Source organism: Etheostoma spectabile, unplaced genomic scaffold, assembly GCF_008692095.1.
Source record: "Etheostoma spectabile isolate EspeVRDwgs_2016 unplaced genomic scaffold, UIUC_Espe_1.0 scaffold280, whole genome shotgun sequence".
NCBI classification, from domain to species: Eukaryota; Metazoa; Chordata; class Actinopteri; order Perciformes; family Percidae; genus Etheostoma; species Etheostoma spectabile.
Window position 1 is genome coordinate 51,539 of NW_022605578.1, and position 68,502 is coordinate 120,040.

Below are 68,502 nucleotides of genomic sequence, written 5' to 3' on the forward strand. Positions count from 1 at the left end.
GATAAGGAATATTAATAATCTTTTTTTTTTTAAATAAAGTTCTAATTGTTTTATTTTTAGTCTGGCACACTATCAAAAAGCATAAAAACTCCCCCCAGCAGTATCAGATAAATCCATATTGTGAGTCAGTGCCCATGGGAAATGAATGCCTCCCAGCAGCATTCTGATTCCAGAAGGAATTGCATCAAAGACAATTGCATAGTCCTTAACCGAATTTGAAATTTCCACAAAAAATCGGAATAACTGTACAATCTGCTTTTTGAGTCCTAAAGTTGTCCCAGTTTTGTTTTCAAAAAATACTGATTTGTTTTTGAAAAGGATGTCCTTATAATGCCAAATGTAATATGATAAGATGATAAGTTATGTTTAAATAAGAGAAACCAAGCCAAAAGCATGTGTTTTGGGGGGATTTTGCTAATATTATGAATGCAGAAATGAATGCAGAAATTCCATAGTGATGTTGGATTATTAAGGAATTGTCTGAGCCGGTTGATTTTGAAGGTGTTGCTTAAAGTCGTGAAGTCCAAAAAATGTAACCCCCCCCCACACTGATTTGTGTGCATTATTACAAACTTTTTGACAAAATGAGTTTTGTATTTCCACACGAAATTAAACAACGTATTGGCAATAATTTTCAATACCCCACAATCACCATCCAAAGAGGTCGCCAAATAGGCAAGTCTGGAAATGTAATTGTTATTTAAGAGAGTGATAGGATGCCAGTTTACTAGACAGTTTCGGTCCTTGTCTGGTTTCGGAATCAATGTGAGGACACCAATGTGTCGTAGCTGTTGAAAGAGCTCCTTTCTCTAACCTCGCTGAGCAAACCTTTACCAGAAAGGGAGTTAGTAATTCATCAAACACTTTGTACAAGTCAGCAGTTATACAATCACACCCTGGGCTCTTGTTGTTTTTGAGATTTTTTAATCGCCTTCAACACCTCCACTTGGGCATTGCTATCATCACAATAGTCTCTATCTTCTGGGGACATAATTCTACAATGGCTGATAGATCAATTATTGAGTTGTTACCTCGCAGTAATTAGATGTGCATAGATTGTTATAGAAATTGTAGCAGTGGACGGCTAACTCTTGGATCTTCAATCATTTTTCCCTCCACTTTAATTTGATCTACAGTACTTAGTATCTTACTCTTTCCAAGTCTAGTAGGCTGAGTTTTGTTCACTCTCTGCCATCCATTGTTTTTTTGACCTTATATATGCTCCCTTAGCTGTTGATTTATAAATGTCATCTAATTTTGTATTTTCACGTACATCTTTTCTCACTAGATAGAGACTCTTTTTGAGAAAGAAACACTAGCTGCTCAACAACCTCGTCTTTAACTGCTTTTCTGTTCTCTGCCAGATCACCACCAAACCTCCTAAGAAACTTCCCCAACTCATATTTTAGAAGCTCCCAATTTGTCCCATACGCTTTTTGAGAGTCTGCTTTAATCCAAAAGCTTTCAGTCAAGTCTTTGACTCTTTGTCTGACCTGATCACGTTCAAGGAGGGAACTATTAAGTTTCCAAAAATGATGCTTTTGGGACTGAGAGCTGATCCGAGGACAGAGTTATTGAGTGGTAAATCGCTTTGTGATCGGGCAATGGAGTGTTACTGATATCGACTAAAATGTTGTTCCTCGTTAAACATCTGCAAACTAACCAGTTGTCAATTCTGGATTGTCTTGAGCAGTCCTTATTGGGCCAGGAATATTGTCTGTACTTTGGAAACTGTTCCCTCCAAACATTAACCAGGTCAAATGTATCCATTATACAATTAAACACAGCGTTAGGGGGTTTTAAACAGGTTAACCCTTTGAAAATACGTGTCTTTTTTTTTTTTTTTGTGAATTAGATAATTTTATTTTATTTTTTAGATTCATTTTATTTTATTTTTTAAATCAGATTATTGTTGTCGTTTAATGTTTACAGTAGAACTTTACAGTTTAGTACTAGCACCCAGAGGTAGAGCAGACAACATAAAAGTCCTGACCACTGTAAATCTGTTATCCAAGCCTGCTTTTACCATAGTTAAGACTCACATGTGTAACCCTAAACATAGAGAACAGCTCGGAGGCCTCAACTTGAAATACTGTATGTAGTCTATCACTTTGCAGCGCTCGTCATGAGTCTTGATTGTAGTATTTCCGAAAACACCTGAAGGTGTCATGAGATAATCGCCTCCAACGGAAACCAGCTGAGAGAAAGGGTAGAGAAGACAAGATGGCGGAGTGAGTGGGTTGCGCTTTCCACAGACTGTTGCGACCCTTGAAGTTTGCTGAAAAGGCCCTTCAAGGACTAAAAAGATTGAAAAAAAGCAACATTGCCATCGGATGTTTAATTGAAAGGACCGTTTTTGCTACTCAACACGGAGGAGGTCCGGACATTTTTTTCCACGGCGGTCCTTGCGACAGCGTTAGCTTGATGCTAACGTTAGCCACCGTTAGATTTCTATAGCAGCTACGAGGTAGCTGGGTGGTTGTTGAAGGCCGCAAGCTTTTTAGTTTTGGATGTATATACTTCGATACTGACACGGCTTTCCGTGTTTCTCGGAGGAGGTTTTATTTGAACGAAAATTGAGTTTAGCTAGCTAGCTTATGAATAAAACGAACACTGTCAGGAGAAACTTGCTTGTTCGGTTATCTGTCGAGACAAACAGCTAACGTCAGTCCATACTCATCAGGACTCTGTATGCTCTGCTGACCGTCGGGCCGCTAGACTGCCACACACAGTTTCCTAACGTGAATCGGGTGGTCATCTGGTGGATATTATGGCGAGCAGCAGTGGGTCCAAAGCCGAGTTCATAGTCGGTGGAAAATACAAGCTTGTCAGAAAAATTGGATCAGGATCTTTCGGTGACATATATCTGGCCATCAACATCACAAATGGAGAGGTAACGTCATTCACTGCCTTACCACTTTTGGGGAATTTGGTAATCAGTTTTTCTACCGATCACAACGGTGGCTGAGTCAAAGTATTTGAGGCCGATAGATTGCTACACTGCTTTGTGAAGTAGCCTGCCAACAACGTCCGCTAGCGGTAAATTTGATGTAGCTAAGCTGCTACACGATGCATTAATCGGCAGTATTCGTGTCACAGCGTGTGCCACGATATGTCGTTGCTGTGTCCAATGTAACGTTGGAAATATAAATGTGATCTTTTGTGTATGTGTCCTTTTCAGGAGGTAGCTGTAAAATTGGAGTCGCAGAAAGCCAGACACCCACAGCTGTTATACGAAAGCAAACTGTACAAAATCCTACAAGGTGGTGTCGGAATCCCACACATCAGGTAACGTCAAGTGGAATTGTTTTCACGTTACCGACACTATTAGTGTGGCCAATGATTATATATGTGTGTGTGTGTGGGGGGGGGGGAAGACAACTAATGCTAAAGAGACAGCAGCCTTGTTGGCACTAGGCCTGCTAATCTCTGACATTACTTAAAACGCTATAGGAACGATATATTTTCCCCGAACGCTTCTCATCGGGTTTTCACTGCATACGTTGCTATGTATCTGTCTTGTTAAGACCCCGTCTGTGCACTTTTATTGTGATTAACAGCTGTTAAGGTTGAGGAAAACCAACTATATGGTTGGAAATGGCCGCTCCTCTTTTGTTGCGTTAGCTCCCAACATGTCTTCCCGTACCCTGTTAGAAAATGGCGGCCGAGCACAAGCGAAAACAACAACCCAAGCCCCACGGTAGAAACGTTTTCACCGCGTGATTTCAGTCCTAAATGTGGCCTTGTCTCAGCCTGTAACAGCCTGCCACACAACATGTTTTGTCGTGTGAAGTATCTGTTATGAGTGAGTTGTTGCCCAACAGAGCAAGTGGTAACGTTTGAGAGACACGCTGGGCCCTACATTTCCAAACTGTAAACTACAACTGTAGAATAAATACACAGTGCACTTTTATTCATAGTGTGCCGTTTGACCTGTTATGTTAATATTATGAATAGACATATGAAATTGACTTGTTACAGCAGAGGAGTTGCTAACACTTTAGGAGCATGTGGTATTTATCTATTTATTGGATACAAGGCTGTGTATGTGCCTCTATTGAAGAGGTAAGTAATAATGGTCACTGCTTGTGCAATGAACATAAATATGACTCTGTGCACAATATAACATAAATAGTATACTGAGGTTTCACATGTGATGAGAAGTCATGTGTTGATGTAGGCCTAGTATAAAACAAATAAGTTAGTTAATGTATGGCCGTGGCAGGATTGTTAAGTTTTGTGTGACTGAGATACATCAAGAGCTTAAATGATGTTAGGGTGACAGGAGGTGCAAGTTATAAATCAAATAATAAAGCAGGTTAACCCAGCTTTATTCGCTATTATCATGGTCCAGTTTGTGTGATTTTAATCACCTAACATATCCATTTCACTTATGTATTATTGGTAAATGTGTACATATTTTATATACTTAATACTATTTTAGAATAGTCAAGGACTGGCATGACATGGGTTTTTAGAAAGTCAAACACTTTGTGTGGTGATAGGAAATAATCATGTTGTTCATTGACTTTGTCACTGGTTGTTATACCAACCATAATCTGTCTACTGTCTTGTTCATAATTTGTTTGAAAATAGAAACTCTACCTTTTAAGCAGTGAAGTCGGCGGTGAAGCCGCCACATATTAAAATGTTATATTTGATCACATCCAGAAAACTTCATGGAGAACAATGAGGGCAAAACCGCACCACTGGTCAGTTTTAACCAAATATGCGCTGGCCCAGCTCAGCTAAAAACGCAACTCCAAAGCCGTCGGTGTGTTAGTGTATCATTAACTTACAAGCCTGCTCTTAAAGATGTGATCTTATCACAGGCAGCTGCCTTGGCCATGGACTCACGGCAGTGTGTCGTTGCTGTTTAATGCAGTGTTCCACTGCAAGATGAATATAGGGGGAAACACACTGGATATTTACCGTTATTTTTGGCATTCAAGTCTTTTTCTGGCCTGTGCAATAATATAGGAAACCGCTGCTATACAGATTAGTTTACACTGTTCTCTTGTTATTGGAAAGTCACCTTTTCATTAAGCATAGCTCATTTTTTAAGGAAAAGTATCTGTCTACCAGACAAAAAATACCAACATTTGACTGGTGTTGATTTTCCTTTGCCTGTTCTATATCTGGCTTAACAGCGCTAACATGCACAGCCTTATACAGTACAGCTGGCACATGGCTGACTAGAGACAATGAGTGTGGAGCCACGATGACTTGGTTGAAACCTGAACTCTGAACAGGCACACCTTTTACAAAGTAGAACTGCATTGTAAGGTGACCCTGTCATAGATATAAGCAACATGGGTCGGATGCCAATTGTGCATTTTTTGTTTGCATGTCATGGCCGTTGTAGAGTTCTGATGCTGAAAACACAAAATTCATTTTTTAGGCACCACAGAGTTGTAAAACTAGCATCGATCTCATGAATATGAAACTGTTATAACAACTTACAGGTTTTGAAGCAAAGCTTTTCCACCTGTACTGTAATGCAAGCAGGGACTGATCGTTGAATCTTTGCGCTGGTAATGCTGGCAGTGTTGCAGCAAAGTCTTGTCCAAGCCTGTTCAACCTGCTGATCCTGCTGCCCCTCCTCCACTTTGACTACAGCTGGGTCATAGTTGCAGTCTTTTCTTCATTCTTGTTCTTTTTTCACACTGAGTGAAACAGGTTCCTTTCTAATAATTGTTGTAAAACATGTTCTATTCATTTAACCCACAGATGATCAATGATAAAACACAGAAATAACAAAATAAAATTAATAAATTTTATCCTTCTTGTCAATACGTAAAAATAAAATGTGCCTTTTTGGGCGGTTGACTTTTGTAATATGAAGAAAATGATTTGCATTCAAATTACTCGGCACTGGCATAAACTATTAAGAATCAAAGCTATGCTGCTTCTGTGGTGTACTGTAGCATGCTAGAGGCCTGTACTACGAAGAAAGATTTGGCGTTAATGAGGTAACTTCAGGTGCAACCCAGGGTTTTCTGTATCCCGAGGGTTAAATCGCCGTGGTAACTTATGCTGAATTTATGCTTGATTGATAATGGCGTCACTGTTTGCGAGAGAGAGAGGTCAACATTCCCCGATGAGTATCTTTATGAAAGATGTAGGTTTTAAGCAGAGGGCATTACCTATAGGCTGTTTGTGTTTTACGATGATAAAAGTACTGATTATTTAATGGAGTCTGGTGGGTTTGGTGATGGTGGTTTTGCCTTTTAAATTGATAAATGTAAAAACATTCAAATGTTGGAAATTACAAGTGTACTTATGGTCAGATCTTGTGCTTGACTGATAAGGCAGTGATATTGATAACGGTTGTAATTTACGCATAACAGCGTCAGTTTTGTTTTTGCCATCCCTTCCTGTGTTTTGCCTGTAAAACTGTCTGTTTTCTTCATATTTATGTAGAATTCTAGTTTGCTCTTCTGATGTTAAATTTATGGCTCTGGTAAATGTTCGTAATTGGTCATGCTGTGCAAACACCGCCTCTTTGTGAACGCGTCTCTAGATTGGGAAGCCCTGGGTTGAGTGAACTAGTCGTTAACCACCATCGTGACACAGCTTATGCGGGGCCGTGGTTGTTAGGGTTAGTAGAGCAGGCAACTGAAAGAAATCCAGGGCATGTTGATCTTTATTCGTAGTACATGCCTCAGGGGCCATCAGCAGCAAACACATCAGCATATGCAACCTAACCAACACTAGCCATGATTTAGCACTGCAAAGGACATGTTGTTCTGGTATGTGCAATTACATGTTTTTATGGTTCTGTAAGTTTTCTGTAAATTAATTTGAGAGTTTTAGGGAACTGGGGGAGTTACATTCTTCTATGGAAATCTAGACTAATTATTGTTAATATTTTATGAGATTACAATATTTTTCGTTCTCTGCATGTAAAAATTGTAAAAATATAAATTAATAATTCAGTATTTCCCCACCAGCAGTTTGGAGAAGAATTTAAACAGCATTGTTTAGACCTTTCTATTGGGAAATAAAATTTACAAGTTAAAAGTTAAGAAAACAAACATGTCAAAAGGCCTACTTTGGCTCCAGCCTGGAAATCCAGTCCCAAATCCGAAAGCGTTAATGGTCTGGCATCGAGTAATTAAAGTCACCCATCTCGTGGTGCGGCACTAAGTACATATTTGAAAAATCTCACTGCACGCAATTGGATAACACTAGGACCAATCACAACACTCAGGGTGACGTATCCAGAGCCCCATACGCTTAGCTACCAGCGGTTGGCATCTGTTTAGCTCGCCTCTGGCCCGTCTATCTGATACACCGATGTGATTGGTGCAGCACGAATACAATGACATAGATAATGAGCAGCATTACTTGATGCCAGAGAAACTCGCTGAGCAAATTGAAATTGTGCTCTCGCAAGAACTTTGCATTTCCAGGGTGCTTTGGTGCTTTGGTGCTTTGGCTTTGCCTTACGGTGTTACAACACTTTGAACTGTGTTTTGGTGTCAGATTAACCTCAGAATTCACAGATCGAATGCTTGAACTAGACCTGTACCTGAAGTTACAGAATGTTACACGTGCCCAGACCAGTACAGCCACCACAGTGTTTGACAATAGCACAGTCAAGGGGCATGCATCATTTAAACGTTGCAAAGTTCAAGTAATTGAGTTGTAACACAGGCTGATTGATGTACACCTTACCTACTTTTAACTCTTAGACCAGGGCTTGAAGTTAACCTTTTGAGGCACTTGTCCTTTTAGACAAGTACATTTACGTTTCACTTGTCAATGCACAAAAGTGACTTGTCTGGGTAAATATTTTTTGTTTTGCTAATGCAGAATTTGAACAAACCGTTGAAAGCATTTAAACACTATCAACATTAAAACATTCCGGTTGAAACAGAAACAAATGTCATCATAGATTTCCCCTTCGACCAGAAAAAAAGATTGTCCAGAGTCCATAATATAAAGTAATATTAACACGTGGTGAGGCGTAATGCCTGGCGCATAACGTAAAGTAACATGGCATTTTATTTAGTTTTGAGTTTAAACTTGTCCAGTGGGGCAGGTACATTTCTCTTCCACTTGCATCATAAAAAAACTACTTGTTGCGGACAAGCCTTAATGTCGAGCCCTGTCTTCGACACTCTTAATCTGATAAATTGAGTTTTCTCTTTCTCTTAATGTCTTTTGCTAATGTAAAAACAACAATATGACATATGTTGACCCATTCAAAACGACTATCAATGTGTGCCTGACCTGTGTTACATTGGCTCAGAGAATGGGTTGTTCTCTCTTATGGTCATGGCAACTGCTATTCTAAAAGAAGTGCACTTGAAATTAATTCAGTTGTGTACCATAATTGAGTACAAAAAATGTAATTTTCACTTGTGGGATAATAAAAGTATGTGTTGTCTTATAAAATGCTGTAATTGTTGCCCTCATTGTATTGCTTATAACAACCCAGCTGTTGGAGTCACCAAAATATTGTAATTATCTGTAAAATACACCAACGTGTTGCTGTTGAAAAACCCAAGACCGTTGAATGTGTTTCACTAGCTTACCCTCATAGAGATGGAGGTGCTTAACACACGTCATAAAGCAAAATAGTTGTTTATCATCATGTTAGATGTTGTTTGCAGATTTTGTTGGTACTCTTCTGTACTTTAATGTGCTTGTAGGCTTGCTAAATCCTTTAAGTTTGCCAAGCTCAACCTCAGCTAACTTGTAGCAGTCTCTTGACACTTGTGTCTCTCTGTATCGCTGTCTGCCTACCTATGTAATTACCAAACCAAAAAACATCTGGATGTCAACAAAATGGTGCAGGCCAAATGCTCTGCTTGTGAAATGCCCTGTGTGTGTGTGTGGTAAGAAGCTGTACAGAGGAACTATTAGACCTAAGGGTGGACGGTGTAAACATTATAGAAAGAAAACTGGTATGAATTTGCCCTTACGGTACAAACTTTGAATAAACCGTGCTGACCGGTAGAGCCTTAAAGGTGCTCAAAGCAATGTCATGCGTGTTTTAGGCTACATTTGTTGTCACATACAGAAAACCTCTCACTATCCGTGAGCTGCCTGTCCCCAGAACACACTGTAAAAACTGCGGTCTCTGTAGACAGCCCAGGGTCTACAAATGGCAACAAAAACAAACTGTGCCCGCCTGCCCCACCAAGCATACACAAACAGTGTTCCAGCCAATAACTGACAAGAAGCATTTGGGGATGGGGGGGGGGGTCAGTGCAAAAAAAGCACAGGAGGGAGGGGGTTGGGATGAGGAGGAGCGTGGGGCAAGCTAGTCTCGTTTTGTTTGAAAATACTTCAGACGACAAGTAACGTCACCCAACATCGCTGGAGCACCTTTAATTATGCTTGACCCAAGGGGGGGGGGGGGGGGTAGTCTGGCATTAATTCTCATCAAAGTAAAACAATGTTTCCTATTGTTGTATTGATAATCCTAATCCTTTATAAATGTGCATTACCACTTCTTTTTTTATTTTTATAAAAGCCTGAAAGATCAAAGTGTTGAAGTTGGTTCTGCCAATGTGCTGTGATCCGTTCAGATTGAACACAGACACACCCTTATAATGTCACTATTTTGTTCCCAGGTGGTATGGCCAAGAGAAGGACTACAATGTCCTAGTCATGGACCTGCTAGGACCCAGTCTGGAGGACCTCTTCAACTTCTGCTCTCGCCGCTTCACCATGAAGACAGTTCTTATGCTGGCAGACCAGGTAGCTAACACTCAAACACATCCACCTGTATGAAATCTTCTGAATCAGTGAACGTGCTGAGAAACACCGTTCTATAGGAGGGTGTGCCAGCTGGTCTGGTTTCTAAACTACTAGCTTTATCTGGGAGTAAATATGAACTTTGCTTTGGTCAAAGGTAAAGAAGATTTTTTTTTTTTTTGAAGTTAACTTTTTGCTGAAATTCTATTTAATAGGATTTCATGTGGCCATACATGACACACACACACACACACACACACTACTGCCTAAACAGACTGACTGGTCACTGGTCACCTTCCGTGGACGTTGTTATGACAAGTGCGCTTATACATCCATGGGGCAGTGTAATTCAGAGAGCCGGTTCAGCGTAGATTAAACACAGCAGCATTAGTCAGGCATTAGTAAGAGGGATCGAGTGACGTTGGGCCTGAGTGAAGCAAGAGAAGAGAGGCACCGCCAGTGAGCACTGTCAGTCTCAGCGTAGTGGCTGTGTGAGGGGACAAGAGGTGGCACAGACCTAAAGGCAGAGGCATGTAAAGTAGAAAAGTGAGTTAATAGTAACCCCAAAGCTTCTTAAGACACTGTGGCTTCATCTGTTAATACTGTCGATAAAGTGAAGGGCATCACGTGGTGACGTGGAGTGCACACAGCACACCTCTAAGTTTGCACTCTTTTTGCGGTTATGTTGTGGCACAGAGTGACATTGTGATTGGATTAATCATGCAGCCCTAGTTTTCACAGACATTTTGACATGTCATGGCAGGAAAGCAAAGGTGTAACTAAGGATGTTAAAAAAGGGCTGTGCTAGCAATGATGTTATGTAAGCTGCTTCATTGGCTTAGCTAACTTGGATACTTCAATCAATGTTAGGTAATCCTGGGTTTTTCATGCTGTAACATGTGAAAATGTCCTGTGGAAATAGGCCTACTGGGGACTTTAAATGACCCATATTTGTTAATGACACTGAACTTCTCAACCTGATGTGCCTCTTACATCGCTGGACAGGATAAGCTGTTTGTTCACAAGTTGAATTGATGGAACAACTTTCATTAAAAATGTAAACCCATTTTAGCAAGTTATGGAAAGGATGGTAATTAACTTTGTGAAATATTTAACTGTGGCCTTCTTTTCATCTTCAGATGATCAGCAGAATTGAGTATGTACACACAAAGAACTTCATCCACAGAGATATCAAACCAGACAACTTTCTCATGGGCATCGGCCGTCACTGTAACAAGGTAAGACCTGTCCAGGTTCTGTACATACTTTAACTATGGATGATCAAAGCTATAGAGCTGTTGGCAGATGTTGGACAAGTTAACTTAACAGTCCTGCTCCTGAGCCGATCTACAAATTTAACTTTAGTAATGGCGATCTCTCCATATACTACACTTGCTACCTTTCCATGGCTACGACTAGACCCACTGTTGCTGCTGTTTCAGAAAAACCATGAATTTGGCAATTGGTCCATTGCATTTTTTGTAAGCCTGCAAATGGTACCAAATGTCATACTTTGACTGACAGCAACATTAGCTGGGCCGGGCACAGCAACAACCAATAGGGGTTATCATCCCATATGAAAAAATAGTCTAACAAAGAGAGAGGACCTAACTAGAGCAATTGTATTCAATTCAAATGATGTTCTATCCTGAAAGATGTGATTGCTGTAAGGGCAGTGGAAGAGTTCTGGAAAATGTAAGTGCTACATTCATGGTGCAATCGACGACAGAAAATGGCTTTCCACAGTTAATTAATATACTCATTTGTCTTGTGCTTCTCAAGTGTAGGTTTTCTTAAAACTAAAATCAGCCTCATCAATTTCTATCATTTAGTGTCAATATGAAAATGTTGTTTTGTTAAGGTTTCCATAATGTTTCCAAAGTTTCACTGCCATATATTTTATAGTCTTTAAAATCTTATCACATCAAAGTTTGTGGATGTACGCCTGCATGTAAATCTGGCATTTTGAGTGAATATTGATCTCCTAGATAACAAAACTGACATACATCAAAATTCTTTTTTGATGTATGTCAAAGTAGCAGGCACCCCTCTATCAAAGACTAGAGGCTATTTTGGGAGTATAAAAAATAAAGTTATGTAGAATACTTTGTTCAATGAAATAAATTGCTACGTGATTAAATATATTTATTAGATAAATAAACATTGAATGAAATACAAATACCTTCCCGAAATGAATAAGTAGGCAACTAAATAAAAAATCCAAAAGTAGTTTGACAGCAGTTCTCTAGTGGTAATTACTATGCATTTTGTGTTTTAATGTTTGAGGTGTGAAAAGAACATTTTAAATAGTAGCTGAGTGTTAACTGCTTCAGCTGAGAAAATAATATGGGAACTACCCTTTGAGTCGGTCCACACTGATACCAATCTAAGTCTTTTCCAAAAGTTCACCATCCACTGTTAAAGATAAAAAATTAAAAGATAACGTATCTTCAACATAATATCCAATCCCCCAGTGATTTTGTGCAAAGGTATACTTTTGTTGGAATCATGGCCAAAAGGATCAAATTAAGACCCTAGTTACGTAAACAGCTTTTTCTTAAATGATGTTAATACCTCTTCATCATAAAGACGATTGTTGATGTAGTGTAAAGGTTGCAGGGTGGCGTAGCCCAGTTTTTGTGTACCGGATTTTTGCTGAAGAACTGATTCTGCATTCTGGACTATGATGCTGGTTTTCTAGCTACCCACACAAAACAAATATTCAGCGATATTGCCTTCTTGTGATGTAATTTGTTTCCGTCTGGTCAGAGGCGTGTGTGTGTGTGTTCAAGTTGCCTGAAATTAAAATAGAATATTCTGTGTCCGTTATTTTGAGCCCTTGCAGACAGGCAACGTCTGGCTAAGTTAAAACATGGGATATGTATTTTACTAACTTTCAAAGAATGTGTACTCTGCTGCATAGCAGGTGTGCTACCTCAGCCCAACCTCCACTGATGTTTCCCGCTTGTATGGCAGCCTTGCTGCAGCCAGCCTCTCATCTCTGACACTGCAGTTTAGCTCCGTTTGTTTGCAGATAAGTGTTGACCTCAGGATTCAGGATAATTTGGAATTCTTAAAATATAATGGAATTGTATTGAGGATTATTCCATTCCAAAAATCAGTAGGAAACGTGGAATGATGAATTGAACAGATGACCTTGTTTCCTGTAGGAGTTGTTTTCCAGCGCCGGTGCTGTAGTGTAAATCCGCAAGTTTGACTTTTTTTTTTTTTTTTTACACCGCCAGAAGATATTTTGCATGTCTGCTGACACAAGAGGGGCTCTAGACAAATCAGTACACAGTTGTAGATGTCAAATTAGGTTTTGTGTGTTCAAGTCTTCACAAATGTGTGTGAGGTCAGTGGAGATTATTTATTTTACAACCGTGTGTGTGTGTGTGTGTGTGTGTGTGTGTGTGTGTGTGTGTGTGTGTGTGTGTGTGTGTGTGTGTGTGTGTGTGTGTGTGTGTGTGTGTGTGTGTGTGTGTGTGTGTGTGTGTGTGTGTGTGTGTGTGTGTGTGTGTGTGTGTGTGTGTGTGTGTGTGTGTGTGTGTGTGTGTGTGTGTGTGTGTGTGTGTGTGTGTGTGTGTGTGTGTGTGTGTGTGTGTGTGTGTGTGTGTGTGTGTGTGTGTGTGTGTGTGTGTGTGTACGTGTGTGTGTGTACGTGTGTGTACGTGTGTACACACAGTTTAGGCTATTTGCCGGTGAATAAATGCTACAACTCCTTAAGACCCAAACTAAGTTCCCATGTGTTGCTTGCCACCTGCTGATTAAAGTGAAGGGGGTTAGCGCCAAAGTTAGACCCAGGCTTACTTAAAGCCCTGCCACACCAGGGAGACTGTCAGCTGTCGGTCCATGCTGGGCCGACAGGGAGCGTCCGTCACCCTAGTTTTTTGCTGCGTGTCCTGCAGCGTTGCCACGGTTTAAAAACAACAACCACTTTACAGTTTTTGAATATTCCCTCTTAAAAATGTATAGTTTTGAACTATACAAATATCTTTTTTGCACATTCTATCCATAAGAGGGTAAACGCACAAGCAGAGGTGGAAAGTAACAAATTACAATTACTTTGTATTTTGGGTACTTTTACATTTTAGAGTAGTTTGTAAAATCTGTAATATGTTACTATTGAACTTTGCTACATTTTAAATCAAATTTAGTTTTGAGTCAAAAACAGAAGAAATTTAAAAGGGCTCTAACGTTTTGGCAAAATATCTGAAATCAAAATGTTGTCGTTTTTTTTTTTTTTGCTTTGCCCTTAAATCTCAAAAGATCAATTTCATAAAATATAAATCAAATATTGACATAGGGATCAATATAAAGTATATCTCCTCTCGCTGTTATCAAAGTAACTATATGAATGAACCCTAAATACATTTTATATAATTACTTTTTACATTAGTTTTTTATACCAGTAATTTTACTTAAAAGTTCATCAAAGTGATCATACTTTTAATTCAGTAGAATAATTTTGAACTCTTTCCGCCTCTGGGTACAAGATATATTTATTTTAACATGTCTTATCAGCACCTTAATTCTTGTGTTCAATCGTTTCATCCCTGACTCTGGGATGGCGAGTTTTTTGTGTTTGGGGAGATTTTTATAGCAGCTAATCATTTAGCAGTGGCATTGTTAAATGCATAAAAGGGAAACCGAATGGGTCATTTTACGGTTGTGTAGCAGAATTTGCTCAATTTACTTTTTAAATTGTTTTCATACTTTTACATTTTCTAGAGTGGGATTGCATAATACCATGTTACAGAAGGATTAATCCATCTTAAAGCAAATCAGAGCTCACTGTGTGCTATTCGTAGTTGGCCTTAGAATACTGAGCAGCTGTCTTTTCACACACATGCACATTGGCTATCAGCTGGCCGATGGCTGTTTGTTCAAGTGACGCTGTGAAAATCAAATATGAGGCAGTGCAAAACACTTGATCAGTCAGCTATTATTGGCAGTAGTTTCTGAAGGAACGGCTTGGTGTTGTTGGTGCCCTAAAATGATAGTGAATTTAGTCGTGGTGTACCAGAAAACCGGCAATATGTCTGTTCAGATTTATAGGGACAAGATAATTTTATTTTATTTATAGTATCAATTCATAATAGTTATCTAGAGACACTTAACAGATAGAGTAGGTCTAGACCACACTCTATAATTTACAAGGACCCAACAGTTGTAGTAGTTCCCTCCTGAGCAAGCATAGTGCGACAGTGGCGAGGAAAAACTGCCTTTTATGGAGAAACCTTGGACAGACCCTGGCTCTTGGTAGGCGGTGTCTGACGGGCCGGCTGGGGTTGAAATGAAGAGTGGCAATAACAGTCACAGTAAATGATAATGTTGTTTGTAGTAGTTTATGGCATAGTAGGGCACTGCACGGCGTTACAAGGCACAGCAGAGCATAGCAGGGCACCGCAGAGCGTGGTAGGATGTAACAGGGCATCGCAGGACGTGTAGTGGGACCACGGCGACCGCTGCCACCATGATTTTGGAGCCTCCCTGATCCAAGGAAACATGCTGGGGAAAAAAAGAACACAAGGACTCTGGGGAATGACTCCCCAGAGCTAGGTTAGTAACAAGCATTTCTGGGACATGGATGCACACAAATGGAAAGATAATGGAGAGAGGAGCTCAGTGTGTCAAAGGAAGTCCCCCGGCAGTCTAAAACTATGACAGCAGAACTAAGAGAGACAGGGTAAAGAGAGGAACCTGGTCGGGCTGTACTGCCCTGTCTCCCTCTAGTTTTATTATATTATTGATTGTATGGTAAATTCTTCCGACGACTATGAAGAGAAAGAGAAGAAGTACTCATAGACATTGTATGTCACAGGTACGTCTGACGTACCAGGTTAGGTTGTATCTTAGTATTTAATCTCAATAAGATAAACCAATCATTGAATAAGGAACGGTTGAAGATTGGGTGTCGGCATATCCTTGGTGACAGAATTTGAATATCACTTTAGTAATTGTAATATTAATATCACTTTGTCTTGTGCCAAAACTTCTAATATGTGCGTCATTGCTTTCATATACTGTGACAAATTGTGCAGTAATATCTTTATAACCCCAATCAGCACCAGCTTCGATGTGCTAGTGCTGATATTGATATTCTTTGGGCAGAAAGATGCGGTTCAGTATCTTGTTGCCAAGTGTTGCCTCTCAACTGTTAAATGGTTTAATTGTTCATGTTCAGCGGTCACTTGCTCATGTGTCAAGGTTGAAGCCTTGGGTTGTAGTAGGCACACGGCTGTGTTTACCTAATATATGTTAGCTATCTCACCTACCCTCTGCCCCTGGTTTTATCGCAACGGCTACAGATTCTTCAATTGTATCTCTGGCTCCGGTTAGTACTGGGGATGAGTACGGCTTTGAGTCTCAATACTCCAGAAGTTAACACTATCTCTGTAAACAATGTTCTGGTATCCTGGCCCAAAGCAGTGCGAGGTCCTACATTTGTAAGCTTGTCTTTGTAGAGCTACCTTGTCCCGACGCTGGGGCTGCTGCATTGCAAAAGTTTGAGTTGATAAGTCATTACAAGGCATCTTAATGTGATACAGGTAGTAACATAGTCTATTAGACTATTTACAGGTGGCTCATTACCCATTTTTCACTTATACTAACTCGACTGTAGTACAGATTTAACCCCTTATGTCTGTCTAGCCGCCTATGATTGACGTTTTTAAACAAGAGGCAGGAACTTTTTAGTGGCCTGTGAACAACTTGGTTATGATAGTCATCGACTTCATTCTCTAGGCGCTTGTTAAATTTTTCTTTGTTAGCAGATATTTTATATGCATTTGTTTTGCTGGTGGAGGATGGACAACCATGGGCTCTTTACCATCTGCTGCTGAAATCCCCTCTATCCCCCAAGTCTTTTCTGAGCCATGGTGTTGCCTGTCTGCACTGGCCTTTATTGTCACTGTCAGACATGATATTAAAGTTTCCACATCTCCACGTTTACAGAGACACTTTTGGCTTGTTGTTACAGGGTTGATCTTACCACGGTTGTCCTGACAGAAGAAAATCACAATCATGTGGTTTCTTCTAGACTGATGGCCAGAATGATCATATCTGTACCACAAAGATTTAAAGTGGATTTTTTTTTTAATATGTAGGTCCAGCCTTGGATGTGCCTGTCCCACCTGAAAAAGGCACTGTTAGTTGTATCTAAGGGAGAAAACCATGTGGGTGCAACCAGAAGTGCCTGTTGTACTCATGCTAACTGTGACTGAAGGTGGATAGCGGCTGTGTGATTTTTGACCCCTGCCCCTCTACTGTCTGCCCTAGTGTTTAGACTCGTCAGTGGGGAAGAGGAAAAGAAGCTTGGCTGTTAGCTCTTCTCAGGACCCATCTTTCTCAGGATTAAACCAGGTGTGACCTTTACCACAACACCAGCTGCCTCACAACAGCAGTTGTCGCTTTGCAATCATACCTAACTACACTGGTTTAAAGTGAATCAGACCACCAGCACCCATCTTGCACTCACAATACCCAATGTTTGTACCCCCTACCACCCAGTGTGCACTTCATTAAAGTGAGAGAGGAAAGCAAACCCATCAGCATTGCTTAGGGAGTAGCTATTGTCCCTAGGGAGTAGCTATTGTCCCCATTTGTTGTAATAAAGGGTTCCAGTCCCTCTTGCCTACATTTAAATGCTTGTTTTTAATGTTTGTCCTGATAGTAGTGAATGCATTCATCCAAGTGGAATGCAATGATTCAGTCTGTAGTAACTCACATTAAACCAAACTCAAACCTGATCTCTGAGCCAAGGCAGTGTGGAACTTGATTTAATCTACTTGTATTATTAAATAGCAGCGTAGCTGACCAAAAGTAAGCAGTGTGGCTCCCAGAACTATTTAATTTACAATTATACCGATAAATACAAAACTTGTGTACATGCCATCGAAAAGGAAGGGCTCAAAAGCTCTAATGAGAATGGTATCATACAACTTATAGATGACCAACAATAATATATTTGCATGACTGTGTCATGAAGTCCCAGCCGAGCTGCATGTTAAAACAGAAAATAACACACACAGAAAGCAAATTGAGTTTGCCATGGGTGTGTTCAAGGCACCCTCCAGTGTATTTTGACATTTTAAATTTTCTGGCTATGTTGACTTACCACACTGTTCATTAAATATTTTTGACAAATAACTTAATTTTGTGCTCAGAAGTTGTTGCTAAAAATGGGATTAGGATTTATGTCTATAGTAGAAGCTGCAGGTCATACGTCACCCTCCAAGATTGCGCAGTTGGCTTAGTTAGGGGTATTGGCTATTGTAACTTGTTACATTAGCTAACTGATGAAACTTTGGTTTCCTTCACCTTAATTCAGTGTTTTGTGTTATTTTGATAATAGCCTTTGTGAATGCGTTGAATGGATGCAATCAATGCAGTGGATTACACAAAATCCCAACTTCAGAAATGTTACACTACTGTCTCATGCTGTCTTCTTTATTGCCTCGACCGAAATGTTTGGATGTTTGCACCGTGCACCAGTCTTTTACAGGTTCAGTTACCGGGGAGCAGTGTTGTAGTCAAGACCACCCAAACCGTGAACAAGTTATAACCAAGACCAGAGTGTATCAAGGCTGAGACTCCCACACTGCATGACATGATAAAATGCTAACTATAGGCACTCCTCAAATTCATCTGAAAGATCCACATCCCCTTAAAAACACCCACATACAACAAATTTCTTTTCAGGATAAATAGATCATATATAGTGGTCACTGTATCGCAATAATCAGCCACTGAATTCTGAGGAAATAAGAAAAAATGGGTTTCAGTTAATTTAGAAGGCATAATACTGTAAAAATGCTGTTGAGTCCGAGATGAGACCAACTCTTCCAAAAAATGTTCCCAAGGCCAATCTCCAGTACTAGCGCTGCTAGGAAACACCCAGGTTTAAGCCCAGACACAAAGAACCTCGCCATGCAGCAACAAGAGAAAAGTCCTGTTAGAGAAAAAACCTTTTTAGATGTTCTAAATGGCTCACATTCTAATATTCAGCGGCAGGGTATTTCACTATTTTCAGTACACCTGCCATGACGTAGCAGGCACGACACCCAAGTCGAGGCTACATAACGGCAAGGAAAACCGGTGAAATACACTCTGGTTCACAGGGGAAAAAATCAGGGGCAGACTTTACCATCAGGCAATGTAGGCAACTGCCCGGGGGCCCCAACTACAAGGGCCCCAAACAGCTATACATTTATTATGTTATGATGTGAAAAATATTGAATTGTATAACTATTCTAACTCATTGTTGCGCAAAATAAGTAATGGCTAACTTAGCTTGTTTACTTTATTTCTTTACATTTCTGTCACCCTAAAGCTCCCGCCGAGCCCTCTTAAACACATCTGTCAGGAAGGGATGTCCCAAACTGCTTAGTATTTATTTATTTATTTATTTATTTATTAATTAATTATAAAAATAACTAAGTCAACAAAAGAAACTGAAATGTACATGTATGTCTTATTCTTAATCCATTTAATTTAGTGCAGCAAATAAGTCTTTTCTCTCAACAACAAAACGGTTATCTGTAGGATCCCAACAAGCCCTAAACTAAAAAAAAACTGTCAAGTTCCGCGCTGGACTGACTGACTATTGACTATTACGCGCTTGTCCAGCGCGTAATAGTCAGTCTTTTGGTTTTGTTCTCCTGTTCTGATTTCGGCTCCAGGGAATTACAGCCAGTACGTGAGGTTTGGCGGTGGGATCACGGTAGAAGTGTGGAGAATTGGAGTAATCTGCTTCTGTTAAATGGATGACTAAGGGCTGGCAAGCTACGAGACACTCTCTGGACGGACACTTGTGAGAGGCAGTGCGCCATCTTGATGTGAAAGTCCCGGCGTCCAGGCAGTCTGGAGGTGTGTTTGTAGCACAGGGCTGTGTGATTTATAGGTGGTGATCACTTCAAGCTGATGTAAATGATCAGAGGAAGGTAATCTGGGTGAATGCCAATCCCTGATCAGTTTTAAAAATACCCATATTGGCTATAATCTGGTATTTGTAATCGGGATAGGGACATCCCCATTTTCAGTTTAATAAAGTATCAGGGTTAGAAAGTTACATTAAAGCATGGGGTAAATTAGCGGGGGTAACAGTAAACAGTGTTTTCCCTGCAGTAACTTTTTAGTGTTATGACTTAGTATGACAAATAAATATATACAATTTGAGTTCAAGTGGCTGTTCATGTAGGATATCAACTCATGCTTGTTGACTCCAGGGAAATGAAGATGTTTACACTGCATCCGTGTTCAGAAACACACACACACACAGTGAAATAATTCACACAGCGGATATATTAATTTGTGTCATGGTCGTCACCTAGATACAAAGAGAAGCTCAGCTTCTGTGAAGCTGCTTCATCAAAGTCTAAGCAAACTGTCACTTTCCTTTTTTGTTGAAAAAATATCGCTCATTCATCTGCTTCAAGTGAAAATGCTCAGTTACATGATTTAAAAGTAGTTGCTTATTACTGCCAGAGTTTTGAAGGACTTTTCAAAAATGAAATGTCTGACCAACTCATCAACCTGACCTGGTGTCAAATTCAATTAGAATCAGCCCCACTGGACTTTCAGCAGGCAGTTGGTTAGCAGTAAGCAAAATACTTGATAGTTTGAATGTTTGATAGTTGTGACAAACCTAACCAGTATTTTACTCCCTAATGTCCCTGTCTGGAAAGCATTAACTGGATTTTCAGTTTTTAAATCTGGATTTACTTCAGTTGTTTGTTTCACATGAGCTAGTGAAATTGTACAAATGAAATTACCATTTAGCAGCACTGTAACTACACGTGTAGCGCTGTAACAATTCCAAATTTGGCTATACAATTATCAGAAATACTTGCAATTAACAATATAATTCTTTCATTCAAATTTTAAAAATAATTATTTGTATATTAATTCTTTTAGACAAATTAAAGTTTTTAATGTATCCCAGAATACATCTTTTGGTTAAGTCACTGTTAGATGAAGTAAACCAGGCAAAACATTTTAACCTTATCAGGATGTTTGGAGTTGCTATGGCAATAAGTGACGGCCGCTGGCATAGCTTTCCAATTGGCAATAGTCAACACTACAATGTTGTTGTGGTATTGATATTGATGTAATTTGGCCCCAAATATTGTGATATTCCATATCGCCCAGCCCTACACATATCCCCGTGGAACTGAGCTAACACAATGTTTCCGCTACAGTGTTGTCATTTACGGTAACGTTACTAATTCAACAATTCACAGTAGTAGATTAAACACAACAGGCTAACGTTACATTACTAAAATGCGTGCTTTCGTGGATTTTTGACGTTTCAAGGCCAACTTGACTTGCAACTGCGGTTGGGTTGTCCTAATAGGATAGCTAGTGTTCTGTGACACAACAGCGTGCACGCAGGTATTGTAAACGTGTTTGATGGATGCAAACCAGTGTGAACCATGTCACGTATAACGTGCTTTAATTTTTAATTGGGGTTAAACCAGGGAACCGCGATTGCGTGCGGTTAGACATTAAAATGCATGTAGGAAAGCTTTCACTTAAGAAAGCATAATAAGTAAAAGATTGAAAATGTAAAAGATTGACTGGCTAATATGGTGACACACTTCAGGTGTACTGGGGAGGAGATGCACCTTAAATCGCTCTAACGCAGTCTATTTACACCAGTAGTTTATCTTAATTTACCGGACTTTCAAGACACAAAATGTCTAAGCGGCTACACTAGATTGTCTGGTATGGTCACATTTGGTCATAGCATGTTATATTATGCATGGACAAGGAATTTCAATACATTGTGCAAGGTGACAGTATAATATTGTATTAGTTTTCATGATGTGTTCACTTAAGTGGGTTTGAAACACTTTTCCGATAGGGTTTCTCTATAATAATGCATCTAGTTTGAGAACAGGGGATTTTCAACCACTGGTTGTGTTCCTTTTGATAGTAACTAAAGGGTTGTAAATCAGTTGTTGTCCTTACTTTGGCTTTGACTGTGTTCTGCTTAAGTGTAGGTTGTCACATCAATAGTTTTTCATGGCAGTAGAAGCCCTCTCTTGTATTAGAACACTTGTGAGATATGACCTTCATAAGGGCTCAATTCACGTTGATGATTTAATAAAACAATCACTAAATGCACTAGTTGTAAAGATCTTGTATACCTTATATTGACCAACACCTGCTGTTAATTTAATAGCTCCAGTCTATAATGGCATAACTCCTGGATGGTAGTGTGTGACATTTATCTTAAAATTAGATTCAACTGTTAGCAGTGCACTGCAGAGGTGGGCTCTGATTTTATTATACATCAGAAACAGATTTTTCAGCTTTTCAGTGCTGGATTTGGCAAACATTAACGAGCTAAGGGTTATGGAGCAACAAGGCTTGTCTTAATGATTGAGGATGTACGCAGATTGATAAGCTGTCACAGAATAACATGAAGGCAGAGCCTTCAGCCTCAGTCATTCCCTGCCCTGTTGAACTCCTGTTATGCTGAAACAGGTACTCTTGCTGCCGCTCCCAGTTGCGTGTTTTGGCCTAGAAAGCCCTTATATAGCCAGGTTGTCTGGACGTTTCGATTCGCAGTTGGTACATGCATGGTGAGGTTGGGATGATTTTAGGTTGCCTTTTTGGTCTGCTTGTCCATGAAGTGTTCAACTTGTGCCTGACCACGGAGTATACCTTGGATGTTTACAGTGCTCTAGTGTACGAGCAATAAGAATTACAAATGACATCTGTCATTTTAATTGATGACTCTGCAACACTGTTACCCACCATAACTCAACCTCTACAAATGTAAATGTAAAGAAGTGGCATGTCAATCAAAATGGCCGACTGAGAAACATAGTTTTAGGAAAGCTAAACTGCAGCTGCTAAACTGGACAAGTACGGCACCCAATACATTTTAGGAAGTTGAAACTGGGCAGCTTGAGTCGAGTGGGAAACGAACCAACCTCATTCAATCTACAATGCATTAGCACAGTGCTAATTGTATTCAGCTGCTGAATCTTTTGTATCCAGAAATCATAAGTTAAATACCATCTTTCATAGCCTCTTTACTAAACTGTTTTTTCATTAATTAATCAGAGCATTTGACTGCATCTAACACTGTAATGACAAATGTGTGAATAATTATATTAACATTTTGTATATCTTGTTGTATACCTATTTTTTCTTTCTTTCTTTTTTTTTAACAACCTGAAAAGGTTCTTTAACACTTAAAAGAAAAACAACAATGCCCCATCACTATTATACTGTACAAGGGGAGGTCAAATCTGTCTGATGCAGCTTTCTCAGAACTCAACTTAATTGTGTAAGACTACTGTTACCACATTGAAGCTATAAGTGACTTTTATTTAGTTGTTGACAGGACACTTTCCCCCTGTGCATGGTAATGCTGTAACAAGGATCTCCTTAATCAATGCAATATTGTTGAGAAATACATGTTATGTAGCAGGACTCAGCTAAAATTAATTAAAATCTGTAATTTTGTGCATTGTCATTTCTTATTAACTTTTGGATTATCATTGCTCTTTGGGACGTCTCCGAAAAATAACAACCATGTGTTCTCTCCCTCTCTATCAGTTGTTCCTTATTGACTTTGGTTTGGCGAAGAAGTACCGAGACAACCGAACACGACAGCACATCCCCTACAGAGAAGACAAGAACCTGACTGGCACAGCACGCTATGCCTCCATCAATGCACACCTGGGCATTGAACAGAGGTCTGTGCAAATGTTTAATTTCATTAAATTCATTTGGATTCATTCATCAGTTCAGTCATTTAATTAGATTCTCAAGGACAATTTTCCAAAGAAAATCAATGTCCCCCTTTTTAGAATAAATGTTTCTAGAAATAAAACTAATAATTAAAATGGTCTTGGCATCTGAAAACACGGGAACTGGTTTCTCAGTTAAGCTTAGCAAACTTTTGGAAGTTGCTCTTTTTCCTGGTCTAACATTGGTGCAACCAGCTTCTCACTAAATGTTTCATTTTCCATTACAGTAATAAATGAAATGTGTATATGATGTATATAATGCATATTTATGAATACAAATACGTTAAAGAGGCAGTGACTATTATATTTGATCAATATTGTTATTGTGTGCAGTCGCCGTGATGACATGGAGTCGCTAGGCTATGTGCTGATGTACTTCAACAGAACCAGTCTGCCGTGGCAGGGATTAAAGGTATGAAAATATAACCAACTGTCACATCACAATGTCTTTACAATTAAATAGTCCCTTCTGGTCTGGCTGCCAATGCCGTTGCTATGGAACACTAGCAAATTTATCTTTTTCATCATGGGCTAGCCTATTTATTACATATTTGTCTATTTATTTACATTAATTTGTATGTTCCCGGTTATTGTGCAACCACAGAAACTGTTGAGCATCAGTAGGATGACTTTGAAAACTGCTTGTAGCTTTTGCATTTCTTGTCTTGATGGGGGTTTGTTGCTTGTATTAGCAAGGACGTTGCTCCACTTTCTCCGGTCACTAAGTTTTGGCCGCCAATAGCTCTGGAGGGAGGTTTTGCACTTGTGGCAACTCAATGGCCGTAATCTCTCGTTTCAAGACCCACGTCCGATTCAGTTTCTGAATCATGGGGCTGCAGAGGTAGTGGTTAGTGTATTTCTGCGTTCTTGCTTACAAATTCTGGGCTACATTGTTGCAAGATGATTGCTCTGTAGTGTACCTGTAACACACAGCAAATAACATTTTCTACATTTAGGCTGTAATATGGGTCATTTACAGTCAGGATAGCCAAAATACCACTATATATTTAAAACTAGGTCACTTGCCAAACCTTGTTGGCCCTGCATTTCACTTCTTTTTCTAACTTAAGTCATAAGGCTAGTGCGTCCATGGCTAGGTGGGAGAGATAATTCTCTGTGGATGAAACTGGCCAGGATTGTCAGGTTATTCATACATAAATCCGCTTGTTCTCTTTATTTTTCTCCAGTGGGTTATTGTGATTCTTTGTATGCTCATTGAAGGCCAATGTTGCATTCCTAAGGCTGTTTTTGTCCCTCTTTTAATGATGAATGACGTGGGTTTGAGCTTCCAATAGCCTTCATTTCCTCTGCACCCAAAGTGTAGTTGAACATCAAACCACACTTTGTTTACTGGCCCCTCAGGGGTGTTGGGATCCAGCACTGTTGTCGAGTTGAAGTCATCTTCTGATGTTGACGCAACGGTCATGTCGAGTCCCTTCTTCCTGTGTTTTCACAACGTCTCTGTCTTTGAGGAGACCCAAGGACCGACAGAGCTGTGGGTCATTGATGTAACGATTTTAAGTTGAACACAGAAACCAACGTAGCTGCTCAGGCCTTTGAGGTCAAAAGGTCATTGACCTGCTCTTTTGACACTGTCTTGAGGTCTAAAACTACACCTGTATCCATGCACCAGTCACAGCCAGCACTTGACGGCCCATTTTGTTTGCCTAAGCGTGTTCAGTTAACTTAGTTTTTTCTCCAGTTGGTCGACCTCCTCTTTACATAGCTTTGCATGTCATTTAGCAGGTGTATTTTCTTCTGGAGATGGGCAAGTCTCAGTCCATTCCTCTATTGTCAGGGTTACTAAACTACTACAACGGCAGCCCGTGAGCTCTGGTGCCAAAATTGTGATGCTGCAGAAATAGTAACTCAGATGCTGCATTTATGTTGCAAAAGTGAATGTTGTCAGAGTATAAAAAAAACAATGGCATGGTAGTATGATAATACTAGCATTGTTAATGTATCTGTGTGTTTTTCAGGCTGCTACAAAGAAGCAGAAGTATGAGAAGATCTCAGAGAAGAAGATGTCCACCCCTGTTGAGGTCCTCTGTAAGGTAAGAAAATGTTAAAACAGGCACTGTGGTAAGGGATCTCACTCCACATACTTAATTTTGAATGAATTCGTTTTTCCAGGGTTTCCCAGCAGAGTTTGCTATGTATCTGAACTACTGCCGTGGCTTACGCTTTGAGGAGGCTCCAGACTACATGTACCTGCGCCAACTGTTCCGCATCCTTTTCAGGTACACATGCTACACATACATAAGGCAAAATGCCATTTTGCTGTGGCCAGTCTTGATGTCCGCCCTTGTTCAGGTCTGTCATCTGTGCTTCTTCTGAGAAAATGTATAAGAGCGAGTTTGCTTTTAGTTATTAAAGTTAGTTATTAAAAGCTGCTCCAGTTCATCAGTTTTTGTTGTCATTCCTCTGTTTGTATACTGCTATTTCTGTTGTAAAAATACATGAACAAAGCAAGCTACATTAAGGGAAGACTGATTTCTGTGCCATCACCTCTTCTTGTCTAACTCTGCCCTCCAATCTCTTGCGTCTTTCCCTTATTCCCTATGTTTCCTATGTCCTTCCATAACCAATTTCAAACAGCAGATTGTTGGGATATTGGGATGATGTGGTATTTCTATCTATTTTAGGACTCTGAACCACCAGTATGACTACACATTTGACTGGACCATGCTGAAACAGAAAGCTGCACAGCAGGGGGCCTCCTCCGGGGTCCAGGGCCAGCAGGCACAAACCCCCACAGGCAAGCAAACTGACAAACCCAAGCCTAACATGAAAGGTTAGTAGCAAACAGCCAAGCGACGTTTTTTTACAGACACCAATTGCTCATATATTCATTCAGTATTTTATTTAGGACTATTAGACATTGTTTTATTCCCTAACCTACACCCCAGTGCCACTTTTTTTTAATAAACAATAAAACACCAAATTGGAAATCAAAAGCAAATAAAGCTTCTTATTCCGGTTGGAATGATGAAGCCAAACAGCATTAAAAGTTTCAGGAGGCACCCTAAAAGAACAGAAAATCCCAAATAAAATAATTGATACAATTGGTCTGTCTTGCAGAAGCAAAGACGTCCTTGGGGAATTTGACTACTAACTTTGCAACCATGCTATTCTGACCTTTTGTTGGGACTGGACAACAAGCTCTCTCTGTTGGGACAATGTTTTAATGCTGACCAACTCACTCTGATTACACACCTCTGACTCTTCTGTAGTCTGTCTTTATTAACATTCCCTCTCCAAACTGGATCATGTTGAAAATATTTTCATTGTTTTCCCTCCTTACTTAACACTTGTTTTCCCGTGCTATTTGACTGTGACATTAATGATCCATACCTGGTGTCAAGCAGATGGAGACTAGGTGTGTCTTATTGGAAACGGCAACCTGAGGAGTATTGGTCCTTCAGGACTGGAATAAAGGGTATACCCATGATGTCACTGTATGTGGACGTTTCCGCTGTCACTCTACTGGGTGGCAAGTCAGGTCTGCCACGGTACAATCACACAGGAAACAAAAAGATGGCAAATGCCGTAAAATGGTAAAGAGCTGTTGTGTAATTCGCCAAATGATTTGAAATAATTCAAGCACAAGTTCTGACAACTAATAGAAGAGAGACAACTTGAAGTGAAGTGAGTTTTTGAGAGGCTGTGTAACGTTGACTAACCAAGCACATGGTTTTCCAAATGAAACATTGATTCAGGATTGTGCAGGAATATACTTTTTAGAGCGTTGTGTTTTTGGTAAGGTCTAAAAGTACAGCATGGTAGTCAAGCAACACCAGGAAAGACAGTCAGCAATACATTCAAAGAAGGGGTCAGCATGGAAAGAGCAAGGGCTCTTTTTTTTTTTTTTTTTTTTTTTAAAGATTAAAAAGTTCTCTTTTGCAGCATTTAATTAAACAAATGCTTAAAGACATTTAAACAGTTTTTGTTGGCTTTTGTGTTATTCTAAACTTTGACATTAATTTTACCGCAAATGCATCAGTTCCAAATATTGATATCTGGTCTCCTTGATTACCGATAATCGGTATCAGCCCTTAAGAAAACTCATCAGTCAACCCATATTTTTTTGAAAATACTTGTTTACTAGCCAACCCTAAAACGTAACTTAGAAGGTTTGACAACTCACTGTAGCTGTTGGTTTTTCCGGTCGCCGACGGCTAGCCTGTCGAAATTAGTCGAGGGAGGAGAGTAAAGATGGAAAGCTCCTAAAGCTTAGTTCCGTATGAATGCACGGATAATTTGTTGTTTTGTTGTTAGTGAAAAACAATATTGGCCTCATTTAAGAAGGACATTTCATCCTATGGTGTCTTTTCCCTCGCATTCAGAGATCGACTCTTGTAACCGGAAAACAAACCGCAAAAGTGAGTTATTTTTAGCAAACTCTGAGTTTCCCTTCGGGGATCAATAAAATAAAGTATTTCTGATAAACTAAATATTCTCAATGCTTGTGTTCATGTGTAGAGCCCCTGGTGATCCTTGGAGCAAAGTCTCATGTTATCAAGCTTCTTAGTGTTTTAAAAATAGTGATTTTGATGCTATCGTAGTAGTGCCCCTAGCACTCCCATTCAAAAGGCCATTTGACCGCAAAACAATAGTACGGTAAACCTTTACAGTGGCGCTTCTGTCCTAATTGTGCTTTTAAACAAAAGTTTGACTCGGGTCCAGTCACAAAAAGACCCTAGGTTGCATTTTGGCGAGAGTTTCACTTAAAGGGGAGTGGAGCACCGAACTCCAGCTGACCCCAACTCACACTGCAGTTTTCACAACTCCCAGCCAACTCTGGGGTCCGTTTCAGGAAGGAGTGTTAACAAACTGAGCCTAACCCTGAACTCTGAGTGGATTTACTCTGAGATGGGAAACTCTGAGTTTTCGGTTCCAGAACAGCTGATTTGAGTTGGTTCAATCGACTCAGAGTAGGTTCATTCAAAGTTAAGCGTGTGCACCACCACAATAAAAGACTGCATGACTGGAGCCACGATACTACGATTCACCATGGTAACAACCACAAACTTACTGGTCGATGGAAAAAACCATTCGCACATACTGCGAGTTTGAACATGTATTTAGTTGAGTCAATGTGTAAGCACTGATATAGTGTATTTATTGCATATTTAATCACAGGGAACTTATAATATTACTGGTGAAAATGAATAGGCTACATCTATAAGTTCATTTCGGTGTTAGCCTGCGAACAAAAATGTAAACTACCATTAATCCTATTTCACAGTGAGTCCCACTCTTCTGATGGTGCTTTCCTACAGTGGTGTTACTGACATGCTCCGCATCAACAACGGTGTAAAGAAAACCGCCGTTTGCAAAAAAAAAGTAATGCGACACAAATAATGTGCTGGGATGTAGAGCAGGTCCATGATGGGGGACGTCAGCGATATGAGGACGGATAGGGTTATGTAGGCTCCATAACTGATAGACTGGGATGAAAAATGATACTGTTCAGATAGGTAATTATCTGGAAATGAAAATGCATCTATAGTCGGGCCTCAATATCATCTCCTGATGTATGTTTAACTCTCTGTGGAGTAATACAGCTTCTTCATCAACGGGGTCGTCGACACAAGGACCCGCCAAGTTTTTAGAATAACACGTTTTATAGTCTGCCTAACATGGTTAATAAACCAACATGTTTTTTATCCATGCAGATAAACTGCACTAAAATGCTCTTGATACTGAATGAATGAATGAATGAATGAATGAATGAGGAAAGAGAGCGCTGAGTCAGAGGGAGGAGACAGAAGAAAACCTGCCCCTGACCAGGTTACGTTCACATGCCCAGTTACCATAGTAACTGACTCTGAGGTTAATTTACCTCTGGCGTTACCACCCCAATAACTCAAGAACAATGGCTAACAATTGTGTACCAAACAAACTCTGAATTGCCTAGGGTCCTGTTCAAGAACAGTCGTCCCTACCTTCGCCATTTTGGGAGGTAATCTGTTTTCAGTCATTGTTTTCTAACATTATGTCATGTTAATGTTTTGTGTTTTAACCAGTTTTGCCATTATTTCTTTTATTTTTAGCCTATAGAGGATTAAGTTTTGGAGATTGGTCAAGTGATGAGTTTGAGTTGCACTTCACTTTACTACTTTGCCGAGTAGTTCAGTTTAGGCTTCAACAGGTCCGGTGTGGAATGTCTAGTTCCGCCCATGAGCATTCAAAGGCACTCACTCATAAGCAAGCAAGCCAGCTTTCTGATAATGTCATGTACAATGTATTCACAACTTGTAATGCTTTAAAACATGAAATGATTGTGCTTTCTAATAGCTTTCACTTAAAAAGGTAGTTAGTTTATTTTATACTTTCTCATAAATTTTCTCTTCAATAGATTTCCAGGCAGTGCCAAGAGCAGGCAGTGACGAAGAATAACTCAGTTGAAGGTTTTAATTCCACCTTGCCTGCCATAAACACGGCAACCCTTCACTTACATAGTCCAAGTTAAAAAGCTGATTTTAACACAGATGACTTAAAAAGAGACGTTTAAATCAGACCCACCGTCATCCACCCTCTAATGAATAGAATTGCATCTTCTTTCACTGTTAAGCCTCAGTCACTTCTTTGCTGAAAGTCTCTGTTACAACTAAAGAAAATAATGAGTTAGCTTCAACAGAATGCTAGCTTAAAAACATTTTATAGAAAAATATGAGTGGTCCAGAAACTAAACAAACGCAATGAGAAGTAGATGTCAGAGCGTGTTGTTTAACACATAAATCCTGTTGGTCCAGCCTGCTCTTGCCTTTTCGTAGAATCTCACCAGCTCTGCTAGATTGTTAGTTTGCTGTTGGCATCCAGGCAGGAGACACCCAGTCTGATGGGAAACCAGATGCTGTTCCAACATGCCCATTTCTTCCCCTGCCTAACACACTGAACAGTAACAGATTCGCTAGCAATGATGCCCATGATGTTTTAGAGTACTTAACAACCCTCAGTAGTGTGAATCCACAGTTGGAATTTTTTCTGCACCCTCTGAAAAACTTAAAGCTGCCGCATTAACGGCCTTTCACTACCGTGTGCTGTCAGTACACAATTTTCCTGTTAATAAACAGGCAAAGGTCACATGTATTGAATTAACTGATGCAGTTTTGAATTTAGTGTAAGACTTGTATTTGACAAGTGTTTAAAATGCTATCAGAATTTTCTTTTAATTCACAATTTCAACGGTGTAGCTTCTGACAGAACACTGTCTAATAAAGTTTAAGCTTTTAGACCGTCTTATAGGTTTTTTTAAGGTTAATCCCAGGTCTTAAGGGTGGTTCAAGTTGTACAAAAGAAACTGGCAGCTCTACCCAGACTCTGTTCCAACACTGCTCTAGTGGTGGATGGGAGGCTGTAGTCCTACCAATTTAAATTATTTAAATAAAGCCTGAGAGTAGCACCCATAATACCTGTACTGCCTAACTCAGTGAGGCCTTTTCTAGTTACATAAAGGTCAAATAAATGTTTTTTTAATCATAGTCGTAATGGCGCAGTGCAGAACACTTCAAACCTATTAACAAAGAGATTGTTATTCACCCTGGCTTCAAAACCCTTGACTGAACACTGCTTAGCTTTCTTTAGGAAATGGAATCAAAGTTGAAATACTGTTTTTCCCCTCATAGGAATGTTTGGTGATGTTGCTATGGGGGGGCAAGGAGTTTAAACCATGAAAATGCATGTGAAAGTGAAGAACATAAGTTAAAGAGGTGCTGTAACTACACATCACCTGTTAATATGGTTAAGTAAACATGCAACATGCTCTCTTTTTAGGGTTGTGTAGTAGAACTATGAATCAGAATTAGAATTGACTTTATTCTCGTAAGTTAAAAGTACATACAGTGAAGTGCTACTCTATGGTGCAAACATAAAAACTGAGGTTTTTGTACTCTATTTGTCAAATGCCAACGCATTTTCCAATTGTCAATTCAATTTACAATTTTGTAATGCAGTTTAAATGTGCTTTTTGCGATTAACTATTTAATATGCATGGTTACGATGCCATCCTCAATACAATTGTTTAATTTTTTTGACTAATTTGAGTGCAAGCTCAATTGATTGTATTTTATATTGCCATGGTTTTTTGGTGTCTTTATTTAAATGGAAATTCAATGTGCCAGCAAAATAGCGTAGCCAAGTCTGTCGCGTTACATTTGCTTGGTCACCGGGCTCATTTGGCCTCTTTATTCAAATGGGAATTTAATGAGTCCTCATCAAGGCCGGTCCTTAGTTAGGAAGACACTCCCTGTTTAGTAAACACAGGCTGTGTTAAGAACCGCCTTCTCTCCCCAGTCTGCGCGCCTCTGACACAGCCTGTAATTCCTGTGGTGTCGAGGCCTGTTGGGGCAGAAAGTTCTTCCACCCTCTGGGAGTGTGTGCACCCTAGCAAAGTTGCCGATGCTCAATCCACGTCATCTCCAAGTCCATTTCAGACCAAATATTTGCAACAAGACATAACTGTTTGAGGACGTTGCAGAGAAAGCTTGTCAAGTCACCAGTGCCTGGTTTTAGAACAAAGGGCCACATCACTTGTTTTAACAGCCAAGGCAAGCACGGAATGCGGTCGAGTGACTTAACGAAACCGTGAATCAGAGAAATAAAACATTGTCGTCGTTTGTCTCACCATCCTCATACATATTTCAAGACACTACCTATGATATTCAGCAACATATAAGCCCAAAAAGTAAGAAAGTAGAACAGAAGTACTGAGTCACTGCTATGAAGATGATACACCGTCAGGTTTCAGGACGTTGAAGTAGTTGCAAGTTTCAACTCGTCTCATCGCAAATCTCTGGTCGGAACTGCGCTGCAACGAGTTCATCTGTGGCCATGTTGGCATTAATGTATAATGTAGGACCTGTTAGGACCCGTGGGCCAAGTTCTGCAAAACCTCCACTTTCCCTCTAGTACTCATTGCCTTCATTGGTTGGATTAGGTCCGGGTTAGAGATGGCCAATCAGAGGCAGAGTAGAGTGTTCCTGTTAAGTTTGCACATTTTAAATTGCATGACAAAATTGCAAATTGAATTGACAATTGCACATAAATCCATTGTCAAAAACTTCCATTGAAAAAAAAACCACACATTGACTTAGAACCTAGAGCAGAGAATGTGAAGCCGGTTAAAAACTAGAGTGTATATAGTAAAATATTTTGCACGAGCCGTCATCTTTATAAAATTAAGTCGTTAAAAAACAACAACCATTGATAAGTGTTTGTGTCTGCCCGCAGGTCAGAAGATCATAGTGTCACGTTGGCATGGTTAACACATTAACACAGTTCTGCCAGCAGGGTTACTGTTGTGCACAGAAACATGCTTAATAAACAGCTGTGAGCTAAGCTAAGTTTGTTCTACTTTAAACGAAGTCTCGAAAATTCAATTCAATTTTATTTATAGTATCAAATCACAACAAGAGTTATCTCAAGACACTTTACAGATAGAAAAGACAAGGCATCATCAACCATTGTCTTGAGCTACTGCCAATTCAAAATGGAGGAATATCCCAGAGCCTGTAAATGATATTGAGGTGTTTCGGTTTCACAATGTGGAACAACAACTATTAAAAAAATACGCCACAAAACGATGGCTGTTAAAAGGTGTCGGCACCACGTTTCTGTTCCTCTACTTCAAACACTACGCAGTGCAGAACACTGGAGCCGTCAGTAAATAAATGGATAAATATTAAATAATAAATTAAATCAATTTCTTTTCATCCAATGCCTGCGTAGTATTTCACAGGAAAATTGAATTTTAATTGTGAACAATTAGTTGAACGTAAGTCAACAGACGTTGACCAACTTCCTGTTTCCATGGACTAATTTCACTTCAGAATGATGTCGCTCCCAATATCAGGACATTATGATGTTAAACCCTCTCAAATGTATGAGCTATGTTACCTCTCATTTTAGATGATCACGCTCGTATGATCAAAGGGTTTAATAAAGTTTTGAGAAAATATGTAGATATTGAGATATATATCATCTTACAGCGTAGCCTAAAAATGTCAAAATATTAGTTATAAGCCCCATAGACCTTTTTAACGGCAGACATGTCATAGTAGGAAAAGCACAGGTGTATTCAAAACCATTAATGATGGCTGCATTCCACTTAGGAGAGGCCCTGGTGCTGAGCATGCTGACCGTGCTATAGCTCACTGGGACACTTGATGGAACTGAGTTAAGGTTATCAATTTCAGCTGTGCTTTTCCTGCTATGACGAGACAAAATGTCTGCTGTGAAAAGGTCTTCTGCCCAGCCCTTCGGTGAGCTGCTGAGACCCGAGCCGATGTGCACACCACCACATGTCGGTCTATAGAAAATCCAGCCATCCAACCACTTGCCTTGTGCGTGGATCTATCTTTTTCGTTGTTGGATCGCGAACCACAAACAACCTGTTAAACTACATGATCAGCTGTTCTCAGTTCAATCCAAGGTACTCGGTTCATTGCGGTGATGGACCAGATTTATTGGATATTGCGAACCATGAAACTTTCTGACGATATCCACACACACAAAAAAGGAAGTAGAAGTAGAATTTTCTCTAAGCTGGAAGACTCAGGACAACGCTTTCCCGTGGGAGAAGATGAGCGGATCGCTGAACTCCCACAGAGGGCAGGAACACTACTGTAGTCCCAAAGTCCCAACCTGGTCGCCGTGGTTCATCTGCCATCATGTCACAACTCTCCCTTTTCACTAGGCCCCGTTCCCAAAGTTGAGACTGTTTGGTGTCTGCTTAATCCTTAATTTCACTGTAATGTTGTAGGTTATTGTTTTGGTTTTACTTTATTATTTGACGTAGGCGTGTTCGGAAGGTTTTATGGGTTCATAGTATTTTGCTATGGTTCCGACTGTGATGTGGGTGTAGCTCGGCTGCTCACCAGCTCAGTCAGGGAGAGAGGGTGCACGTTTGCATGAGGGAGGGGCTGGGCGATCCTAAGGTGAAGAACAATAGGTAAGATAGATCTGTATGGGGTGCACACATATACACTCACCGGCCACTTTATTAGGTACCCCATGCTAGTAACGGGTTGGACGCCCTTTTGCCTTCAGAACTGCCTCAATTCTTCGTAGCATAGATTCAACAAGGTGCTGGAAGCATTCCTCAGGGAGTTTGGTCCATATTGACATGATGGCATCATACAGTTGCCGCAGATTTGTCGGCTGCACATCCATGATGCGAATCTCCCATTCCACCACATCCCAAAGATGCTCTATTGGATTGAGATCTGGTGACTGTGGCCATTTGAGTACAGCGAACTCATTGTCATGTTCAAGAAACCAGTCTGTGATGATTCCAGCTTTATGACATGGCGCATTATCCTGCTGAAAGTAGCCATCAGAAGTTGGGTACATTATGGTCATAAAGGGATGGACATGGTCAGCAACAATACTCAGGTAGGCTGTGGCGTTGCAACGATGCTCAATTGTACCAAGGGGCCCAAAGAGTGCCAAGAAAATATTCCCCACACCATGACACCACCACCACCAGCCTGAACCGTTGATACAAGGCAGGATGGATCCATGCTTTCATGTTGTAGACGCCAAATTCTGACCCTACCATCCGACTGTCGCAGCAGAATCGAGACTCATCAGACCAGGCAACGTTTTTCCAATCTTCTATTGTCCAATTTCGATGAGCTTGTGCAAATTGTAGTCTCAGTTTCCTGTTCTTAGCTGAAAGGAGTGGCACCCGATGTGGTCTTCTGCTGCTGTAGCCCATCTGCCTCAAAGTTCGACGTACTGTGCGTTCAGAGATGCTCTTCTGCCCACCTTGGTTGTAACGGGTGGTTATTTGAGTCACTGTTGCCCTTCTATCAGCTCGAACCAGTCTGGCCACTCTCCTCTGACCTCTGGCATCAACAAGGCATTTCCGCCCACAGAACTGCCGCTCACTGGATGTTTTTTCTTTTTCGGACCATTCTCTGTAAACCCTAGAGATGGTTGTGCGTGAAAATCCCAGTAGATTAGCAGTTTCTGAAATACTCAGACCAGCCCTTCTGGCACCAACAATCATGCCACGTTCAAAGTCACTCAAATCACCTTTCTTCCCCATACTGATGCTCGGTTTGAACTGCAGGAGATTCTCTTGACCATGTCTACATGCCTAAATGCACTGAGTTGCCGCCATGTGATTGGCTGCTTAGAAATTAAGTGTTAACGAGCAGTTGGACAGGTGTACCTAATAAAGTGGCCGGTGAGTGTATATTAAACGAGCATCAGGAGAAGAAAGGAGAAGGTTGCTGGTTTGTTTGCTCTTATGTTGCTTCAGTTGAATATTTTGGTTTGAGTATATTTTAGTCATTTTTGTAAGTAAAAACACAAATGGTGAGCGTATAACACCTCTTCTCCAGTGATCACTCGTGACAACGACCATATGGCTTTGAGCAACGTTTTTTGCACGTTTTAGTCCGTGTTCTGTCTGGTAGCAGTCGTGCAGCTTAGCAACCAGTGGGGTTAATGGAAGAAGGGAAATGTTGTGATGTGCCAGAAAACATACCGTACCAAACAAGGTAGGGTGCAGGGTTTTCCTCTCCCAACAGTGTAAAGATACCTCAGTGTTCTCCCTTGTTGCCATTGCAGATGACATTGCATTGTGGGAAACGGGAAATAGTTTTCCATAAATCTGGTTTTATCGTTGGGTGCATTTCTAGGACCTTTGCGCCTTCTGTGTTTGTAGACACATCTTTAGTTAAAGCAGTGGCTGGTGAGATTTTTGGGATAAATACTCAACCACATACAATTACACAGTTAAACATTATTATAGAGCTATTCAACACCTGGGATTTGAGTGCTCTACATATTCTAAGGTGCAGCAGCCTCACACCGGTTCAGCAGTGTTGATTCGCAGCGGTGCAACAAATGATCCGGTTGGTTGGGAGGGATGGCACCCTGCCCCATCTGCCTGATGGTGACACCTCTTATGCACTCTGATTCCTCTTAAGTAATCACCTGCCCTTTCCTCACCCCATGGGACTCGCAGGTCGACGTCTTTCAGCGTCTCTGTCTGTCTCTGTCTGTCTGTGGGCTTCTGAACAATGAGTTAATAATGGTGCCTGTGTTTGTGTCTGTGTCTCTAGGTTTCTGAGTGGTCTCTGCCCAGAGCAGAGCTGCAGAAGCGTTGGTGACCAGGACCAACACGTCTCTCTTCCTGGACAAGCGACAAACAGAAAGTCTGTGTCTCTCCTTCCATAATAACTATCTATGTAATGGAAATGTATAGATTCACACACGCCTTTGTAAGCTGTGTTGTCTATATATTCATATGTAAATATAATAAAACTCTGCACTCCGAAAGAAAAGAAGAATGAAAAAGCAGTTTTTTTTTTTTTTTTTTTTGGGATGTGGAGGCTGTAGCCCCCTGCCCCCACCCCCAGACACACACCCTCCCCCATCCATCCCTGTCTGTTCTCCTTTCAGTGTTGACTTTTGGTAAGGTTTCTTTGGAAACTGAAGTTAAGAAGATAGTCATCTGACCCTCTTGTTTTTAATTTTTTTTTTTTTCTCCCAGTGGAAACATCTCAAAGCATCTTCTGCCCTCTTCACTCGTCAATTATTTCACTCCCCCCTTTTACCAAGCAAATGTTCAAACATGTAAACCTAAAATCTGTTCTCCCTTTTTGTTTCTGAAATAATTGAATGATGCAACCCTGGATGTTATTTACTAAAAAAAAAAAAAAATCAAAAATGTTGGATTTCCTTTCTTGTTTTCTTTTTGTTTTCCTATGGTGATTAGGAGTTTGCCTGTTGACAATATAAGCAGCTGATGGCAACAGTCAATGGTAGAATGATACTCTGGCTCTCTCCCTCTCTCTTTAGAGCTCTGAATTATTATTAAATCTGTTGTAAAATGGTCTTCTCCAAAAATACCAATAAAAATATTACATAAGTCAGACCTCCAAGCACAAGTCATTATCAAGCACCTGCACAATGAAAATGGTCTCCGAGCAGAAAATGTGACTACGTGTATGATTTGTTTCTTCTTACACACATTGCATTGTTAATAACTAATTTAATCCCCCATCCCCACATGAGTATTTTTATGACACACTTTTCAGTTTGCCAGTGATTTTCCTTCTCCGCTGCCGATGTGTTATGCAGGCAGCACTGATCAGAATCGAGGCGGAGTACACAAACCCACAAAAAGTCTTCTTAAACATCTCTAGTTAAATGTGGAGTACCTAAAGTGGGTCAGTTATTCTGCCTGATTGACGATAAACATCAAAATAGAAACTCCATTACTGCTGCACAGCAGCTGGAGTGAATCCAGACGGGCCTCTTCTGGTTCTGCTGTTTGCAGAGTCGGCGTGCTGGATCACGAGTCTACGCCATGTTTTCAACGTTTAGTGAAACGAGCACCACGAGCTGCTGGAGGTAAACGACGTGTGGCAGCTTCATCAGAGACGTCGGTGAATTATACTGATTTATTATAAAGGTAATGATACTAAATGTATGCAACAGAATTGGGTCAAATCCATACTATTAAATCAAATGAATTATTTTAAATCCTAAAATGTAAAACAATGCTGTCGTTATCAACAACATTCAGGAGAAACTGGATGGATAAGACTAAACGTACGGGGCCTGTCTACAAGGTAAGCTACACCGCGCTGTTACCTGGCTGTTCTTGTTTTAGGAAAAGCACACTCAGTACACAGTGCTGGGTATTGTCATAAGTCGTCCCCCCCCCCCCCCTTGATTATTCAATAAATCATTAACACTAGAAGATTATTGTTTGACAGCACATGTTTTATACATTTCTTTTTATTCAAGCTAAATGCATAAGTATTGGTTGAGAAATTGGGAATGCAGTGGCCAGACCAATAAAGCATTCATTTATAGTATTCAACATTTTTCTTATTTTCTACAAATCCTAAGTGTGTGTGTGTGTGTGTGTCCAAAGCCTGACATTTCTTATGCCTCTGTGCAGTAGAGCTCCATTGTCAGTAACTATTAAAAACACCACTGTTGGACTGGCTGACATTTTCCTTCTTTTCCATCACGGAGTCCTTATTAAAAAGGAAACTATAGGTCTGTGAGCAGCAGTTTTTCTTTTTAATGTAAATGTGCTGTATTTATATAGCGCTTTTCTAGTCTTAACAACCACTCAAAGCGCTTTTACATCATACAGGAACCATTCACACACATTCATACACTGGCCGGGGCTGCCGTACAAGGTGCCACCTGCTCATCAGATACACACTCGCACACATTCACACTCCGATGCGCAGCACCGGGGGCAACTCGGGGTTCAGTGTCTTGCCCAAGGACACTTCGACATGGGACTGCAGGGCCAGGGATCAAACCACCAACCTTCCGATTGCCAGGCAACCGCTCTACCACTGAGCCACAGCCGCCCCACGACATCAAGTATCGAGAGACGGACTAACCTATGGGATTTTTTGACTGAGAAAAATATGGAATAATACCAGCCTTATTCTTTTTATGACATCTGAGGGCTCCTTGACTCGTTCTGTTGATCTCGTCTCCTGACTTCTATGGATAGATGGAACTGTGTTCCCCCCTGCCTCGTACAGAATGTCACTACGAGTCGTAGTGTCATTCTACAGCTGTTAATGGACACTGGGTTCTGAAATGTTCCTCTTCCCTTTGTGTGGTGTGATGGTACAATTTTACATAGCACACTTTGACAGATGAGCCAGGCCTTATGACCTAAACCCACCTGAGTGAATCATTATTTATTAGGCCTTGGTGAGCCATGGCCAGAATTCTTATGAACACGATGTCAGGAACCACCGGGAGGGAATTTCTTAACATTTGGCACAGGCGTCCACCAAACAAATGATTATTTTGGTGGTTAAAGGTGCAGTATGTAATGTGAGCTGTCTGTCCAACTGGCCAGTTGATAACAACACACAGACCAAAAAACACAAACAGAAATTCTGTCACTGAACGGAAATTTCAAAAGTAGAAAACACTGGAATTAACATTGTTGTCAGAAAAGTATTTCAACTTAGCATGTTTCCTTCCTATCTGATGACACATTGGGGTCATTTTTGGATGTGTTACAGTAGATAAATTAAATATTGGACCATTAAGTTCACTGTGAAACAAAACCATTTTACACAAGAGTTACATGTAACACAAGAATTTCTCCGGCAATTATTACTTTGTCCAACAATTCACACATATTGTATGTCAAATAGGATGAAATGGTGAAGTGATGACATTTTATACCTTAAAAGGTCATGGTCAACTTCACTGTGACATCATAATGTTCTGCAAAAACACCTGACTGTTGGAGGAGGCATACCACAGGGACATAACTCTAGTTGTCACTGGGTTCTGCAGAGCATATACACATTATAAAACATGTCAAAACTCATCAGCACCTCCGGGTTTATTACTAAAACATCAACAGTACGATGCCTCAACACTGCTAAGGTGTCCGAGCCAGGATGGACAACTCCGCTCCCAACCTGTAGGGGGACCAACGAGGAAATGTCGCACACACTGACTGCCATACTGACTGCCATACTCACCGCCATACTCACCTCCATACTCACCTCCATACTCATCGCCATACTCACCTCCATACTGACCGCCATACTGACCGCCATACTGACCGCCATACTGACCTCCATACTGACTTCCATACTGACTGTCATACTGACTTCCATACTGACCTCCATACTGACTTCCATACTGACTTCCATACTGACCGCCATACTGACCGCCATACTGACCGCCATACTGACCTCCATACTGACTTCCATACTGACTGTCATACTGACTTCCATACTGACCGCCATACTGACTTCCATACTGACTTCCATACTGACTTCCATACTGACTGTCATACTGACTTCCATACTGACTTCCATACTGACCTCCATACTGACTTCCATACTGACTGTCATACTGACTTCCATACTGACTTCCATACTGACTTCCATACTGACTTCCATACTGACCGCCATACTGACCGCCATACTGACCTCCATACTGACTTCCATACTGACTGTCATACTGACTTCCATACTGACTTCCATACTGACCGCCATACTGACCTCCATACTGACTTCCATACTGACCTCCATACTGACCGTCATACTGACTTCCATACTGACTTCCATACTGACTGCCATACTGACTTCCGTACTGACTTCCGTACTGACCTCCATACTGACCGCCATACTGACTTCCATACTGACCTCCATACTGACTGCCATACTGACTTCCATACTGACTGCCATACTGACTTCCATACTGACTTCCATACTGACTGCCATACTGACTTCCATACTGACTTCCGTACTGACCTCCATACTGACCGCCATACTGACTTCCATACTGACCTCCATACTGACCGTCATACTGACTTCCATACTGACTGCCATACTGACCTCCATACTGACTGCCATACTGACTGCCATACTGACTTCCATACTGACTTCCATACTGACTTCCATACTGACTGCCATACTGACCTCCATACTGACTGCCATACTGACCTCCATACTGACTGTCATACTGACTTCCATACTGACTTCCATACTGACCGCCATACTGACTTCCATACTGACCGCCATACTGACCTCCATACTGACTTCCATACTGACCGCCATACTGACCTCCATACTGACTTCCATACTGACTGTCATACTGACTTCCATACTGACTTCCATACTGACTGTCATACTGACCTCCATACCGACTGCCATACCCGACCGCCATACCGACTGCCATACTGACTGCCATACTGACTGCCATACTGACCAATCGCATGTCAGTTTCAGTTGACTCTGCCAATACGTAGACTTCAGAGAGCTGAAGTCACGCCCTTGTACTTCTGGTGAGACCTATCTTAAATTCACACCTGGTCACTTTATCACTTTAACACTGGACTCATTTATTCATTTATATTACTATTTGTTGTCTTTATACTGTCTTTTTATCTATTTTTTGTTTATTTCTTCTTGCTAAAACTGCTGCTGGAACTTTCAATTTGGTTCAGCTAGTTCATGCAACATTATAGTTTGTTTGCAGGTAGACCCTCCTCCAAAGCTTTGAGAAGCAGGGTCTGACACCTCTACATTGCATGCTCTAGTGTAATGGGATTTCTTTAAACCAATCAGAACCACCAAGGCGAAGATGGAAAACGGAAGGGCTCTCTACTCCTGCTTCTTGCCTCAAGAGATGTTTGTTGGCCATCAACACAGCGGTTGTGTATGCACCGATTTATTATTATTATTTATGTCTGCTGTCTCCAAAATAATCAGAGGTATGACAAGTTTTGATTAATGTACAGTTTTTTTCTCTCATATGGATGGGTACTGAAACCAGGTGTTAAAAAGGCCCTAGGGCTAAAATTACTAGCATTGATAATCTCCAACACTACTAGTTAGTTTATCTATTACTTAGTGTTTTGGTGTGATTTATTATCACGCTGCGGCATTTCCTTATGGTCAAGGTAAACGTTATTATCCCAAATGGGGAGATTAGGTGGTACACAAACTAATCTTAAAACAGATACAAATACAAATAAACAATATGCAGGCCCCCCTTCCACACACACACACACACACACACACACACACACACACACACACCGAAAGAACACTGACATAGAGACAAATACATACTTCAATAGGTTCATGCAGTGGGCTACATGATCCCTGAGAAACGAACTCTGCATCCCCCTAGGCGTGATTTACGGGGGGGTAATCAAAACTGGCCTGTTTAACCCCCCCCGATCTTATTATAATGATGAATTATATTAACTGGTATAACAGTATTATGTTATAAACGATGATAAGTGGTTGGCTTTTTCGATTCAATGTAATTGCCAAGCAAAGAAATACATGTTTTGACATAACCCACCCGCCTCCGTGTGAGACTTGGTTGCGCCCAACCCCTCTCCGTGTTCTTCACAAGCACGCAGCACGGCGGGTGCGACTCCTGAGCGCACGTGAGCGCGTTCAGTATGCTGAGGAGCGTGAAAGACCGGTCCGAAGCCTGCGCTTCTCTTCCGGGAACTCGTATTTCTCTCAGAGGACTTTGTTAAATAAATCTATACTCTTAGGTCCAATGTTGACAGTCTTTTGTCCATGTGTTATTCCTTTTCGGTCCTTTTATCGTCGTTAGCTGCGATGCAGTTTTAGCTTTCCTGTGATGCTTTTGAAAGTTTTTGACCAATCAGAGGAGTTGCTTTCAGGGCCCGTAAAATAAAGTTGGAAAAATACACGTTTAACCGACCCACAATGCTGCAATATTTACAGAATAGTATGGAGTTAAATACCGTTAAATAATAGTGTGACTATCAAATGTCTGAAGATAAATATCAATTTCAAACAGGGCAATTCTTTTAATGTGTGTATATATATATGTATTTTATATATATAGAAAGGGCTGTAATCTAATTTTTTATTTATATATATACAAAATTAGATTACAGCCTTTGGTGGAGATCTCAACCCCCCCATCCATGTAAATAAACAGTAATTTTAGCAAGTGTAAAATACACTTCATTCAAGTAGACAAACAAAATTCAACAATGAAAAGCCGTTTTGGTTAATAAAGTTTACCGATATACATGTGAAAATATATTGGCTCTATACACGCTAAACGTATTGCTTTTTTAAATGGAGTCTGGTAGGTTTAGTGTCAGAGACTTCAGAGTTGTTTCTGGTTATACGGAAAGGTCTCAAAGAGGTTGTAAAGGTCTATCTCTGGAGGGATCCTTTCCATAATGTTGTCAGACACCTAGAATATTAATCTGAGCCTGTCAGTGGCTAAACGAGCACTTTTATAAATGTTAATACACGTTGGACAATTGTCCTATTAACTTACATTGTAGCTTGTTTCACCGCTGCAGACTGCAGCGATCACGCTTAAAACTGGACCAGTGTCAAAGACTGTTGTTCTCATCAGTAACTTAGACATAAACACATAGGAAAATAGGGTCCAGGTTGAAAAAAGTGTTTCCCTTTAAAACATGAAAACAAAGTCTCCACATATTTTATGCAGGATGGATGATATTCATATTGTCAGAACTTGGACCAGCCAGGTGGTCCTTTGCTCGATGAACAGCAGAGGCTTCTTTTTGGAGACTCTGACTGGAGTAACCCTTTACCCACTGCATTGATAGACACACTTAATGCAACATCGGAAAGGCTGCTGCTGTAAAGGTTTTGGACGAATTATTCAAACAGAAATATACTGAAAACTGTCCCCAGACTGACTGTACCCCGTGTGTGTGTCTTCAGCTGACACGGCAGATGTTTTTACAGGAAGCAGCAGATGGCTGGTCTGGACTTTGATCACAGCCACAGCCTTGAGCATACCCTGACGCACTGTACATGTTTGTATTTGTCAGTACAGCCGACGACTATAGGTAAAAATGTCCATTCATCCAAATAAGCCAAAGAAAAAAAGTGTCACGCGACTAATTTTAACATCTATCAAATGATGGAACTTTTGTGTTCCATTGTGAACACTTTTGAGGGGGCTATATAGAGCATTACCTTGCACGCTAGCTGGATTCATGAGCACAGGATCCCATATCACACAAAAATCTGTTGTGTAATGGCAAACAATCTGGCACATCAGGTTATATAGGTATAACCGGATTTTTGTTATACAGAGCATACACTGGCAGATACTTTTTTCCTCTCTTATCTTTAAAAAACCAATATTGCAAAACTTGAAAAATAAGGAAGCACCTTCAGTAGAGAGTTGGAAGGCCTAAATGAAGTATTACCTGTGTATTGAAAGATCAATGTCAGAGGACAAAAATGAAAAACAATTTGATAGCCAATGGAGCCAAATTTATAACGCCATCTAGAGCATGTCTTTAGAATCCCCATTATTATTTTTATTTTTTGTCGTGTGTGTGTATGTGGGATCTGTCTGGAATGAGAACCAGCAATGGGGTCAGAGGTGAAAGAGGTGGGGGGATGGTAGGGTGGGTCGGGGGAAGGGAGGTGGGATGGGATCATCAATGATAAGTGTTGAGGGAAACATAGAGAATAAAAATAGAGATGAAATTCTGATTTGATTTGATGAAATTCTGAAGTTGTTTTTTCCCCGCTTGTTGTTGTTTCGTCCTTATTTGATGTACTTCCTGGTACCTAATCATGATGATCCACAGAAATTAATTAAAAAAAATAATAATTTAAAAAAAGATTATATAGAGCATACATTTCACACTGAAATTAACACTTTATCGTAAATAGGCTGCAGTGCAGATACAAACTCGTAAATTCCATTCAACAATATGGTTAAATACTATTATATTTTTTAGCAAAGCACATAAACCAAAATCCCAATCTGAATATGTCCTCAACCTTCAGCCACCAGAGATCAGCACTAAGGAGGAAAGTGAGGGTGGGGTCGAGCAATCTGAGACGAACGGGGCAGGCGGAGTACAGCAGGTGTATGTAGGCCTGACAGGTGATCAGAGGTGCGGTTGAGGTCTGGTCCTGCTCCCGAGCCCAAGTTAACCCGTTCACTTCATTAATTAGGTTTTACACAAGTCCTCTACATATGGGCGGCAATAAGAAACCTTTTCATAGGGATTTTCGTAAAAGAAAAGGCGGCCAACCGGTCAACAGAATTTGTGTTTGTGTATATAAAATGTAGCCTTTTGTCTATTTGACAGTGGGTTAACAATAATGATACTATGTAATGTAAATGTCATTTGTAATGTCATTTAAAGAATGTGGTTAGCTTGAGGGATAATTCTTCAACTTTCTGTTGATCTACTATATCCACATATTTAGCAATAAAACAAAGGACAGAAGCAATACAACACTGTATTTCAAAGTCTTTTGGGCGCCCGGGTAGCTCAGTTGATAGCGCGGGCGCCCATATATGGAAGTTTACTCCTCAGCGGGCTTGGGTTTGACTCCAACCTGCGGCCCTTGGCTGCATGTCATTCTCCTTTCATGTCTTCATCTGTCCTCTCGAAAAAAGGCCTAAAATGCCCCCAAAAAAATCATCTTTAAAAATACATTTACATCTTTAGCTTTGTTGAATGATGAGCAATTGCATTTATAATTTAGTAAAAAAAACTCATGATTAGGTTACTGTCTGATTGTTCTGTTTTCCAGTGCAGTCTGTAATTATTTTCATTGTGTTGCCAGTGTACTCCATTGCACTGGAGCTGTTGACTCTGGTGCAGTAGAGTCAACTGAGTCTTTGCTATTTTATTATTTCAGTCGGTAATTTCCCGTCCAGCGCCCACGTCGTTTAAATAGCAAACGCACCTGCGCCCACCTGTGCGCCCATGGGCGTGCTGGTCTTACAGGGAGGTGTGTTCAGGTGCATTCTGGGCGTTTGGCTGTCTTGAGGCAGCTGGAAGTGATCGCGCCTTTGACCAACAAAAAACCTGGTCTAAAGTCAGTAACACAGTTATTTAACAGCGTGTTAGTAAAATGTGCCTATGCTCGTGCACAGCGCATGCTCACACACGCACAGCGCATGCTCACACACACACACACACACACACACACACACAAAACACACACATACACACACACACACACATACACACACATACAGACACAGGGAAGTACAGTAGCACGGTGCAAATCCTCCATCCTAATAGCAAGGCACCAAGGTCCAAATGCGCCTGGCTTTTAAAGGGAATGGGAGATGACACCCTGATTGGTTTATTGCATGTCCCGCCCAAAACACACCTATACAATAATGAGGACACTTAGTACAATCCTTTTCAACCATGCGCCCGCAGCACGGACCCTTTTTCCACCGTCAAACTAGCAAAAGTGGATTTGGACATGCCCTAAACGCACCTGCAGATATGGGCTTATTGCCGTGCACTTAGATCATTTAAATAGAGCCCTACGTGTCAAACTGTGTTCATCGTTATATTACTTTACATTTCATTTAGCTGACGCTTTTATCCAAAGCGACTTCCAATCGCTATGTATGTCAGAGGTCGCACAGCTCTGGAGCAACTAAAGGCGTATAACATATCTACTGCGCCATCACCAAGATCATCAGAATGTAGGTGTGTGTGTGTGTGTGTGTGTGTGTGTGTGTGTGTGTGTGTGTGTGTGTGTGTGTGTGAGCATGGACACGTGTGCATTGGAGGAGGTGTCTAACGGTAAAAGCATGTCCCACAGTACGTACGTGTCACACACACCTGAGGCCAATAGTGTGTTGAAACTCACTCGGAAGATTTTTCAAAAAGGAGTGGCTTTCACACACACACACACACACACACACACTCTTATCTATACTTCCATGTGCATATTTAAACCAACAGAAATACTGTTTCCTGGGTGTGGTTCTCCTGCCGGTTCACTGACTCACTACACCAGGGGGGCCCAAATGCTTCCCCTTCAAGGGCCAAAAATGAATCAGGGTGAAGGGCCGCGGGCCAAAACTCAACGTTCAAGTCATGGACCTTTACATTGAAATGTTTTGCACGTCACAAATCAACTTCAAAAGTTGAACACATATTAAGGAATCATAAAATACATATTCATAAGAAATAAACTATATTTATTGATACACATAGTTTTGATTAATCATTACAATTCAGGGTAGAACACGCCCCTGTGACATGCATACACAGTCAGCATGGTATCCACTGTAAGTCATTCATTTATTTGTAAAACAAAACTTCACTCCTTGTGACTAACGTGCAAAAATGTTCTGTCTCGTCGTTAAAATGTTCTGTCTCGTCGTTAAAATGTTCTGTCTCGTCGTTAAAAGGTTCTGTCTCGTCGTTAAAATGTTCTGTCTCGTCGTTAAAATGTTCTGTCTCGTCGTTTAAATGTTCTGTCTCGTTGTTAAAATGTTCTGTCTCGTCGTTTAAATGTTCTGTCTCGTCGTTAAAATGTTCTGTCTCGTCGTTTAAATGTTCTGTCTCGTCGTTTAAATGTTCTGTCTCGTCGTTAAAATGTTCTGTCTCGTCGTTTAAATGTTCTGTCTCGTCGTTAAAATGTTCTGTCTCGTCGTTAAAATGTTCTGTCTCGTCGTTAGCTTCCCCGAACTAAAGACCGCAGCAGGCGGAACATTTCCTGCTGTATCCCTCAAGTATCTCAATATCAATCTCAATGCTGATCTAGTTTGAACAATATTGCACTTTACAATTTGGAGATAGGACAAATGTGAAGTGAACTCAAACTAAAACAGCACTTTAATATACAGTCAGAAATAAATATGTTTTTCTGCAGTTATAATAAGTTATAATAACAACAGCAGCTTCCAGTCAGTGTTCATAATGACGACGGAGATTTTTCTCTTTAAGAACAGACACTCTTTGTTTACAGATAAGACGTACTGCTGCAGACTCAATTTCAGTAAAATAAATACTCCAGTTGCCAACTATTTTAAAACTTTCTCTTGTCAGTGTGCCAATGCCTCATATGATCCATGTTCTCCACCTCTTCTTCTCTCTCGTCATCATAAGCTTTGGCCATGTCTCAGTGGTAGAGCGGTTGCCTGCCAATCAGAAGGTTGGTGGATCAATCCCTCCCCCTGGTCCCCAATGTGGGGTTGGGGCTCAGTGTCTTGCCCATGGACAAAGTGTCCTTGGGTAAGACACTGAACCCCAACCCATTCTGTCCAGTGTAAAGATGTGTGATCTGAAGAGCAGGTGCCATCTTGTACAGCAGCCTCGGCCACAGTGTATGATGTAAATAGCGCATTTTACTAAAATAATGAATTACTGTGTAACCGACTTTAGACCAGGTTTTTGTTGGATAATGGTAAACACTTCCCGCTGCCTCAAGATAGCAATCCGTCAAGAATGCACCTGAACACACCTCCCTGTGAGACCAGCACACCCATGTGCGCAGGTACATTTTCTGTTTAAACAACGTGGACGTTGGACGGGAAACTGCGTCGTCTTAAAATAGCAAAGACACAATGTCGTTAAGACTAGAAAAGCGCTATATAAATAAAGTCCATTTCCATTTATATCAAGATCCGCGCTGACAGAAGCTAAATAGCGTTACTCATAACTCATAATGCAGGTTAGATAACCTCCTCTGTGTGTTTGTGTGTGTGTGTGTGTGTGTCCATGACAGTGAGCAGTCCTGCACTACACACACAGAGGAGGTTGTCTAACCAGCATTTTGAGTTATGAGTAACATATCTGAAAACAAACATTTACAGTTTCAGCTGAATGCTAAACTGCGAGACATATAGACGATATTTAAATTTATTCATTTGACAGACACTTGTATTTGGTCCAAAGCAATGAACAAATGAGCTACAATCCAAGCTACAGTAGATTGGCGTGTCTTTGTCTCTGTCAGGCTTTAATAGTGTAGACTCAGGCTGGATTTAGCAGTTCAACACGTTTAACATTAGGCTCATGCTCAGTAGCTAAGTTTCCATCCACTTGTCAATCAAATTTTCTGAAGTTTGGTAAAAAAAACTCATGCGAATAAAACTGGTGAAAGTGTGTTTCCATCCAACGGCTTTAAAGCCAATAAAAACCTGTGTGTAACCTGTCACATGCTGTTTTGCGATCAAATTAGTACATCAAATTGATTTTAGACATTTTGAGGTGTTTCCATTCATTTTTGCACTGAATCACACAACATTCAAGCAAACTTTTGCAAACAAAGTTTTTCTAGACAAAACGGACCTCGCCGTCTACCAACAAATGGTCAACAGGCTAAGTTATAGGATAAGTTGTAATAGTGCTTATGTGCCAGCTGAGAGCGACATATCAAGCTATAATAACAAAACAACGACGCCATAAACACATCGCTATAATGATGCAGATGCAACTTGTCTTTTATTGTCCCTCCTCTATGTCTCGCTGTTTGAGCGCCTTCCCTTTACTCCGCAGGACGTCCCACTGCTTGTCCTAACCTTTGTCGGCCATTTCCTTCACAAGTTCCTGATAAATTAAATTTAAAAAGTCTCTTGTCTCCTCGTTCGTCCACTTCCATTTGTCTTTGTTGACACCCGCCATGTGTGCAAACAGAGCGGAACTACTGGGCGGAAATTGACAAAAACTTCTTCTTCTTCATTTTGTGGTGGGTTGTAACCATAAAATGACCTAAAACTAATACAAATAAAATAAAATAACGTTTCCATCAGAGTTTATCGCATAAGCCATATATTGATCAAGAGAAAATCCCATGAGACCCAACGTATTTCCTTTGACTTTTAATTTTTCCATAAGGCATTTTTCATTCAATATCACTTAATTTGGAGAAAAACGTGTGAATGGAAACATAGCTATTGTTTCCCCAACTTACTGATTTGATACAGTTAATCCTTTTAAACAAGCGGCTCAGAACCGCTTCTCAACAACATGTCTCGGAAAAGAAGGGGGGGGAGGGTTGTGCCAGTAACACTGGCAGAATGATTGATGGACACGCTTAGTGAAACTGAACAAGCTCGGATGTGTCACCTGCGTTCTCTATAGACAACAGTAGTCATACCAGTTGGTTAAAAATAAGAATATAGCCATGTTTCCGATTATGAGTCATAATTCTGTTATCTTTACTGTTATTGAAATCGCCTGTCCAACTGGTTGGACACCTAGAAGAATTTACACCTAGAGCCAGGTTCTGTCTAAGGTTTTTGCCTGTTCAAAGGAGGGTTATACGGGGGCCGGCAGGGGCGAACGCACTGCAACTGAAGAAGACACAATGCAAATAGACAAAACACAAGCAAATTCATCAAAACATCTTCATTCATTGGACAACACATGCGCAGCATTTAGCAAACACACTGCGAATACACACAACACCATCCTTAATATTTAAGCAGTTGCACATTTCTTTGTATTCCCAACTCGTATATATTCAAATCTTTGTTCTTGTATTTTATCCTATTATTGTTAAATGTATATTGTATGTATGTATATTGTATCCTAGTATTTCATTTATATTTATATCCTGTATTTATATTTTGCTGCTGTAACAATATAATTTCCCATTTTATTGGGATCAATATCTATGTATGTATGTATGTATGTATGTATGTATGTATGTATGTATGTATGTATGCATGCATGTATGCATGTATCTATCTATCTATCTATCTATCTATCTATCTATCTATCTATCTATCTATCTAATAGCACAAAGAAGCACATGCAGCTCCCTGCTGCTCTGTGTGCTGTCACGTGAGTGACTGTACCTGTCTGACTGTTGGGTGGAGCTCTGCTGCCAAACTCCCATCAGCCTGCCTCATCTCGTTTCTCTCCTTATGCAACCGCTCCATTTCATTTGTGCATTTCTCCTTTTGTGTACAGCGCACACTCTGACTGGAATTCAGATCTTCACCTGATCATGTGTTCCTGTCCCCCATTCTTCACACTGATCGTGAAGGTGGTACAATCAGAGATGTTACAGGAAACAAGCGAGGAGAAAGTGACACACTCATAACTTCGAGTTCTGAAAATCTAAATTTTAGCAGACTGCTTTCTTCCTGATCGAATCCAACAGTCATCTGACTGGTATATTAGGGTCTAGGACAGGTGTTTTACTGATCATACAGTAGATGTGTAAACCAAGGCCATAGAAAGAACGTGCGTGTGAGTGTGTGAATGTGTGTCTTTGAGTGTGTGTGTGTGTGTGTGTGTGTGTGTGTGACAGCCACCTTCCTGTTGTCGTACAGTCCAGGTCTGTCTGTCAGACAGGAGATGGAGCAAACAAGTCAGGTTAATAACTAAATAAATAAAAGTGTAGTTCCTTGGGGAGGAGGAAGGCCTGCAGGCAGCTACATGGTACAACTGCGCCACCGTGTGGACACACATCATAATTCTGTGATTTTATGTTGGCAGAAGGAGCCCATATACTCAACGTTTTCCTGTTTTAATTAGCCTAGTTTCTTGGATTTTCATGGCTTTTTATGGTACATACATATACAAACTACACTAATTACACTATTAAACAGTAAGATCTCAACACTGTACTGGATACACAGTCACGGTCATTCGGGGAGGGAAATATTAACCCCCGGCCTGGATGTGAATGTCTGAATATGTTTCCCCAATAATTAATCAATTAATACTAATAACTATGAAGAAAAAAGATCTTTTACTCTCTTGACTCAAAATAAGAAGCAGTTCAACTGTGTTTTTGACAGTGTAGTACTAGTAACCAGGTACGTTTCCTTCTCCACCGTTAGTCTAGTTGTGTCTCTGTCCTCTGTCCTCCTGGCAGCTTGGTTCATATGTTTCTATGACTCACCGTCTCCAACTTTTTGTATACAGTCTATTGTCTCCATAGACTCTATAACCTTTGTCCTTTTGTTTTAACCCTTGTGTTGCCTTCCCGTCAAAATTGAAAATTAAAACTTTTGTTGACGCTTTTCAATCAATGTTTTTAACTTTTTCTCATGTTTTTGTCCTTTTTTCCAAAAGACTTTTTGTCAATGTTTTCAACACTACGTAACACTAACAAGTCATTTTGGTAATTTAGTGTCAATAAACCTCATTTATAGGAAATTATACCTAATGTTTGAGTTAGAAAAGCTTAAATTAGGACTTATTTAGACTAAAATTAAAGGAAAGTATGTTGATGGATAATCACAGACTGGAATATGTCTATGTCATATGAATAAAAAAGGTTTATGTGAATATATTGAATAAGACAACCCAAAATGAATGAAAGTAGAGATTTGTACTTGCCAAAGAGTGTGTGGAATCAATCACGTTATTTTGGGTAATTAAAAAGATCATTGATATAGGAAAACGGGTCAGTTTGACCCAAGGACAACCTGAGGGTTAAAGGCTAGATGTGTGTGTGTGTGTGAGTGTGTGTTTGTGTCTTTGTGTGTGTGTGTGTGTTTGTGTGTCTGACAGCCACATTCCTGTTGTTGTACAGTCCAGAACAGGTAGGACCTGTCTCTATGTCTCTCATACCTCTACATCAGACAGCAGCATGGGAGGAGCTCTGTGTCTGTTTACTGCTGTTAGATGGAGAAAACAAGTCAGGTTGATAACTGAGAACAGCCTGTAAATACATTCTTCATGTTTGAATATGAAAAGTGTAGTTCCTTTGGGAGGAGGAAGGCCAACAGGCAGCTACACGGTACAAATGTGCCACCAAGATTGTCATTGTTTGCTCTGCCTTGGCAAATATGTGCAAAAGTGTTGTCTGAGTTTTGTTTAAACTACAGTTTAATTGAATCTACTGTGAAATGACAATTGAAATAAATTCATAAAACAACTTTATATGACTTAACAGTATTTATTGAGAATTCCCAATGCACTGTGCATTAATGTAATGCTCATGAATGTACAATCATCAAAAAAAAAGTGTCTCACAAAGGAATAGATTAGGTCCATGGGTCATCCCCAAACTTTTGTGCAAATTATGACATGTTGTCAAATTAGTTTACATGACGAACATATGTCCTTCATTTAACACACGTACACAACAGGGGGGACACAGTTTAACCCTTGTGTTGTCCTCTCAGGTCAAAACTGAAAATTAACAATTTTTTGATGCTTTTTCAACACTTTTTGATGCTTTTTATTGCTTTTTTGACACGTGTACTGTATGTACACTAATCCCCACTAGTTTTACACTATTTTATTTTTCAAATTGATGGTCAAGAAACTTGCATATGAAATTAAATCAACTTTTGTCAAAGTTTTTTGGGGGAAATAAAACTTAATTCTTACGAATTCTTATATATTCAACTTAATTCAATAAAGTAGTGAACTGATCCATTATATGGAACCATTCATGTAATATTTGGACAATTGGGATGAAAGAAATTTGTGATGTAGAAAACGGGTCAAATTTGACCCGAGGACAAGAGGAGGGTTAAAGCACTGCAATTTATAAGTGTGTGGAGCATAATGTCATCAGAGAGGCTGCAGGCATGTAGGGTAGGGTTTTTAAGAGCAAATATCAGACGTCAAAAATCTTAAAGGTGCTTTAGGTTAGAGAATTGAGTGGAAAGGTTTCTGATATAACTGGTAACGATTTGAGAGATAGATAAGCACTTTAGATAAGCACTTTATATGAACAGTAGTAGATGTACAATCAAACACTAATCAGCACACTAAGGGCAAAAACTAAGGAGTATCAGCAGAAGGGGTGTCCACAATGGAAGTGATACCACTGAACTGTACAGTTCTGGTTGTCACATCCCAGCATTGGACCTTTCTTTGGTCCAGCACAGAGACCCCACACAGACTTATTTCTCTTGGATGCTTTGTATTTTTTTGGCAGGCTGATTTCTTGGCCTCTATCCACACACTGCCAGTGGCTGTCGTATCAAACAATGCTTGGGAGGTAGGTGGTACTGTAAAATATTGCACCACAAGTTCAGGGCGAGGTAACTCCTGTGCCTTCTGGAGCTGTACATTCCAAAATAAAGTGTGAGTTATGCATAGAACCACAGAGTCCTTCAGTGTCCACACTACAAAATCACAGTATGACCATGTCTAGGGACAAACAATCCTTAGACAAACAAACTAGGGACAAACAAAAAAAATGCTGTAGTGCATGCATCAAGGACTGTGCAGTCCTTGTACTTTGCACGACATTTCACTTCAATGCAGCCTATCCCACAACAGGTGCAACTCATAATAGCATCTGGTGATGCTCCTACTTGTGGGAAGGCCAGGCAAAAAAACAAAAAGTTTGCACTATCATAGACACTATCATTGAGGAGGCCGTGATTCTGCCTGCCCGTGCTGCAAACCAAAGTGACAAGGTGTGCTGTCCCCTCGTTCTTTCAATCTGCACTGCCTGTTCCTCTGACACATCAGCGATGATTCTTAAGGCCTGGCAGTGCTTCTGCGGCACTGACAGGTCATTCCCACCAAGTCCAGTGCCACGACCATTTGCCTGAGACTGTAAGGTTCTGATGGGCAGAATGGGGTCTCTAAATTCCTCACAGTATTCTGGTAGCACACTCAAAATGGCGGATCTTGTGCCTGTTATTGAGATCCCTGTAGAATGTTTCCAGCTCTTCCGGTGTTGGTGTTTTTGTTGTTGTTTTGGCCGCAAGTGTTCTCAACGCAGGACTGGTGTGGGTCTCACCATCAATGTGCCTGTTGAGAGACCTGTGTGTGACAGCGGCAGATGTGAAGTCGATGCGGTGGCCGACCTCTGAATGGACTTTGTCGATGACACAGGCATCAACCACAAAGAGCAGGGCTCATACATGGCCGCATGACTCAGCTCCACCTGCCATAAGGACGACCCACAGTGTGCCACCGTGAATGCATGACTTCTTAAATAAAAGAGGTAAATAAATGAAACAGTAAATAACATATATGACAAAGGTTATATTTTATTCACAGTTATACACTTCAGATTTTCCATTTGTCTGCAGCCTGGCCTGGATCACAATTACATACATACTCTGCACTCAATCAGTTTATGACCTGGCCTAACCAGAACTCGTTTTTCCACTTGGATCTCATTCATTCCGTCATGACCCAACCTTCATGAAAATAGGTGAGGGTAGGAACCAAAACTGATCGGTAGATTGAGAGCTTTGTTCTCTTCAAGATTGTACTTTTATTTACATACCTGCCACATTGTGCGGTAGCCAAATGTTTGTCCAGGTCCATGAAGTTTCAATCTGATGGTGATACTCATGGCGTTTGTAGAGGAATAATCCTTTGGCGGTACAATCCGGCTTTGTTCAATTTACATTTAAGAGTCCTCAAGCTGATGTTTACACCGTGTAGACTTGACATCATGAAAAGAGGGCAACATTTTTTTAAGTGGGGTCTCCACAGCTGTCTTTGTAATGGAGCACTTCAACCCAAAAGGCATCTGCCTGGCTGTTCTCCTTGTTTGTCCATGGGAGATATGCAACAGCCTGATACTGTGTTTCAAGAGCTGCAAGATCACCAGAGTAGAGCTTCAGCATTGAGACTGAGCTGAGCTGTGGTTTTGTTTGTGACAGGATGACAGTCGGACTGAACACAGTCATAGATTTCCATATCTGGGAGTCTCTGTTGCACTTTGTTATGTTATACTGTTGTTGCAGCAAACGTATTTGGAGGAAAAGAGTTGACAATAGAAATGAATCATCTTTAGCTTTTCTTGACATATTTATTTTTTAGCTGCGAACACATCAGTCTCACAGTCAGACAGCCTCTGAGTTAACTACGGCAAAACAACTGGGACAAACATAATGACGCAAACGCGTCCTCTTAACCTGCACCATAGCGCTTCCCTGTGGTAGAAACATACACACAATACAGGCAAGGCAAGGCAAGGCAGCTTTATTTGTAGAGCACATTTCAGCAACAGGGCAATTCAAAGTGCTTTACACAAAATCATTAAAACAGATAAAACACAAGTACAAACAGTTAAAAGTCATAAGCATTAAAAATCAATAAGACACATGAATAGACAGTTAAAAACAAAATAGAAACATTAGGACACATAAAACACAAGAATAAAAGTTACAGTGCAGCATAAGAAAGAAATGAGCATTAATTTAAAGAAAGGCAGCATCAAAAAGAAAGGTCTTCAGCCTTGATTTAAAAGAACTGAGAGTAGCAGCGGATCTACAGGTTTCTGGGAGTTTATTCCAGATATGAGGAGCATAGAAACTGAAAGCTGCTTCACCCTGTTTAGTTCTGACTCTGGGGACAGAAAGTAGACCTGTCCCAGATGACCTGAGAGGTCTGGGGGGGTCATAGTGTAGTAGCAGATCAGAAATGTATTTTGGACCTAAACCGTTAAGGGATTTATAAACTAGCAAGAGTACTTTGAAATCAATTCTTTGAGACACAGGAAGCCAGTGTAAAGACTTCAGAACTGGAGTGATGTGATCCAGTCTCTTGGTCTTAGTGAGGCCTCGAGCAGCAGCGTTCTGAATCAGCTGCAGCTGTCTGATTGATTTTTTAGGGAGACCTGTAAAGACCCCGTTACAGTAGTCAAGTCTACTGAAGATGAAAGCATGGACCAGTTTTTCCAAGTCCTGTTGACACATAAGTCCTTTAACCCTTGATATGTTCTTTAGGTGATAGTAGGCTGACTTTGTAATTGTCTTAATGTGGCTGTTAAAGTTCAGGTCTGAGTCCATGACTACACCCAGATTTCTGGCTTTGTCTGTTGTTTTTAACATTGTTGTTTGAAGCTGAGCGCAGACTTTTTCCTTCATTTAATTTCAGAAAGTTCTGGCACATCCAGTCGTTAATTTGTTTGATGCAGTTAGTCAGTTTTTGTATTTGACTATAGTCCCCTGGCGATAAGGTTATGTAAATTTGTGTGTCATCCGCATAACTATGGTAACTTATTTTGTTTTTCTCCATAATCTGAGCCAGTGGAAGCATGTAGATGTTAAACAGAAGAGGCCCCAGAATGGAGCCTTGCGGAACTCCGCACGTCATATTTGTACGCTCAGATGTATAATTACCTATTGACACAAAGTAATCCCTATTCTTTAGGTAGGATTCAAACCAGTTTAGTACTAAGCCAGAAAGTCCTACCCAGTTTTCCAATCGGTCTGGTAATATGTCATGGTCGACCGTGTCAAATGCAGCACTGAGATCAAGTAATACTAAGATTGAAATTTTGCCACTATCTGTGTTAAGGTGGATGTCATTAAAGACTTTGACAAGAGCCGTTTCAGTGCTGTGGTGTGGTCGGAAACCCGACTGAAAGGTATCAAAACTGTTGCTTAGTGACAAGAAATGGTTGAGTTGTTGAAAGACTACTTTTTCAATGATTTTACTTAAAAACGGAAGGTTTGATATTGGCCTATAGTTGCTCATTAGTGACTTGTCTAGGTTGTTCTTTTTTAAAAGTGGCTTGATTACTGCAGTTTTCAGGGCCTGTGGAAAGATACCTGAAAGAAGAGATGTGTTCACAATCTGTAGAAGATCAGAAGTCAAACAATTGGAAACATTTTTGAAAAGTCCCGTTGGTAGAATATCAAGGCAACAGGTCGAGGTTTTCAGATGTTGAATAATGTCCTCCAGGTTTGTATGGTTGATTGTGTGAAATTCTGTCATATTGGAACTAGTTTTGCTTGAACACTGTGACAACACATATCCTGAACTTGATATGGAGGCACTGACTGTTTGTCTAATCTTCTGAATTTTGTCTTTGAAGAAGGAGGCAAAGTCATTGCAGGCCTTGGTAGATAAAAGTTCAGATGCTACTGGTACTGGAGGGTTTGTTAACCTATCAACAGTAGCAAACAAAGCACGTGAATTATTATTGTTTCTAGAGATAATATCAGAGAAAAAGGACCTTCTTGTATTCCTCAGTTCTAAATTATAAATGCGAAGTCTCTCTTTATAGGTGTTATAATGGACCAGGAGATTTGTTTTTCGCCACCTTCGTTCAGCTTTCCTACACTCTCTTTTTTCTGTTCTCACCAGTAGGACATGTCTCCATGGAGATCTTTTCTTACCAGAGACAACTTTGACCTTAGTGGGAGCAATGGCATCAATAACATTTGTAATTTTACAGTTGAAATTGTCTACAAACTCAGTGACTGAGAGCCCAGAGAGGGCGGGTGTGGAGGAGAAAAGCTGAATAAATGTTTCACTGGTGTTTTCAGTGATATACCGTTTTCTGATTATCTTTGTTTGGACACTTTTGGGCACAGAGATAGTGCCGTTAAAGAAAACACAGGAATGATCAGAGAGAGCAACGTCAGTCACCACAACCTTGGAAATGTTCAGACCCTTTGAGACAATCAAGTCCAGAGTGTGTCCCTTATTGTGCGTGGGCTCTGTCACATGCTGAGTCAGTCCATAGTTCTCAAAAACACAACACAGTTCTTTGGTCCCCCTGTCCTGGGGGTTGTCAACATGAATGTTAAAATCACCCGCAATGATTACACAATCAAAGTTAATACAGATTATAGACAGCAGTTCAGTGAAGTCATCAATGAAGGTTGCACAATATTTAGGTGGCCTGTAGATATTTAGAAACATCGCTTGAGGGGAAGATCTTAATTGAAGAGCCACATATTCAAAAGAAGCAAACTTTCCATAACATATTTGCGTACAGTGGAATGAGTCATTAAGCAAAATGGCGACTCCACCTCCTTTCTTATTCACTCTATTCTCACTCATAAAACTGAAGTTAGGGGGAGCTGACTCGATGAGAACAGCAGCACTGTTGTTATGGTCTAACCAGGTTTCAGTTAAAAACATCAAATCTAGATTGTGTTTGATAATAAAATCATTGATTAAAAAGGATTTTCCTGCCAAAGACCTGACGTTTAGTAAGGCTAGTGTTAGTGTGTTTTCATTTTTTGGGACAGGCTGTAGCTGACGAGGAATGGATGCTAAATTTGCTAAGTTTGCAGTTAAGTGCTTATTCACCATTCTTTTCCTATTACCTATCACAACATAAATTGAGGAAGAGTTGAATCCACAGGGCCCGGGCTTGTCTTGGAAAAAGTCATGAGTGTCTCTAGGCCTGGAGCCAAGGCCCGGCACATCAGGTCATGCTTACTGGATTTTGCACACAAGCGTCCTTATCAGTCTGAGTGGAAAGAGTTTGTTTACTTCCTGGCAGAGGAGCCCGGCGTTTTACTATTAACCGGGGTTGAACCCGGCGTTTTATTTTTGCCAGGGGTTGAGAGATGGGGGAAGGAAGGGGTGTAAATTTGGTTCCAGCATCTACCAGGTGATTCATGTGGTCAGTGAACTCCAACATGGGGGTAGGGGAAAGAGGGGAAAGGGTGAGTGGAGACAGCGATGGCTCCTCAAAGGATTTGGGGTTGGTAAGAGTGTTAGAGGGGTGCTGGATGGGTGAAAAGAGGAGTTGAGGTTTTGTATCTGTGCTCTGTGGTGTCCCAGGGTCAAATCTTTGCTCAGGTGGGGGCTGTGGTGGATCACTGCCACACTTTGTTGTGTCTTCCTTTTGTTTTGATTCGTCTTGTCTCGTGTCCTTGGCAGATGTGTAGCGCAGAAAGTAAAGCAGATTAGAGGTGAACAGCTTTACTCCTGGCTTGTTAAGGGAAAGTCTATCTGCTTTAAAAAGATGTCTGCGCTCCCAGAAAATGTTTAAATTGTCAATGAACTGCAGAACAGTACAGCATCATATTACCTAGTATGCAACTGAGGACATAATGAACATATTTGAACTTGTACTCAGGTTACTATACTCTAAGCAAAAAAAAAAACAGAATGAATGTGGACCCCTATGATACACATAACTCTTTTCAAAAAGAGCACATGAAAAAACCTCTTCAGTTTACATCAAAGTCACTCTTCCTCAAGCTGGGTTCACTTTTGTGTAGTTTTGCCTGTTTAATTGTCCAATTTACAAATTGACAAGACACACACTCACACACACACACTCACACAGACACACACACAAACACACTCACTGCTGAGCTAGGGACCCTAGGAAAGACAAAACACCATGCAGGATGTCTAATCCGAGGCGATCACTGGGGCCACTAAGTGGATCAAATCGTGCTACAACCTGTTCAATGATTGGGCTGTCCAACATGTAGTGGTTAGGAGGTACAGTCACTCTGTCAGACCAGTCTCCCATTGGTGTCCTTTCTGAAGCAGAGGCTTCTGCAGTCCCAGCACCATCTGAATCAGCATCACCTCCTATTCCTCCTGCACCATGAACACCTCCCTCTGGTGCAGTTCTGGCACCAAAGATGTCCTGCATGGCAGTGCTTGGCCGTCCCTGCTGTTCCACGCAACCTCTTACAAAAAGCTGCAAGGGGCTCTGATGCCTTTCTGTCCGCAACCCATGGTTGTTATATTGCCGTACAAAGGCTGTGATGTCCCTATTGAGTCGCGGCAAGTAGACTTAATGAAAGGTGCATCTTGTTGTCAATGTCCACAACACCATCACTCTCCAGGAAATTGAAGAGGTCATAGTATACATTTGTTAACTCACGCCAGTGACTACACATGTGCTTTAAGTATCCTAGACAGGAAAAAGGGGTGTCAACAGTTACATGTATGGGACAGATGATCTGACAATTGAAATACCTGATGACTTTATAGGTCATCATAACTAACATCTTCACGTGAGAGTACGTCGTTTGAGTTTTGATTTGAGAGCTTATAAATAGGTGAGGGAAGCTCACCTGGAGCTTTCTTTCTGCAGTCAGACACCTGAAAGAGCAGTTGAGGCTAGTCTTTGTTTGGTGCTTTTAGAAAAAACTGTCACGTGTTCTTTGATTTGAAAATGTAGATTTCTGTCACCTGCCTGTTTTCTGAGGGGAATTAATTAATGTTAACCTACTGAAGGTGTAACAGGCCCCAGGCGTGAGGCCTGTGGTCAGATTAAAATGTTGTTCTGAAAAGAACAGGAAAATGATGAGACCGGCAACAAGTAGTGTGTTTCCTTCTCTCGCTTCTGCCAGACTTTATTTTCACATAAACATGTCTTCTCAATGTATTCTCAATTTCACATTTCTTCTCAACAGAACATCTTTAAGTTACTATAATCACCACATAACTCAAACCCAGTTTTCTCTTGTCTGCTGCTTACAGCTTTGATAGCTGTACTAAGCTAAATAACTGCAACGTTACTAGTTACCACTATGATTAGGTACGCGCCTATCTCCGCTGTCGCGGCTGCTATTTTAGTTCCGGTCGACGCGACTTCGGATTTCGTCAGACGCGTGCGGTGTTACAGAAAAAAATGCGTCTCTTGTTTTGCTGATGGCGGATTTTCCGTGTTTTTTTATCGGTAACACCACCGGAAGAACCATAGATACCTTCTCGTTCAGTCATCTTCTTTCCTGTTGAACTGTACTGGCCGCGTGAGCGCCGCCAAAAGTGTGTTGCTCGTAAAATCGTTGTTTTTGCCAAAGGTGAGTAAAAACATTCTTGAATTTGTAATATACATTTAGTTGAATTGCTAAACTACAAGTGAATGAAATTTCAATGAATTTGAACGACGACCTCGGGAGTTTCACCACCCGCAAAATCTGCTTCAAATTCAATGGACAGATAATGACTGTGAAGCAGCCATACTGTTTCATGTAGTAGTATGAGACTGTCTGTATATTTTAGAATGTGTGCGAAATAATTTCTTGTGTCAAATAGTAAAGCTATAAAAGTTGTTTTGTTAGATGGAGCTATTTTCATTGCAGAAAATGAAGTAGAAAATAGTTACTGAAGTGTTTCTGGAGGGATCTATATATGTTAACAGTAAACGACTGATGAGTGAGAGAGGAAGTCTTCATGGTCTAATGTAGTTAGTGTGACTAATGAGGGTTTCCTCATTTATGCCACATTTATGCCACATTTAGACCACAACATTTAAGGGAGGACTCAAATGTGTGGAAAATACTGTTAACAAAAATGAAGTGTCTTCCACTTACACATTTTTTTCTGGTGTATTCAGCAAAAATGCCAAAGGTCCAAAGAAAGAAACAAATATGTTCAGAGACGCTAGAGCCAGGAAGGGGCCGGTTGTTTTTGGAGGAAAACTTCAGTCAGCTGCCATCTACACATGATCAACTAAAGAATGGTCATCTGCTGTTACTTTATCATGTCTGCGACAAGTCTCCAGCCCAAACTGTGAAAGCTATCCAAAACATGCTCCACTGTACACTCAACCCCCATCACATAAACCAATTGGCAAAGAGAGTGTAGAAATATGAGCACCACCTCACTCGTCAGTCAGACATGGACAGCTACACAAAGGTAAAGCATATACTGCTTTTTCTTAAATATCTGTATATGTAACTGTTAATTGCCTGAAGTCTCTAATAGTAATATAAAATATGAATATAAAATTATATTAAAATATATATATTTTACAGATATGCCTTGAAGATTTTGTAAAATTCACAGCAGTCCCTGACATGTCTGATGTTCAAGCCGATGTAGTGATGTCTGAGGATCCCAGTCCTACTACGCCTTCCACTGAGTGTTCTTATCAAGAAAGAAGCCTTTCTTCCATCACTGATGTTGTTCCCAGCCCAGCCTTAGGACCCTTTGATCTGAACAATAGTCAGCCTCCCCATGGTGTTGATATGCATGATGACCCAAGTCCGCCTTCCACTGGAGATGTTGGACCATTACACACACCAGATGTTCAATCAACATCAAGTGAAAGTCCAACAGCCCTGTTGAAAACAACGAAGTCCAAGGTCCCAGGCACCCCTGACACACCACTAGAGAGAGGTACTTTAACATGGATGTAAATGATCAGCTAAAAAAGGAGACAGAAAGTGCTCGTTTACATAACATTGATGCAGAGCAAGTGATGGGCATGTTTTCTGCTCTGAAGGACAAGGCACCAAATGCCACCTTGTGCTTCATCTCCTGTAAGATTCGTGCTCAGAAAAATAAAGTACTGGATTACCTGGATGGATTGACATCTGAAAAAAGAGAAAAACTGATTAAAGTTGCCATAACAAATGCAAAGAAACAGAGGCAACGGAGAAGAAAGAACTGTGCTGAAATTCAAGACGAAGTAATGAAGAGACTTGCAGCTAAACCGCAGCAAAGACTGGAAAGTGACAGGAAGAAGCTGGAGGCAAAACTGAAGAAGCCAGACTTTGATTTGAGCATTGAGTTCCCTGAGATGGATGAAGACTGCAGGTTCAGTGTTGATGAAATTATAGGGGGCAAGGTTGTGGGCAGAAGGATATGCCACATCTGGTTTGACAAGGATACAAAAAGTGAAACCATGTATTATGGACAAATTGATACATATCTGAAGAAACAAGGAGGCACATACGTTATTGGCTATTGGCTTGAAGGACAAAATTATGAGGATAATGCCACCGATTATGAAATTTCAAAATATCAACTTGTATCCGATTTGATTCTGAAAGATTTGACCCTATCTTAATGAAATGTAATGTAACTGTAATACATAAAATAGTTATGTATTGAATGTCATTACACAAGGTATGAGTGGTATGATGTTAATCACTTTCTAGTGATTTTTGTATTGTGTTTGTTTTATATGTTTGGTGGCTGTATTTCAAAACAAATTTCCCATTGGGACAAAATTTACCTAACCTTTACCTAAGGTGGTACAAGTACACTGTTGTATTTGCAATAGTTTTAAATCTTTGTAACCTGTTTTTATAAGTGCTGTCTGAATAAAGATTATTATTCGGTGTAATTAGTGTTTGTTTTTATTTTTATATATTATGGTGTATCTGACTTTTCATAAGTAGAATATGTAGAGGATATGGCCAAAAGCTTATCCTAAAAAATTCAGATAAATTTCTCAACAATTAAAAAAGTTATAGCAAAAAACGTTATAATTTTTATGATTCGGTCACACCTTTTGTTTTAATTTTAATGGACAACAAAGGACCAAATAAAGTGACGACTTCCTAGTTTCAAATGGCCTTTATTTTGTTATTCTTGAACCCATAAACATGGTCTTGGTGACATTTTAAAGGATTTTTCCAGCTCTTTCTATCTGAACAACTAGTTTTAACATTTAACCATGTTGAAAATTTTACTCACATACCTACTATGATTCCCAACACGCAGGCTGGGCGCTAACAGATTAGCAAAATGCTGTTAATTATATTAACAAAATGGTACAGCTAGTGTGAGACATTACACACATAACAGTTAACTCAATACATCTTCACAGTCTTTCAAATACACACTCGCTTGAACAGCATTTAACATTACTTGAAGTAACATCGGAGCCTCAAAACGGGACAATACACCCACTGTGACACGTTCCGGGAGTGTAGCTAGCTTACTCGGCTGTAGCGTTAGCATTCCGACCACGTTGCTCTGTGTTTCTCTAAATAACTCCTAATTACACTCTTCATCCAGTATCTAACACGGAAAAACATTCCTATCAAGTGTTGACCTTATTTCGGTCACAAATGTGTGTTTTTATCAGCAACTAACCTGAAAAGAACAGGAAAATGATGAGACCTGCAACAAGTAGTGTGTTTCCTTCTCTCGCTTCTGGCAGACTGAAGACGAGAGGCTGGAACCACAATACGCCGTCTCACTGAGAGGCGCAGCCCCCTTGTGATGAACTTTGGTATAGAACGTACAAACTAAATTTACACCAAACGCAAGAATTGAGGCTCTTATAAAACAATATACACCATATACTTGTTATTCAAAACATCCAAAATGAAATACATTATGTGACCACACATTGCTGGGCGTCACAAAGGCATGGTCAGCCTCTTACTAAATTATCTATCCATGTGCTTACGGCTAACATTAAAAAACTAACAGTCACTGGCTCAACTTGACATTCATTCACTATCAATATTGTAAACGAAACTGCATTTCTCGAGCAATTTTACTACTACAAAAACATTTATAACTAAAACTCTTCCCTTTTTAATGTTGATTCCAAAACAGCAGGCCCAGCATCTGTCTGCAGAAGACGAGTGCAGTCGTCTAGCGTCCACTTGCACTGGGAAATAAAGTTTCTCCTAGCCATCTTTAAGAAAAAAGGCGGGACAGTTATCGTTGTTCTTCTCTCCTCTTTCAATTGAAAATAGACAATCGTTATATAGGTCAGTTAAATTCCCCTTTTAAATACTCCCCAGGTTTTCACCCCGCCTTTTTTCTTTTTTTTCTGACAGATTTGTTGTCAGTTCCTTGCGAGCTTTTTTTTCTTTTTAACTCACTCAGTGTTATTGGTGAGAAGATGGCTGAGAGGAGAAGTCATTTTAGGACATGAATAAATGACCTAAGGGACACAATGAACGCACAATTTAATTGGCTATTGAATGACGATGGTCCAAAGGAGGAAACTGATGTTTTATCAAGGCAAGATATGCACAACCTTTTCTTCATTTATATTACGTTATGCCAGTATAGTTTTGTTTGGCTTAGCAGCACCCATCTGATGAAGTTGGCACCTTTACAAGTGGCGTTGTCATGTTTTTTTTTTGTTTCTTTTTTGCAGATCTCTAGAAACGGTCTGTTATCACTATGTTAACAGCGAAAACAATGATAAAGCAGGTCAAATAGCTAATGCGTAATTTGTACAAAGTGAGCAGAAGTTAACCAAAGCTAGCGTTACCAATTGGTAAGAACAAACCTTTGTGTAACGTTGACTTATAACAACTAATTTATATTGGTAGCGGCCTCTTCATTTTCCGGAGATTATTCCTTATTTTACCATTGTATCCCGCCAATATGGCTTTTAAATATTTGCCGTTAAATTTATGTATTTTCAACATTTCTTTTCCTTAGCTTTTTAGCCTGCTCTAGAGCAGTATGAATCCAAGGAAACCGCTTAGTTAAGGACATGGTCAAATTGCTTGGAACAGCAAGGAGACAAATCACTTTTAAAGTATCACTTCTGAAGCATTCCATTCAGAGGATCACTTCACGTATAGGTAAGTCTATCCTGTTAGCATGGCATTTTGGTCTGTATTGTTTAGGCTTACCCTTTATGCATGTGTTCTTCACTTCATCTACTCACTGTATGTCTTACTTAATAAGTGATTACCGCATTAGATTTCACTTTGTCATTGCACATCACTACGTACAACAACCTGCAAGTATAGTGGAGCAGATAAGTGCCATTTTTTAAGGTCATCGTTCACTTGTGGATACAAGCACCAAAATTGGTACAATTACTCGGTGGGTAGTGCTCTTTCAAAAAAGTACGTTAGCCATCGCAAAAGAACTTCATGCGAGCCGCGGCGGCCATTTTTTCCCCCGCCATAGCCAAATTATGTATACAGTATTTGCATGATATCTCCTGAACAAAACATTCAACTGCATAAAGGATGATGTCTACCCCTATGTTTTGATGGTCAATGATTACAATAATACCACACACAACATAAATGAAGGCCTCTAGACAGCTGTTGCGGCCATTTTAGATTCAGCCATAACCTAATTTTGTATTTTCCATCATATCTCTTGAACCATACAAGATAAATCACAAGAGGCGATATTTATCCCTATGTTGTTATGGTCAAGAATTACAATGAGACCATATTCAACATCATAAAAATCAATAGTTAAAGTCCTTATATTGTTTTGGAAAGAACTTGAGGAAGAATCCAAACTTTATGAGTTTGAAAGAAACTGCATGAACGTCTTCCATCAGGAACGTGCCTCTGTCAATTCTTTGAAGAAAAAGGCGGTGAAGGAGGATTGCCTGCTCTTCTCCAAACTGTTTATCTCATGCCAGAGCAGAAAGTCTGATCTCAAGGTGCTCTTTAGATATAGTGACTTGCGAAAGTATTCTGCCCCCTTGAACTTTTCAACCTTTTGACACATTTCAGGCTTCAAACATAAAGATATCAAATTTTTATTTTTTGTGAAGAATCACCAACAAGTGGGACACAATTGTGAAGTGGAACGAAATCTATTGGATATTTTAAACTTTTTTAGCAAATAAAAAACTGAAAAGTGGTGCGTGCAAAATTATTCGGCCCCCTTTCGTTAATACTTTGTAGAGCCACCTTTTGCTGCGATTAAACTTTTTATGGATATCTTTGAGAAATGGCTTTCTTCTTGCCACTCTTCCATGAAGGACAGATTTGTGCAGTGTACGACTGATTGTTGTCCTATGGACAGACTCTCCCACCTCAGCTGTAGTTCTCTGCAGTTCATCCACCAGGTTGGGGTTCGGGAGGCAGACACCGTCTCCATATTTAAGAGTAGGCTTAAGACTTTCCTCTTTGATAAAGCTTATTGTTAGGGCATAAAATTGAATATTGTTAGGGAGTGAGGAGCCGCAGCGTCCGCCTAACCCGGCCCACCTGCTTCTCGTCATAGTTGTCTGATTTATCTATCACATAACCAAGAATATAATAAAACTAAAGGGAGACTTGGCATACAGCCGATCCGGTTGGGGAGAGTTCTAGCCCGACCAGGCTACTCTCTTTACCCTGTCTCTCTTGGTTTTGCTGTAATAGTTTTAGACAGCTGGGGACTTCCTTTGACACACTGAGTTCCTCTCTCCTCTATCTTCCTATCTTTTCATTTATGTGCATCCATGTCCCAGAAATGCGTGTTACTAACCTAGCTCTGGGGAGTCATTCCCCGGAGTCCTTATGTTCTTTTTTCCCCAGCATGTTCCCTCGGATCAGGGATGCTCCAAAATCATGGTAGCAGCTGTCGCCATGGTCCCGCTACACGTTCTGCGGTGCCATGTTCATCTGCTACATTCTGCGGTGCCCAGCTACGTCCTGCTGTGCCTTGTAATGCCGCACAGTGCCCTGCTATGCCATGAACTATTACAAAGAACTGCTACAAACTACTATTTTTTCTATTTTTGTTATTTCCACTAACCCCAACCGGCCCGTCAGACGCCGCCTACCAAGAGCCTGGGTCTGTCCGAGGTTTCTGCCTAAAAGGAAGTTTTTCCTCGCCACTGTCGCACTGTTGCTTGCTCTGGAGGAAACTACTAGAACTGTTGGGTCCTTGTAAATTTTGGAGTGTGGTCTAGACTTACTCTATCTGTAAAGTGTCTTGAGATAACTCTTGTTATGAATTGATACTATAAATAAAATTGAATTGAAAATTGAATTGAAATCCAGCGTGATCATGGGCCTTCTGGCTGCATCTCTGATCAGTCTTCTCCTTGTCTGAGCTGAAAGTTTTACAGGGACGGCCAGGTCTTGGTAGATTTGCAGTGGTCTGATACTCCTTCCATTTCAAAATGATCGCTTGCACAGTGCTCCTTGGGATGTTTAAAGCTTGGGAAATCTTTTTGTATCCAAATCCGGCTTTAAACTTCTCCACAACAGTATTACGGACCTGCCTGGTGTGTTCCTTGGTCTTCATGATGCTCTCTGCGCTTTCAACAGAACCCTGAGACTATCACAGAGCAGGTGCATTTATACAGAGACTTGATCCCACACAGGTGGATTCTATTTATCACCATCAGTCATTTAGGACAACATTGGATCATTCAGAGATCCTCGCTGAACTTCTGTAGTGAGTTTGCTGCACTGAAAGTAAAGGGGCCGAATAATTTTGCACGCACCACTTTTCAGTTTTTTATTTGCTAAAAAAGTTTAAAATATCCAATAGATTTTGTTCCACTTCACAATTGTGTCCCACTTGTTGGTGATTCTTCACAAAGAATAAAAATTTTATATCTTTATGTTTGAAGCCTGGAAATGTGTCAAAAGGTTGAAAAGTTCAAGGGGGCCGAATACTTTCGCAAGGCACTGTATGAAAATCAGCCATTCCCTGCTGCCTTGAGTGATG

General features: G+C 40.4%; 2 protein-coding genes and 2 long non-coding RNA genes across 7 annotated transcripts; 2 read left to right on the forward strand and 2 right to left on the reverse strand.

Annotated features, from left to right (window-relative positions):
- Positions 1 to 2,156: 2,156 nt before the first annotated feature.
- On the forward strand, positions 2,157 to 37,374 carry LOC116685986 (casein kinase I). 4 transcript variants are annotated; one of them, XM_032510916.1, is made up of 11 exons: positions 2,158 to 2,893; positions 3,182 to 3,288; positions 9,588 to 9,714; positions 10,851 to 10,949; positions 16,993 to 17,076; positions 23,287 to 23,426; positions 23,814 to 23,892; positions 25,460 to 25,534; positions 25,614 to 25,720; positions 26,126 to 26,274; positions 36,560 to 37,374. In XM_032510916.1, exons 1-11 carry the CDS (start codon positions 2,771 to 2,773, stop codon positions 36,565 to 36,567), a joined length of 1,098 nt encoding a protein of 365 aa, XP_032366807.1. In that variant the 5' UTR covers positions 2,158 to 2,770; the 3' UTR covers positions 36,568 to 37,374. The 4 variants fall into 4 exon arrangements, with proteins under 4 accessions (XP_032366809.1, XP_032366807.1, XP_032366810.1 ...); XM_032510919.1 differs by having other exon boundaries at positions 2,159 to 2,893; positions 26,126 to 26,238; XM_032510918.1 differs by lacking the exon at positions 36,560 to 37,374 and having other exon boundaries at positions 2,157 to 2,893; positions 26,126 to 26,279.
- On the reverse strand, positions 8,140 to 28,452 carry LOC116685987 (uncharacterized). The gene is made up of 3 exons (XR_004331104.1): positions 28,280 to 28,452; positions 9,558 to 9,560; positions 8,140 to 8,150 (listed from the first exon to the last, which is right to left on the reverse strand). It is a non-coding gene; the product is annotated as an uncharacterized LOC116685987 (long non-coding RNA).
- Positions 37,375 to 39,768: 2,394 nt separating the features above from the next.
- On the reverse strand, positions 39,769 to 41,177 carry LOC116686001 (glycine-rich cell wall structural protein 1.8-like). Its single transcript, XM_032510926.1, has 2 exons — positions 39,995 to 41,177; positions 39,769 to 39,785 (listed from the first exon to the last, which is right to left on the reverse strand). The coding sequence occupies exons 1-2, from the start codon at positions 41,175 to 41,177 to the stop codon at positions 39,769 to 39,771; spliced, it is 1,200 nt and encodes a 399-aa protein (XP_032366817.1).
- Positions 41,178 to 42,600: 1,423 nt separating this feature from the next.
- Positions 42,601 to 60,419, forward strand: LOC116685988 (uncharacterized). Its single transcript, XR_004331105.1, has 3 exons — positions 42,601 to 42,732; positions 59,634 to 59,641; positions 60,407 to 60,419. It is a non-coding gene; the product is annotated as an uncharacterized LOC116685988 (long non-coding RNA).
- Positions 60,420 to 68,502: the final 8,083 nt, after the last annotated feature.

Excerpts from the sequence above, each read along its gene's own strand:
- LOC116685986 (XM_032510916.1), top strand. The coding sequence starts at position 2,771 with ATGGCGAGCAGCAGTGGGTCCAAAGCCGAGTTCATAGTCGGTGGAAAA. Across the intron at positions 3,289-9,587 it reads GTCGGAATCCCACACATCAG|GTGGTATGGCCAAGAGAAGG; the intron begins GTAACGTCAAGT and ends TTTTGTTCCCAG. Across the intron at positions 25,535-25,613 it reads CTGTTGAGGTCCTCTGTAAG|GGTTTCCCAGCAGAGTTTGC; the intron begins GTAAGAAAATGT and ends TCGTTTTTCCAG.
- LOC116686001 (XM_032510926.1), bottom strand. The coding sequence starts at position 41,177 with ATGGCGGTCGGGTATGGCAGTCGGTATGGAGGTCAGTATGACAGTCAG.